The sequence below is a fragment of the Pituophis catenifer genome, unplaced genomic scaffold, assembly GCF_029215685.1.
Source record: "Pituophis catenifer annectens isolate HBS135680 unplaced genomic scaffold, rPitCat1.0.hap2 SCAF_4, whole genome shotgun sequence".
In the NCBI taxonomy this organism is placed as follows: domain Eukaryota; kingdom Metazoa; phylum Chordata; class Lepidosauria; order Squamata; family Colubridae; genus Pituophis; species Pituophis catenifer.
The window spans coordinates 48,803,646-48,875,734 of record NW_027256884.1 but is presented as its reverse complement, the minus strand read 5'-3'; the positions used below and the strand labels follow the sequence as shown (position 1 = coordinate 48,875,734).

General features: G+C 40.1%; 2 protein-coding genes across 6 annotated transcripts; one reads left to right on the top strand and one right to left on the bottom strand.

Annotated features, from left to right (window-relative positions):
• The first annotated feature begins 12,353 nt into the window (after positions 1-12,353).
• On the top strand, positions 12,354-33,696 carry ZRSR2 (zinc finger CCCH-type, RNA binding motif and serine/arginine rich 2). The gene is made up of 11 exons (XM_070943582.1): positions 12,354-12,420; positions 15,198-15,277; positions 17,312-17,384; positions 21,037-21,145; positions 24,564-24,650; positions 27,123-27,161; positions 28,283-28,401; positions 30,089-30,302; positions 31,147-31,202; positions 32,002-32,111; positions 33,051-33,696. The coding sequence occupies exons 1-11, from the start codon at positions 12,365-12,367 to the stop codon at positions 33,497-33,499; spliced, it is 1,392 nt and encodes a 463-aa protein (XP_070799683.1). The 5' UTR covers positions 12,354-12,364; the 3' UTR covers positions 33,500-33,696.
• An 11,584-nt stretch (positions 33,697-45,280) lies between these two features.
• Positions 45,281-71,823, bottom strand: AP1S2 (adaptor related protein complex 1 subunit sigma 2). 5 transcript variants are annotated; one of them, XM_070943108.1, is made up of 6 exons: positions 71,730-71,823; positions 68,671-68,849; positions 65,335-65,443; positions 63,442-63,579; positions 56,828-56,921; positions 45,281-45,931 (listed from the first exon to the last, which is right to left on the bottom strand). In XM_070943108.1, exons 2-5 carry the CDS (start codon positions 68,847-68,849, stop codon positions 56,877-56,879), a joined length of 471 nt encoding a protein of 156 aa, XP_070799209.1. In that variant the 5' UTR covers positions 71,730-71,823; the 3' UTR covers positions 45,281-45,931; positions 56,828-56,876. The 5 variants fall into 5 exon arrangements, with proteins under 5 accessions (XP_070799209.1, XP_070799208.1, XP_070799210.1 ...); XM_070943109.1 differs by having other exon boundaries at positions 45,912-45,927; XM_070943107.1 differs by lacking the exon at positions 56,828-56,921.
• Between the last annotated feature and the right edge of the window lie 266 nt (positions 71,824-72,089).

Genomic DNA, 72,089 nt, shown 5'->3' with positions numbered 1-72,089 from the left:
TATTTGAAAACTTTTTCAATAAAAAAAAAAGAATGATGGTTCGTTGAGGGCGCTTCCAAGAAAAGGTCAGCATGCAAGGATGCAATCAAATTAAGTCTTTATTTAGAAGTAAAAGTGGAGTAAAATAAGGTCCCAGGCATAGAGGCATCCATGCCTGGATTGAGCCCATGGGTCAGTCCCATAGGAGACTAGAACAAGAGCAGGCAAAAGGGAAAGGGTAAAAAGGGGCAAAAGGGGGGTAAAAAGGGGAGAGCAGCCCCTGTGCAGGGGTTCTTATTGGGGCCCTTGGCCCCTCCCTTACCCATGTGTATGAGGGGGCCGGAGGGCCATTAACTCTCCCCAATGGGGCTGCAGGGGCCGGAGCCCCTTGACCCACCAGTGGGATCAAAGGTGTCTCTTTGCCCCCATCTGGTGGCCTTTGAAGAGACTGCCATGGCTGGCACAAAACACCTAACAGGTTCGGACCGGCTCGGGCAAGTAGGTAGCGATGATGGCCGGTGGTTCGGAGAACCGGTAGCGATGGCAATCCGAGGCTCCGCCCACCCGCCCAGTCGTCGTTACTTCCTGCTTTTACTTCCAGAGAACCGGTAGTAAAAAAATGCTTAAAAAGTTTTTTAAAAAGTTCCAACGATCAGTTTTTTAGTGCAGGAAGCTAGATTTGCCTTCACAAGCGAAAGCTTCCTTACAAATGGAAAAACGCCAGGAGCAAGCAAGCGCTTCTTTTTGCACTTGCTCCTGGCATTTTTCCACTTGGAGAGGAGGAGGAAGAAGACGATGAGGGTGACAATCCCGGGCGCGTAAAGCAAAGCATGAAAATCCTCAACAGGAAGCTCGGGGTGAATGAAAAGGGGGAGCAGCCGAGCAATTTGTTTCCCTCCCCCCCCGTCATCTCCCAGACTGGGTGGCCAAGGTAGAAAGGCTTGCAATCTTTGGGGCTAGGAGGCGTTGGATCTGGCTTGGCGAGGGGGGTCAGGCTGGTCAGGTGCTGATCATTGGAAACTTTTTTTTTTTACTTTTTAAAGCATTTTTTACTAGTTAAAAATGCTTTAAAAAGTAAAAAAAAAAAGCCACACCCACCCAGTCACATGACCACCACCAAGCTACACCCCCCCCAAGCCATGCCCACAGAACCGGTGGCAAAAAAAAATTAGATTTCACCCTTGGTGAACACTAGTATCTGAAATGGAATCTAAACTTTGTATCCAATAGATAATATTGTAGCAAGTATAGCTTGTTACCTACTAATTCTATAATTAATGCACTAGTAAAGAACTTCAAACTTACTTATACATACACATTTTTACATTTCTTTTGGCTGCCTTTCTTACAAAATATCTGTGATCTCTGATGAAATAATGAAAAAAAAAGAGTTCCAATGAAGATTCAGGGTGAAACAGATGTCCCTGAAGGAGTGGGACAACATTGTGGCGGAGATCACTGGACACACAATGAATTCTGGCCAGTGAAGCCTCTCCAGAAAAAAGAGAAATTATGAGCTCACCCATTTGTACTTTGAAGGTTGCACAGTAAAGATTACAGTTAAAGGAGAAGAACATTTAAATTTGATTTACTAATACAGAGTGGAGCCAAATGCTTTAATCATAAGTTGTATTGAACCATGTCTATGAACAATAGACCTGGAAATTAATTTTTAAAATGTCAACCGTTATAGATAGATTGTATTTATAAGATTTTGTGAAAAAGGGTCAGGTTTACTGGACAAGACTGAGACTGATTTGAAATGGATTTAAAAATGACAAGCTACAAGAATGATATAGAAAAAGATGCTACGCTTATAGATATGAAATTGGCTGATGTCTAAATAATTAATATTGCTTCTCGGCCTTTTGGCTAAGATCATGTGTACTGTAATAATTAAAAGAGATATGGGAATAACAAACCAAAAGAGTGACCTAAATAACTTTCTTATATTGGATTTAAAAAAGAAACTTGTTTTGAAGGATTTTAGAATAGAATAGAATAACAGAGTTGGAAGGGACCTTGGAGGTCTTCTAGTCCAACCCCCTGCTTAGGCAGGAAACCCTTACACCACTTCAGACAAATTGTTATCTAATCTCTTCTTATAAACTTCCAGTGTTGGAGCATTTACAACTTCTGGAGGCAAGTTGTTCTACTGATTAATTGTTCTAACTGTCAGGAAATTTCTTCTTAGTTCTAAGTTGCTTCTCTCTTTGAATAGTTTCCACCCAGTGCTTCTTGTTCTACCCTCAGGTGCTTTGGAGAATAGTTTGACTCCCTCTTCTTTGTGGCAACCCCTGAGATATTGGAACACTGCTATCATGTCACCCCTAGTCATCCTTTTCATAAGACTAGACATATCCAGTTCCAACAATCGTTCTTTATATGTTTTATCCTCAAGTCCCCTAATCATCTTTGTTGCTCTTCTGTGCACTCTTTCTAGATTCTCAACATCTTTTTTACTTTTGTGGTGACCAAAATTGTAATTAGTATTTCAAGTGTGGCCAAGTGTGGAAGCAGGCATTATAAAGTGGTATTAACACTTCATGTGTTCGTGATTCTATCCCTCTGTTTATGCAGCCTAGATCTGTGTTGGCTTTTTTGGCAGCTGCAGCACACTGCTGGCTCATATTTAAGTGATTGTCCACTAAGACTCCAAGATCTTCTCTTGTGAGGAGGCACAAAGAAAGAAATGAAAAGAAATCTAATTATAGAACAGAATTTGAAGGGATTAAAGATCAAGTTTGTTCAAAGTTGAAGGAATATAAAGTTGGTTTATTTCATCAAAGTTAAAATAGATATGCCTGTGATGGCAAACCTATCATGGCACGCAGCGCCCTCTCAGTGGGCACGTGAGCCGTTGCCCCAGTTCAGCTCCGCCATGCATGCATGCATGCCTCCCACCAGCCAGCTGGTCTCTGCCACGCATGCGCAGGAGGTGGGTGAATGTGGGGGGCACGCACATATGCATGGGGGTGGGCCATGGGCTGGGGGGCTGCATGCACATGCGGGGGGATTGGGCACATGTGGGGGATGGGGCGCATGTGGGGGGCCACACATGCATTGCATTTTGGGGGTTCGGGTGCGCACACGCTTTGGACACTCAATCCGGAAAATGTTAGCCATCACTGAGATATGCTGAGCAGGACTGAATAACTAGGCTTTAGAGATCTCTTTATAGATTAGAGATGAGGTGTGAGAGGTAGAGATTATTTACATTTTAAACAGAAGGTGGTGTTACTAAAATACAGTAGTTTCTCCTTCTTTCCTTTATTCTTCTTTTTCGCTTTTTTCTGCACTTTCTATTTTTTTTATTCTTTTGTTTTGTACTAATACTTATCCTTTTAACTATAATGTTAAAATATTATAGTTAAATAATAGAAATTTAACTATTAAATATTATAAAAATAATCCTTACAAAATAACATCAATCCCTCCCACCCATAAAATAGGAAATATTGCATTTTGTTCTAGAAGCTTTGGGTAAACATGGTGCCACGGGTATAGTCAGTAAAATCATTTGATATAATTTGTTTCCCATAATTACTTTTTAATAAAATACAGTTGGAAGCAGGCAATCAATCCATAAATGGATTGTGGAGACATCGGAAAACAGCAGCTGGAAGGTGAGATGGAGGAGAGGAGACTGTGTAGCTTCCCTGGACTCCCTCTGGACACTCCTTCCCCCTGGATTCCCCTGGATCTCTTTGAACTGTCTTCTATATGAAATAATCAGTTGGAGCTAAACCCTGGTCTGAGAGCCCAAGAGTTGGCAGCTGCAGCTCTGAATGATGCCATGGATCTTCTGATGGAGGCAGAACTGAGAGAAGAAATAAGTTTCCCTGGCCTTTGTTGGCAGCTGGGCCTACTCATGTGGTTACTAATGGTGTGGAGAGTGGCAGGCTGCCATTGGGATTTTTTTGAGGTTTAACTGGTGAGTGGGAGTTTAGGACTATGTCAACTTCAGGAGACATCGTAGGACTACACAGCTGCTACAATATCTAATGCAGTATAGCAGGCCTTCTGGCTACTCCTCCAATTACTTTTTGCAATCTTCTGAATGTTCTGTAATCGGGCCTGGGAAGGTTGCTTGGAAAATTCTGGGGCTGGAAGAGAAAATTGGGTGAGAGGCAAGTGTGTTGTTCCCTCTCCCCTAGTTGAGAGCTGGGGGAGGAGGAATGGCTCCCTGCTTGATGGGTGAGAGCGACTGGGCAGGGTGTTGTTTGTGCATTGAGTGGATGTATTATGAGTGCGTTGGGAGATAAGGGGGTGCTGGATATGACCCCTCTGCGGCAGTGAGGAAGGGGTGGTGTGAGTTTGAGGGAACTGAGACCAAGTGCTATAGTGCCTGTAAGGCTCAACTTGCCCCTGATGGTTTGTCAGTTGGAGAAGGTTTTCCCTTTTTTAAGGAAGAATGTTAGTGATGGGGGATGGAATGGTTTTCAGGGAAGGCAGAGGAGGGTGGTCTATTTCAGTGGCGTCAGATAACAGGAGATATGAGAGGCGGGGCGGGGGACAGGTACAGGGAATACAATCTTGGTGTTTAGTACTGTGTTCTGCCCCCTTGCACTCACCTCATTTCCCTGGTCATCAGATCTGTGGTGGCCCTGGTCTTAGATGGCTGCTTTTAAATGTCAGATCAGCCTGCAATAAAGCTAGCCTTATTGCCGATTTGATCCTTGAAGAAAAGGCTAATCTGTCTTGTATAACTGAGACTGGCCCAGAGGGAGGTGTTCCCCTCTTAGAAATGTGCCCAGTGGGTTATTGAGCATGGCACCAATGTAGACCTCAGGGCCGGGAAGGGGGTGTGGCTGTTGTTATCAGAGAATCTCTAGCAGCCTCCAGAGGCACTGCTCCACAAGTGCCTGGCTGTGAGATCCTTTTTCTTAGGTTGGGCTCAAAGGATCAGGTGGGATTGCTGCTGCTGTACTAGCCTCCCTGCTGTGTGTCAGTTTCCCTATCCGGGTTCTTGGACCTCGCCACAGAGTTGGCAGTGGTATTCCCCAAGCTTATAGTTCTGGAGGACTTCAATCTGCCATCCCTGTGGGCAGGGTCAGAAGTAGCTCAAGATTTCATGGAAACCATGACTTCCATGGGTCTGTCCCAGGTCATCCAGGGCCCGACTAGGAATAGTGGTCATACACCCGATTTGGTGTTCTTGTTGGAGCAGTGCAAGGGTGAAATCCAGAAGGCTCTGACAGGTTCTGGAGAACCGGTAGCGGAAATTTTGAGTAGTTCGGAGAACCGGTAGCGGAAATTTTGAGTAGTTCGAAGAACCGGCAAATGCCACCTCTGGCTGGCCCCAGAGTGGGGTGGGAATGGAGATTTTGCAATATCCTTCTCCTGGAGTGGGGTGGGAATGAAGATTTTGCAGTATCCTTCCCCAGCTATGCCCACCAAGCCACGCCCATGGAACCGGTAGTAAAAAAAAATGGATTTCACCACTGGAGCAATGCCTATGTGACCTGGAATTGGTGGACTTGTCCTTGGTTCTCCCATCATGGTTGGATCACAGTCTGTTGGCAATGAGTTTCTCAAGAGCTGTAGCCCCCCCCCACCCCACAGGGAGGCCTGACCTATTAAATTGGTCTGCCCTCATCAACTAATGGACCCTGATGGGTTCCAGAAAGAGCTGGGGATTATAACTGCAGATTTGCTGTGCAGTCCAGCCAAGTTCTTAGTCACTGTTTGGAATAGGAAGGTGACTGAGGCTCTGGATAGATGTACACATGCAACCTCTCCTTACCCGTAGACCTTTCTGCCCTCCATGGTATACAGAGGAACTGAGAGGGATGTAATGGATGAAGAGACATTTAAAGCGCTGATGGTAGAAGACAAGGGATGAACTGGATCGAACATGGGTAAGAGCTGCTATTAAAGCGTACCTTGTGGCAATTTGTGCAGCGAAGTGTAAATACTTCTCTGCACTAATTGCATCTGCAGATAATCACCCAGTGACCCTCTTTAAGGTGAGCCTTCTCCTCCTGGGGAAGGAGGAGATTGAGGTCCACCTGAAGGGGCATGCTGAGGAATTTGCATATTTTCTGGAAGACAAAATTGCTCGACTTCATGCTCAGTTAGGTGTCGGCATGGTTGCTGATCCAGTGGAAGCCCTGAGGCAGGTTCTTGCCCTGTTATCTGGGAACGGTTTGACCCTGTCGCTGCTGAGGAAGTGGACAGGATCTTAGGGAGTATGCACAGAAGCATCTGTGTGTTTAGACCCAAGTCCTTCCTGGCTTGTGAAAGCTTCCCAGGAGGTGACAGGCGGGTAGACTCTGGTGGTGATTAATGCATCCCTAGGAGGGGGTAGTGCCCCAGTAGTTTAAGGAGGCTGTGGTCCACCCTCTTCTTAAGAAGCCTGGATTCCACCCTGTTCGATAATTTCCAAACTGTCTCCAATCTTCCCTTTTTGGGGAAGATTATTGAGAATAATAATAATAATAATAATAATTTTATTTCTATACCGCCCTTCTCCCGAAGGACTCAGGGCGGTGTACAGCCAATTTAAAAACACAAAACACAACAATAATTAAAAATTAAAATAATTAAATAGATTTGGCCGATTTAAAACCCCAAAAATTTAAAATACCCCAATTTAAAATTATTAAGTTGATAGCCCGGCCTGGCGGAACAACAGGGTCTTCAATGCGCAACGAAACACCCGGAGGTCGGAGATCTTGCGTATTTCCGGGGGCAGTTCATTCCACAGGGCTGGGGCTCCTACAGAGAAGGCCCTCCCCCTGGGTGTCGCCAGCCGACATAACTTGGCCGATGGCACCCTGAGGAGACCCTCTCTGTGGGAGCGGACTGGCCGGTGGGAGGCTATTGGTGGCAGAAGACGGTCTCGAAGGTACCCGGGTCCTATGCCATGGAGCGCTTTAAAGGTGGTAACCAACACCTTGAATCGCACCCGGAAGACCACTGGGAGCCAGTGCAGCTCGCGCAGGAGGGGTGTCACGCGGGCACAACGGGTTGCGCCCATAACCACCCGCGCGGCCGCATTTTGGACCAGTTGGAGCCTCCGAGTGCTCTTCAAGGGGAGCCCCATGTAGAGAGCATTACAATAGTCCAGCCGGGAGGTGACAAGGGCATGAGTGACTGTGCGCAAGGCGTCCCGGTCCAGAAAGGGCTGCAACTGGCGGATCAGGCGAACCTGATAAAAGGCCCCCCTGGCCACTGCCGTCATATGCTCTTCTAAAGACAGCCGTGCGTCCAGGAGGACACCCAGATTGCCAGCCCTCTCTGTGGGGGGCAAAGATTCACCCCCAATAGTCAGCGATGGCACCTGCTGACTATATCGGGACGCTGGCAGCCACAGCCACTCGGTCTTGGACGGGTTGAGTCTGAGCCTGTTCCTCCCCATCCAGACCCGCACGGCCTCCAGGCAGCGAGACATCACATCAAGGGCATCGTTGGGGTGGTAATGTACAGCTGAGTATCATCAGCGTACAGATGACACTTCACCCCAAAACCACGGATGATCTCACCCAGTGGCTTCACATAAATGTTGAACAGAAGGGGCGAGAGGACCGACCCTTGTGGCACTCCCCATGCGAGATGCCTCGAGGTCGACCTCTGCCCCCCTGCCAGCACGAACTGCGAGCGGTCGGAGAGGAAGGAGGAGAACCACCGCAGAACGGTGCCCCCTATTCCTAACCCTCTTAACCGCCGCAGCATGATACCATGGTCGATGGTATCAAAAGCCGCTGAGAGATCTAATAGGACTAGGACAGAGGAGCAACCCCTGTCCCGAGCCCTCCAGAGATCATCCACCAACGCAACCAATGCCGTTTCTGTGCTGTGCCCCCGCCTGAAGCCCGACTGGCACGGGTCTAGATAGATAGCTTCATCCAGGTGCCCGGGCAGTTGTCGTGCCACCACACTCTCAACAACCTTCGCCACAAAACGAAGGTTGGAGACCGGACGGTAGTTAGCTAATTCAGCCGGGTCCAGGGAAGGCTTCTTGAGGAGGGGCCTCACCACCGCCTCTTTCAAGGCGGTGGGAAAGGCACCCTCACTCAGAGAAGCAGTTATAATCCCCTGGAGCCAGCCTCGTGTAACCTCCCGGGAGGCCAGTACCAACCAGGAGGGACACGGGTCCAATAAACATGTGGCGGCACTAATCCTACCCAGAACCCTGTCCACATCCTCGGGAGCCACAGGATCAAACTCCTCCCAGATAATATTCTCAAGGCCTGCTCCTGTCTCCTCCCCTGGACTCATCCAATCGGAGTCCAAGCCATCCCGAATCCGAGCGACTTTATCATGCAGGAATTGCACAAAATCCTCAGCGCGGCCTTGCAAGGGATCTTCCCGCACTCCCCCCCGGAGGAGGGAGTGGGTCACCCTAAACAGGGCGGCTGGGCGGTTCTCTGCAGATGCGATAAGAGCGGAGAAATGGTTAGATTTCGCTGCTTTTATCGCCACTAGGTAGGTCTTGATATAAGACCTCACCTGTGTCCGGTCGGAATCGGATTGACTAGTCCTCCAAATGCTCTCTAGGCGTCTTTTCCGACGCTTCATCTCTCTCAGCTCCTCAGAGAACCAAGGAGCCAATTGAGATCGGCATCGGGTCAGAGGCTGCAAAGGCACGACGCGGTCCAAAGCTCCGGCGGCCGCACTCTCCCAGGCGGCCACCAGCTCTTCAGTCGAGTCGTGTGCCAGAGTCTCAGGAAACGGCCCAAGCTCCATCAGGAACCTTTCGGGGTCCATCAGGCGCCTGGGACGGAACCATTTGGTCGGTTCCGTCTCCCTGCGGCGGGGGAAAGCGGCAGGAAAGTCTAAGTGAAGGAGCGAATGATCTGTCCATGACAAGGGTTTGATGTCTAGATCCCCTCTACCAAGATCATTCAACCACTGACCAGAGACAAAAATCAGGTCCAGAGTGTGTCCCCCTATGTGAGTTGGGCCTTGAACTAACTGGGTCAGGTCCATGGCCGTCATGGAAGCCATGAACTCCCGAGCCGCCTCTGACGCCTCACCCGCAGACGGAAGGTTGAAATCCCCATGACAATAAGTCTGGGGGTGTCAACCGCCACCCCGGCAATGACGTTGAGTAGCTCGGGCAGGGTCGCTGCCACGTGGCAGGGAGCCAGGTACGCAGTCAGCAAACCCATCTGCACCCCACGGCCCCACAAGGTGGTTGCACAGCAGCTCCAGAGGTTTTTGGATGAAATGGATTATCTAGACTCCCTACCAGGATTCAGGCCTAGATATGGGACAGAAATGGCACTGGTTGCGCTTTTGGATGATCTCTGGTGGGAGCAGGATGGGGTAGTGCATCCATCCTTGCTCTACTTGACCTCTCGGCGGCTTTCAATACCGTCGGCCATGGTATTCTTCTGGTGTGGCTTCGGGGGATGGGAGTGGGAGGCCCTGTCCTATCTTGGTTCATTCCTTCCTCTGCAGCTGCTCTCAGTCAGTGTTGATAGGAGGGCAAAGATCCAGCCCTCGGCCACTGCTTTGCGGGGTTCCGCAGGGCCCAGTACTCTCTCTGCTCCTATTCAACATTTATATGAAGCTGTTGGGTGAGATCATCCGTCACCATGGACTGAGGTATCATCAATACGCTGATGACACTCAGCTGAATGTCTCAGCACGTGGTGAGTTAAGTGATGCCGTGTCCTCCCTCTCGCAGTGCCTGGAGGCTGTTAGGGGCTGGATGGGGAGCAACGGATTGAAACTGAACCCTGGCAAGACTGAGTGGGTCTGGGTTTCGGGTTCTTTGGCCCAGGGAGAATTGCCACTTTTGGTCTTTGATGGGGTGGTACTACCCCAAACAGACCCTGTACATAATCTGGATTCTCCTGGACTTGCAACTCCTGCTTGAAGAGCATGTGGTGGTTGTGGCCAGGAGGGCCTTTGCGCAACTGAAAGTTGTCCACCAATTACACTCTTTTCTGGACTGAAAATCACTATTCACGGTCACTCATGCCCTAGTCACTTCCTGTCTTGACTATTGCAACCCGCTCTACATGAGGCTGCCCTTGAACAGCACACAGAAGTTCCAGTTGGTGCAAAATGCAGTGGCCCACATGGTTTTGTGCAAACCTCAGCTCCTGCGGGAGCTGAATTGGTTGCCAATTTGCTTCCAGGTGCAATTCAAGGTGCTGATTGTCACCTTTAAAGCTTTTATGGCTTGAGATCAGGTTCTGTGAGGGACCGTCTCCTGCCAGTCATATCTACCCAACCCACCAGAGCAGTGAGGCAAGGAATGTTGCAGGTCCCATTCCCTAGGGAGATATACCTGATGGGACCCAGAAGAAGGGCCTTCTCCATGGTGGTTCCTTCTCTGGAACATCATTCCTCCAGAGATTAGAATGGCCCCCACTCTAACACTCTTCCGGAAGGCGCTGAAGACCTGGTTCTACCAGCGGTCCTGAGGAATGCAGAACAGGATGAAGCCCATTAAATGGCTCGTGTGATATGTTGCCGCCAGGGCAGGGGGCTACTTTATTTTATTACATTATTTTATAAATTTTTATATGATTATTCTCTTTTATTAGTTTTATTGTTTTATATATGAGGTTTTTATATTTCTGTAAGCTGCCTTGAGTCGCCATGTGTGAATAGGTGGCAATATAAATTTCCTATAAAATATTAAATAAATAAATAAATGAATACATACATACATACATACATACATAATAAATAAGTAAGTAAATAGCACTTTCTTTATTCCTTGCCAGAAACAGCCAGGAGCAGCAGGGTGCAGCTGGTCTAGTCTCAGCTCATAATTGGCAATTCCTGGCAGAAAAAAGAAAGTCAGCTAAACTGTCTGACCTGTTTTTGTCAACAAGCAAGGTATAAGGTGTGTTTTTGCAATGCTTGATAATGTGCAGTTATCTAATTTTGACAGTAGTGTCACAACACAGACATATAAAAGTAGGGCCTATAACCTAATATGAGCTCAGAGCAGTCATACTTTGTTCTGCTTTGCTGTGGAGATCCTATGCAGCTCCTTGCATGAACCATTCAACTGCTTCCAGAGATTAGAGATAAATGCATTTGCCGAACAGGTAGTCCTCGATTTACAACAGTTCATTTAGTGATCATTCAAAGTATCAACGACACCAAAAAAAGTGACATGACCATTTTTCACACTTGCAACACTCTGTTGCAGCATCCCCATAGTCATATTATTTATTGTCCACATCCAGCTTGAGTATCCAAATAAAAGTCCAGGCTCATTTTCTTTTCTGAAAAACTTACTGGTTTATTGAATCATAACATGGGAAGGCTTAAGGTATACTAACTCTAAGTTTCTTAGGCCCCAGTACATAGTATTAAATCAATTTCCCCAATCCCCTAGGTTTCCATGTAGACCAAGTAAACAAGCTCCCGTTATTATGGGAACTATCTGTCTCACTTGCACGCCTGCTAAATTCTTCTTGAAAGTTTCGTTTCTCACAAACTTCAGTGGAGCTGTAGAAGTTTCGTTTTCCCTAGTTAACCCTCTTGTAACCAACACCTCCTCCCCCACTTCCTCTAATGACAAGTTGAAAGGATGAGATACGTAGATGCCAATATTTTATTCTTGACATTTATATTCAGATGCTTGACAACTGGTTGATATTTATGATGGTAGCAGTGTCCTGGAGTCATGTGACCATCTTTTGTGACCTTCTGACGAGCAATCAAAGGGGAAGCCAGATTCACTTAACCACCATGTTACTCATTTAATAACTGCAGTGATTCATTTAACAAATGTGGCAAGAAAAGTCGTAAAATGGGACAAAACTCACTTAACTGATTTCTCACTTAGCAACATAAATTCTGGCTCAATTGTGGTCGTAAATTGAGGACTACCTGTATATACTTTACTCTCTCTCGAATCTGCAATAGAGGTGGCCTGCCTTGGATGGAATCTGAAAGCAAACCACTTCAGATGTCAGAATTCTTCTGATTTGCCATTACATTTCAATTACAAGATATGAGATGTACATTAACAATGTAATGCCATCCAAAGAGGGTTTTTTTCTTTTTCTTTAATGTGCTTCTTTATTCTTTCCTTCTTTGTAGAGATTACAAATCCCTTTCTTTTTCTGGAAGCCACTTTTTTCAGTGCTTGTAATTTTGAACGGTTATTAAATGAACTGTTGTTCATTCGAGGACTATTGTTAAATTGAGCTCTGAAATGTGAAAACTTCTTACTTTCATTTTGAACTCAGACCGAAAGCGTCTGTTAAGGATATTGAGCAGCCTTTAGTCTAGCGATGCCTTCAGTCTAACATTTTTATCACTATGGTCCAGTATTTTCCTCGAGTCCTCCGCTCACCTCGCTTTGTTCCGGACTCTTGCCAGAATTATAAAGAACACTTTACGGAAGAGAACTTGCGTCACGTCCGACTATCTCTCGTCACGTGATTATTCTGGAGACTCTAATATGGCGGCGTCCGTGTCCCCGCCGCCTGCGCCAGTTAAGGGGATGGTGAAATTGAGGTAAGAATGGGCTAGTTGTGTGTTTTGGTTCAGTTGCTAGGTTGAGAGTTGTCTTGTCTTGCTTTGGAGGTGATGTCTTGGTAGTACCGTTTCTTATTCTGAGCTCTCTGTGGTCACTTGTTGCTCTTGGATGATCGGAGTAATCTTTCCTCTGTCATCGAGAAACGGAGGAGCTGTAATCCTGAATTCGTGGCGGTTAACGGAGTAAGAATAAAGGGGACTAATTTTGCAGGAGACAGCTAGCAAACTGTAATGCCAAAGATCTCGTGAGAGATGCAGCAAGTGGCTTGCAGAGAATATAAATATGGTTTAGATAACGTGAACTTTGAATGTCAGACTGCATGGGAAAAGCTGCAAACAGACTGGTGTAATTAATAAAGGAAAGGAGGGGCGTATGTGCGATATAAATAGATTATGACATCACTTAGGGATGGAGAATAATAAACTAAAAACTAATAGTGAGCCTTCTGTGTGTACATTATTCAGTACTAATATGTCCCTCTACAGAAAAATAGAGGAGCAGCAAATTTTAAAAATTGGAACAATATGAGTATTTTTTATAAAACACTGCATCTCAATTCCCAAAACTATTACAGTGTCAGACATTAACAAAAGCCCCTCTTTCCCCAAATTCAAAATTATGAGGTTTAAAAAAGCACTAGTTTAGGTGCTTAATTAAGTTGGAGAGGAGATATTTCTCTGAAAGACTCCTTTCTACAAGAATACTTTGGTTAGAGCTTAGTAATTTATTGCTATTTGATTGGGGGTGGGGGTGGGTGGGAGAGAGAATAGAGAAAAACCTGAACAATAAAATCATCTGAACTTTCATAAGTTCATGTGTTAAATGTTTGGAACCAAGTTATTGAAGGATCAGGATTGCATTGTGACATTGCCATATACACATAATCCTTTTTTTTATCATTGTGTCTGGATGACACTCTTCAGGGTTGAGTCTATTCTGGCAAAACAACCATTAATTTAGCAGGTTGTGTGAGCTAGCTAGGCCACAATTCTAAGCCATAACAGTGTTTACTTGTTGAAGGTATATTTGTGAATCTAAATATTGCCTCTTGGTCCTTCTCTCTTGAGTTGTCACTTCTAGATTTAGTTAAACATTTTTGACATGATCAATATAGAGCTATAGGATGTTTCTTCAGTATTGTTTTTAATTGGGCATCTGTATCTGTGGTTTTTGCTGGAAAATTAGGAATTCAATTGTTTCCTTAGGATCCTTTTTTGGAATGCAAGTTTACAGTGGGGATGAGTGGGAAGGGTTTGATCTGAACGAGCATCCTAGTAGTAAGGCTAAATTTCTTATGTTTCTATTTCACCCTATGATCAGTCTTATCTAAATAGGCATCATTAATGTCAATTTTGCATTGCTGTTACAGATGGTCCTTGACTTATGACCATAACTGTTGCTAAGTGAGACATTTGTTAAGTGAGTTTTGTTCCAGTTTACAACCTTTCTTGCCTCATTTGTTAAGTGAATCACTGCAGTTTTTAAGTTAGTAACATGGTTGTTAAGTGAATCTGGCTTCCCCATTGACTTTGCTTGTTAGAAGGTCACAAAAGGTGGTCACTTGACCCCAGGTCAGTGCAATCTTCATAACTATGAATCAGTAGCCAAGTATCTGAATTTTGATAACATAACCATGGGGATGCTGCAATAGTTATAAGTGAGAAAAAGGCTCATAAGTCATTTTTTTTCAGTGCTGTTGTAACTTCGAATTGTCACTAAATGAATTGTTGTTGGTCAAGGACTGCCTGTAATTTTAAGCCTCTCACCCCTTTCTAATATATATTCTAAATGAGCCTTCATGTCTGGTTTGAAACAACAGCGTAGAAGTGACATTGGTCACCTAGATCCCCACAATGGATAAATGGCTGCAAAAACTGATGGAGTTAGCAGAGATGTCTAAATTGATTGTGCTGATCAAATAGTTTTATTTCTACTTAGAAACTGCTTCTGAACTTTGTGCGTGAGGTGGAAAAAAATGAAACTTTGATTTTGAATTTTACCAATTATATAGATTTGTTGTTATAGAAATGGCTAGTTAATACGATTATTTAAAAGTAAAAAGTTGGGGGTCGATGTTAGTATCTTATTCTACTGCAAAGGGAGTCAGAAGTCAATGCCTTTTTTTCCCCCCTTCCTCCCCTCACTTTCCCTTTTCTTTTCCCCCTTTCCCCCTTTCCCTATTTTCCCAGTATTTACTTTTGTATTCTCTTTGTACGCTTTATTAACTATTAACTATTTAACTATTAAGACAAAAAAAGAAGAAAAAAATATATCCATATAACACTTGCTCTGAACTTATGTCCAAATTCAGAATTTGGTGCTGACAGCTAAGTAAAAAAAAAACAAAACCAGATATATGTGGATTATATTCTTCTGTTCCCAGGAGAATCTGAAAAAAAAAATAGTGTTGGATCTGGCCCTCAGGTTTGTATACTAGCAAAAGGACCCAAAACAAAACATATTCTAGGCTGAAATCTATGCTTACATTATTTCTTTTTTCTTTGGTATTTTAATATTTGATATCTTTAATAATTAAGAATGGAGTATATTTACGAGAAGTAAATTCTACAAAAGTTAGTTTTATTTCTAAAATATTAATCAGAATCCACAGAAATTCCACTGAGTTCAATGATTAATAACTAGTAAGAGAAATAGAATTGTAGCAAAATATATTTAAAATATTATATATTTAGGATCTGAGAATCTTAGTATTTTATCAGTTATCAAAATAAAAGAAAAACTATTTAATCTTCAGCCACAAAAGGTATAGAGCTCTTTTGAAGAAAGAGAAGCGGAAGAAAAGGAGACAATCTCTAGCAAGACTGAGAGATTCAGGTAAACGAAAATATATTCTGATAATGAAAAAATAAATAAAAATATTTTTTCCCACTGTGAATTATGTTCTAGTGATCAGAGAGGGTTGTCAATTTCCACAGTTTTGAAAGTGTGTGTGTGTGTGTGTGTGTGTGTACATATATGTGTAGGCATATGTGTAGTGTGTAGACATTTATGTGGAGTGTGTAGACATTTATGTCCTCTGTGTGTGTGTGTGTGTGTGTGTGTGTGTGTGTGTGTGTGAGAGAGAGAGAGAGAGAGAGAGAGAAAGAGAGAGAGGGAGGGAGGGAGGGAGAGAGAGAAATAACTTTGAGATTACAAAAGATTGGCTATGTAGGCAGTAGTAGTAAGCTACTGCTGATGATTTGATTAAATAGTACTGGTAAAATAGGTTATTAATTATTAAGAGTTTGAGTTCTTATATACAATCTGTACAAAATAGTCGATGGACAAAATTGAAATATAAGCAGACTTGAGGAAACCTCAATATTTCTTGGGGAAAAGGAATGTTTGGAATAGTTTTAGAATATTTGTGTGGAAAGGTTTATCCTAAAAGAGCAACATTCCCTTAATCCTGTTTCTTTGGTATATAAAATTGAATCTTAATTGCTTTCATTTTGATGAAGTGACTATATTATTTAGGTTACTGTAGTGCTTGGCCCTCCAATGAGGTTTGGGAGTCTAGTTGCATCCATGATTACAGAAACATAAAATTAATTGAATTAGGTCATTCAGGCCAGTGGTCCCCAACCCCCGGTCCGCGGACCGGTGCCGGGCCGTGGAGTACCTGGCACCGGGCCGCGCAGCGGCTGGGGGACATGAACGCTGCAGCGCAAAGGCTCCTGGGCCGTGCGCAAAAGCTCCTGGGCCGTGCGCAAAGGCTCCAGGGAAGAGAGCCCCGCGCAGGTACGCACGTGTGGCCCAAAGCCCCCACCCCTGCGCGCGCTCAGCGGGCCACGGTAAAATTATCAAAGGCTGATTGGTCCGCGGCGATAAAAAGGTTGGGGACCACTGATTCAGGCCATTCGGACCAATCCTCTATTCAAGGCCTTATTTATTTATATTTTATTTAACTATTTCTATACTATAGACTCTGGACAGCATATGACAAAAGGATCCTGGAGTATCTAATCCAAATTAAAACAACACAATTACTAAATGGTTCCTTATAGGTATTTGTGATGGTCAAAGACCCATTGAACAGGCTATTAAGACCTGTGGTGGTACAGTGGTTAGAATGCAGTACTGCAGGCTGCTACTGCTGCCTGCTGGCTGCCTGCATTTCAGCAGTTTGAGTCTTACCAGCTCAAGGTTGACTCAGCCTTCCATCCTTCTGAGGTCGGTAAAATAAGGACCCAGAGTGTTGAGGGCAATATGCTGACACTGTAAACTGCTTAGAGAGGGCTGTAAAGCACTATAAAGCGGTATATAAATCTAATTGCTATTGCTATTTTCAGGGCCTTCTGAAGTAGGAGAAGCTGTGTATATCTTTTGTGTCAAGGGACTATTACCAAAAGAACTTGACTGATGTATCTCTTACTTTTTCTTGGGAATGGGCATATTAGATCCACTGTAGATATTTGGAACAGTCAGGCATGCTTGGTAAACAGTACCTGATGTAACCCAGCAGTATGCCATTCAGAGCTTTATATGTTCAGCCAGTACTTTGAACTGGATCCATAAGTTTATTGAAAACCAATATAGCACTCTTAAGATGAATGTAACTGTAATGTAGTTAGCTTCCCCTAGTAGCCATCTGGCTGTTGCATTCTAATTCCCTATAGAGCACAATTTGCTATAAATTAATTTAAAGCTTCTCCAGAAAATGTCCATCTTTTTCTAGACATAGGAGAATCTACTACCTTTCTTGGAAATTAGTTGTATTGTCAGAAATATTATAGGAACAAGAAACAGAATTGACTTTCTATAATTGAAATGGATTAATATTTATTTAAATAATGTGGAATGCACTAATCTGCCTCTTAACCAAAGATGAGCAATTGGAATTGTGTATCTAATTCTTTTTCTTTATAGAAAATGCAAATAAAGATGAACCAATTTATGAAAAAGAACTGAATGAAGAAGAGCAAGAACTTGAAGATGAAAGGTGAATAAACAAATTTAACCTATAAACAGGCAGCTCAAATTTCTGCATGCTTACTTATATTCATTAACCTTCTATCTAGGTATATAACTTGAAAGACAAGTGTATACAGTGCATTCAGAAAGTATTCAAACCCCTTTCACTTTTGTCAATTTTGTTTTGCTGCAGCCTGATTCTACAGTTGCTGAAATTCATTTTTTTCTCATTAATCTACTTAGTACCCCATAATGACAAAATGAAAACAGAATGTCTGAAAATTTATCAAAAAGAAAAAAACTAAAATATCACATTGGCATAAATATTCAGACCCCTTCATTCAGTACTTTGTTGAAGCACCTTTTGCAGCAATTATAGCCTCGAGTCTTTTTGGGTATGACGAACAAGCATTATGCATCTGGATTGAGGGCTTTTCTGCCATTCTTCCTTGCAAATCCTCTCAAGGTTGGATGGTGACCATCTGTGGACAGACATTTTCAGGTCCCTTCCCCAATTGTTCAATAGAGTTCAAGTCAGGGCTCTGGCTGGGCTACTCTAGGACATTCACAAAGTTTTCCCTAAGTCACTCCTGTGTTTCTTGGCTGTGTGCTTAGGATCATTGTCATGTTGGAAAGTGAACCTTCAGTCCAGTCCGAGGTCCTGAGTGCCGTGGAACAGATTTTCATTGAGGATATCCCTGTACTTTGCTCCATTCAGGTTTCCCTCCAGTCTCTCAATCTCTGCTGCTGAAAAACACCCCAACAGCATGATGTTGCCCCCACCATGCTTCACTATTGGAATCACATTGGGCAGGTGATGAGTTGTGCCTGGTTTCCTCTACACATAATGTTTAGAATTGAGGCCAAACAGTTCAATCTTGGTTTTATCAGACCAGGGAATCTTGTCCCTCACAGTCTGAGAGTCCTTCAAGTGGTTTTTTGCAAACTCCAAATGGGCTTTTGTGTGATTTGCACTGAGAAGAGGCTTCCATCTAACCACTCTGCCATAAAGCCCAGATCTCCACACAGGATCTCTGGAACTTCTGTCAGAGTGACCATTGGGTTCTTGGTCACTCTCTTACTAAGGCCCTTCTTCCCCAATTACTCAGTTTGACTGGGCGACTACTCTTGGAAGAGTTCTGGTAGTGCCAAACTTTTTCCATTTGAGAATTTTGAGGCCACTGTGCTCTTAAGAACTTCAGTGTGGCAGATATTTTATTGTAGCCTTCCCCAGATCTGTGCCTTGTAATAATCGTATCTTTGAGTGCTGCAGGCAGTTCCTTTGACTTCATGGCTTTTGCTCTGCTACAGCATGCATTGTCAGTTATGGGACCTTCTGTAGAAAGGTGTGTGCCTTTCCAAATCATGTCCAATCAATTTAATTTACCACAGGTCAACTCCATTCAAGATGTAGAAACATGTCAGCAATTATCAAGAGAAATGGGAGGCACCAGAGCTAAATTTCAAGTGTTGTCTGAATACTTACAGTCAGGTCCAGAAATATTGGGACATTGACACAATTCTAACATTTTTGGCTCTATACACCACCACAATGGAGTTGGAATGAAACAAACACAATGTGCTTTAACTGCAGACTGTCAGCTTTAATTTGAGGGTATGTACATCCAACTCAGGTGAATGGTGTAGGACTTACAGCAGTTTGCATATGTGCCCCCCACTTGTTAAGGGACTAAAGGTAATGGGACAATTGGCTTCTCAGCTGTTCCATGGCCAGGTGTGTGATATTCCCTCATTACCCCAATTACAATGTGCAGATAAAAGGCCCAGAGTTCATTTCAAGTGTGCTATTTGCATTTGGAATCTGTTGCTGTCAACTCTCAAGTTGAGATCCAAAGAGCTGTCACTATCAGTGAAGCAAGCCATCATTAGGCTGAAGAAACAAACCAAACCTATCATAAAGATAGCAAGAACATTAGGTGTGGCCAAAACAACTGTTTGGAACATTCTCAAAAAGAAGGAACACACCGGTGAGCTCAGCAACACCAAAAGACCAGGGAGACCATAGAAAACAACTGTGGTGGATGACCGAAGAATTCTTTCCCTGGTGAAGAAAACACCCTTCACAACAGTTGGCCAGATCAAGAACGCTCTCCAGGAGGTAGGTGTATGTGTGAAAGTCAACAATCAAGAGAAGACTTCACCAGAGTGAATACAGAGGGTTCACCACAAGATGTAAACCATTGGTGAGCCTCAAAAACAGGAAGGCCAGATTAGAGTTTGCCAAACAACATCTAACAAAGCCTTCACAGTTCTGGAACAAGATACTATGGACAGATGAGACCAAGATCAACTTGTACCAGAGTGATGGGAAGAGAAGAGTATGGAGAAGGAAAGGAACTGCTTATGATCCTAAACATACCACCTCATCAGTGAAGCATGGTGGTGGTAGTGTCATGGCGTGGGCATGTATGGCTGCCAATGGAACTGGTTCTCTTGTATTTATTGATGATGTGACTGCTAACAAAAGCAGCAGGATGAATTCTGAAGTGTTTCGGGCAATATTATCTGCTCACATTCAGCCAAATGCTGCAGAACTCATTGGATGGCGCTTCACAGTGCAGATGGACAATGACCCAAAGCATAATGCAAAAGCAACCAAACAGTTTTTGAAGGGACAGAAGTGGAATGTTATGCAATGGCCAAGTCAATCACCTGACCTGAATCCCATTGAGCATGCATTTCACTTGCTGAAGACAAAACTGAAGGGAAAATGCCCCAAGAACAAGCAGGAACTGAAGGCAGTTGCAGTAGAGGCCTGGCAGAGCATCACCAGGGATGAAACCCAGCATCTGGTGATGTCTATGCGTTCCAGACTTCAGGCTGTGATTGACTGCAAAGGATTTGCAACCAAATATTAAGAAGGGAAAGTTTGATTTTTGATTATTATTCTGTCCCATTACCTGTGGTCCCTTAACAAGTGGGAGGCACATATGCAAACTGCTGTAAGTCCTACACCGTTCACCTGAGTTGGATGTACATACCCTCAAATTAAAGCTGACAGTCTGCAGTTAAAGCACATTGTGTTTGTTTCATTCCAACTCCATTGTGGTGGTGTATAGAGCCAAAAATGTTAGAATTGTGTCAATGTCCCAATATTTCTGGACCTGACTGTATGCTAATGTGATATTTGAATTTCTTTTTAATAAATTTTTAGGCATTTCTAAAATTCTGTTTTCATTTTGTCATTATGGGGTACAGAGTGCAAATTAATGAGAAAAAAATGAATTTCAACAACTGTAAAATCAGGCTGCAGCATAACAAAATTGACAAAAGTGAAGGGGGTCTGAATACTTTCTGAATGCACTGTAAATAGCAAAGTGTGTAAACAATTTAATACATGTAGAACGTTCTCTTATTTTCTCTTTCTTTAATTGATTACTCTCTAATAATTACTATATAAGCTGCTGAACTTGTCTTCTGATAAACTTTATATATAAAAGGTATACAGTATATAAAGTTTATATACAGTACACCTTCTTGGTCTTAATCATATCTGCTTGGTAATATGCCTCATGGGTTTAGTAGAAGTTACTCCCTAACAGGCAGCCTCATTGGTGACATGTTAATTTTCATCAGTTAATTTAAAGAAGGAATAGCAAATAGAATTGTTTAAAATGAGACAAACTCTTTGATTCACTGTTAACCTATTATATTGGAAGGCAAAGGCTTCATGAAGAATGGTTGCTAAGAGAAGAAAAGGCTCAAGAAGCTTTCAAGATCAGGAAGGAAAGAGAAGAGGCAGCCAGAAAACGTCAGGAGGAAGAAGAGGTATAGTGTACCTTTTGAAACAGTGAAATAGACTCCTAGAATTAACTAGGCAGCGAAATGTAGTTATTTTGCTGCTCTTATTGCGTCATCAGATAATCGCCCGGCCGCCCTCTTTAGGGTGACCCGCTCCGTGCTCCACCAGGAAGCACGGGAGGACCCCTTGGAGGGTAGAGCCGAGGATTTTGTTCAGTATCTGTATGACAAAATCACTCAGATTCGGGAAGATTTGGACTCCGACTGGGTAGTCTCAGGGGGAGAGACAGGGGCAGGTCTTGAGAATGTTATCTGGGATGAGTTTGATTCTGTGACCCCTGAGGAAGTGGACAGGATTCTGGGTAGACTGAATGCGACCACTTGTTTATTGGACCCGTGTCCTTCCTGGTTAGTACTGGCTTCCCGGGAAGTGACACGAGGTTGGCTCCAGGGGATTATAAACGCTTCGCTGAGTGAGGGTGACTTTCCCGCCGCCTTGAAAGAGGCGGTGGTGAGGCCTCTCCTCAAGAAGCCTTCCCTGGACCCGGCAATGTTGGTAAATTATCGTCCGGTCTCCAACCTTCGCTTTGTTGCGAAGGTTGTTGAGAGTGTGGTCGCGCAACAGCTCCCCCAGCACCTGGATGAAACGACGTATCTGGATCCGTTCCAGTCGGGCTTCAGGCCCGGGTACAGCACGGAAACGGCATTGGTCGCGTTGGTTGATGATCTCTGGAGGGCTCGGGACAGGGGGTGCTCCTCTGTCCTGGTCCTGTTAGATCTCTCAGCGGCTTTTGATACCATCGACCATGGTATCATGCTGCACCGGTTGGAAGAGTTGGGGGTGGGAGGCACTGTGTTGCGGTGGTTCTCCTCCTTTCTCTCTGACCGGTCACAGTCTGTGTTGACAGGGGGACAGAGGTCGACCCCGAGGCCCCTCATATGTGGGGTGCCGCAAGGGTCGGTCCTCTCACCTCTCCTGTTCAACATTTATGTGAAGCCGCTGGGCGAGATCATCCGTGGTTTCGGGGTGGAGTACCATCAGTACGCTGACGACACCCAGCTGTACATTTCCACTCCGGATCACCCCAACGATGCCCTTGAAGTGATGTCCTGGTGCCTGGAGGCCGTACGGATCTGGATGGGGAGGAACAGGCTCAGGCTCAACCCATCCAAGACTGAGTGGCTGTGGTTTCCGATGTCCCGATATAGTCAGTTGACGCCATCACTGACTATTGGGGGCGAATCATTGGCCCCCACGGAGAGGGCTCGCAACTTGGGCGTCCTCCTGGATTCACGGCTGTCTTTAGAAGAGCACTTGACGACCGTGACCGGGAGGATTTTTCATCAGGTTCGCCTGATTCGCCAGTTGCGTCCCTTTCTGGATCGGGACTTGTTACGCACAGTCACTCATGCCCTTGTCACCTCCCGCCTGGACTATTGCAACGCTCTCTACATGGGGCTCCCCTTGAGGAGCACCCGGAGGCTCCAACTGGCGCAGAGTGCGGCCGCGCGGGTGGTAATGGGAGCGACATGGCATTCCCATGTAACACCCCTCCTGCGCGAGCTGCACTGGCTCCCGGTGGTCTTCCGGGTGCACTTCAAGGTTTTGGTTACCACCTTTAAAGCGCTCCATGGCTTAGGACCCGGGTACTTGCGGGACCGCCTACTACCACCAATGGCCTCCTACCGGCCGGTACGCTCCCATAGAGAGGGGCTCCTCCGGGTGCCGTCAGCCAAACAATGCCGACTGGCGGCCCCCAGGGGGAGAGCCTTCTCTGTGGGGGCACCTACTATCTGGAACGAGCTCCCCCCAGAGATACGGAGGATCCCGGATCTGCGCACCTTCCGCCACGCCTTAAAGACCTTACTATTTCACCAGGTCGGCTTGGCCTAATTTTCCCCCTCTTTTATAAAGATTTTTAAAATTTTAAATATCTTTTAGTATTTATATATTCAATTTTAAATTGGTTTTAAAAGTTTGGGGTTTTAAATTTGTCGGGGCCAAAATTATTTAATTTGATTTTATTCTATTTTTTAAATTTTGTATTGTATGTGTTTTTATTGTTTGGCTGTGCACCGCCCTGAGTCCTTCTGGAGTAGGGCGGTATAGAAATCTAATAAAATGAACTGAAATGAAATGAAATGAACTTTTGAATCTTCAAACATCATTAATGCCTTTATTTCAAAAAAGAGATCAACACTCAAATTGCCATGAACTAATATTGATAATGCAGCACTATATTTGGAAGAGATGCTAAATAAATAACAAAGGGAGCAGTTATGTTATTTGTGATTTAAGTTGCATAGACATAAATTAAGTTTGGTTGATTACAATAAAATATGGTCAGTCTTTATTGAAGCTATTTTGTAAAACTATAGTTATATTTCTGTGAGAAGCCCTTAAATGTATTTAATTTTATTTATTTAAAACATTTATATAGCCACCCTTCTTATATCAGACTTCGAGTGTTTCCCAATCAGCAAGTAAAACAACACCAATTTAAAAATAGCATAACATATACCTATTAAAACCATAGACATTAAAAACTTAGCATCGAAGTTATGTTTCCAACATCATTAAATCATCATTAAATGTATTATTTTGTTATGTTGTTCCATTGCTTTCTCTTCAATAATGCTTGTTTTTATCTTTTATAAATAAAGCAAACATAATTGGTGGGTGTTGTAAAATTATGAGAATTTCCATGTAATCAAAACAACATGATAGCATATCTGACAGGTAGAAAAATAAAGAACAAATGGAGACCAACCCAGCCTTCCAAAAGAAGGAGGACAGTTCTCTGTTATAAAGAGTGGAAGGAAAACAAAATATAAGAATGTTTGATGGGTTTTTTTTCTTTGTATGGCTGCTTCCATCATTGGAGATGCCAAATGTTTTGTTTATGGCTTCTCTTTTCTTTTTCCTTATGATCTTACCTATTTGATTTCTTCTGTGCTGGCTTTTTGGCTCATCCTTGCCTATGGAATAAGCTGACAATTAATTTAAGCAACTTCTGTGAAGCAAGAAATCCAAAAACTACAGATGAGTAAGGTTTACTGAAGACTATAGGAATCTGGAATCTAAGCATATCACCTACTTCAGTAGCTCAAAAATAAGCCCTTGAAACAGGACTCCAATTTTTTTTTTTCATTTTGTTTTCCTTTCCGCTGTTTGTAAGATATTGGGTGCGCTGTCATGTTTTTATTGTTGCAGCTGTAAGATTTGCTATTGTGTTGTTTTTCTCTACAGTAGCTATGTGAGAAAAGTAACTCACAAAATTTATCCACATTGAAAAATTAAGTAAATTTGAATTGGTTCATTGGTTAAAAACCAGACACCTAATTAATTTCAAGGAAACAATATTAATTTAATACGATGCAACAATATTTGTACACATTAATTTGAAATGAATTTTCTAGATAATAAATGGTTTATTTTTTTTAGCAAAAAATAAAAGAAGAATGGAAAAAACAACAACAGAAAGAACAAGAGGAGGAAGACCGAAAACAACAAATGAAGAGAGAAAGAGAGGTGATTCCTGCTCTAGGAGGATAAATCCCATGCATATCCTCTCATTGTACTCATGTTATAAGAGTCCTAAGTTACTTCAGTGAGATATCAGATTTTTAAACAGAGAGTTTGAGTTGGAGAGTGCCAATCAGTTTGTTCAAAGAAATCTCATTTGGAATATGTCATATGACTAACTATTGTCCAAGAAACAGTCTGATTCCTGGGTAGTAATGTTTCAAAGGGAGAATATAAGACACCAGAGATGGCAGCCAGAGAAGACAGGGAAAGCAGGAAAGGATGATTGGGTGGCAGTTGGACCAGTGTAATACATTGCGTAAGCACAGCAATGGCAGCTGATGGTAAGTAGGGGCTGGACACTGGTAATGTTGGTGGTTGGGCAGGTCAGTGGGATATGCTGCTGAATGGGGGGAGAGGGGACTGTGTATACTGACCATTCCATAAAATCCCTCCAGTTTCCTGTGGTTTTGTTTTGGCTAGTTTGGCCAACAATAACCTAAGCTTTGTATCAGCCAAACTGCAGCTCTACAGAACGGGGGTTTGGCAGAACTTCTTGAATGCTGTGTTTCTTTTGAGTTCAAAATATAGCACACTGATGATTCTGTCTTACTAATTCTAAATTAGATCATTATGTAAACTATTAAACTAATACTTCTGAATGTAAAGGGACAGGCTTGCACTGTAATTCAGTGTTAAATTGGAAAGAATACAGAATAATGGCCAACTTTACCCTTCAGACCTCTCAAATATATATAGTATCCTTTTTGTACATTTACTTCATCTTGCTACAGCTGGTAATTATAAGTTTTCTGAGGCATAAAGAAAGAAAAATCACAAATTTGCAGTACCCTTTCCTTGATCAATGGTTGTGACCAAGCTACCAGCTCTATTCCTATATTGGCAAATGAAGAAACTCCATGGCTTTTGGTACAAAAAGCAGGCTTCTTACTAAGAGAATGTAGATGTAGGAAAATTATATGTCAGTTATGTAAACTTTATTTAAAGTTGTAGCAAATAAAGATTAATCTTGTTTAAAGTTTTTAACATGGAATTATACTGCTGCGATTCCTTAACTTTTTTTTTCACTTAAAGATGTTGCAGCTCATCTTTACCTGGTTTATTCATCAAGACGTATCTTTTTCTATAGCTTGTTAAATGGGGGAAGAAACATATTACAAAGGTTTATTTTTATAGGTTATACTTTATAGAATCTTTGAAAGTAAAAAATGAATATGTCTATTGCTCAAATTTTGGCAAAAAATTGAGATTTGTCATTTTATATTGATATTTAAAACTTAGAAAGAGGAGCTTGGGTTATAGAAATAATTGAAGTACAGAATTCTTCATTAAAAACTTGGTGCTATAAAGACATATCTGCCTTCAATATCATTTTAATTCCAAGAAGTGTCCTGGATCCCAAATGAGTCATATAAGCTTTCTTAGAAAATAAAAGCTAGTGCTGTTTCAGAGTGTGGCCACAAAAGGTAAGAAGTGCTGGAAGGTGTGGTAGGGAGCTTATGTCTCCCATGGCAGCTCTTTTGTGAATGAGCAACATTTCCAAGTGGCCATTTTGCCTGAACACGCACAACATAATCCAAGTATGCCCACAAACCCTGAAAAGTTAGACCTACTATTTATCTATAAAAGCTGAGCTGGAATAAATAAATCTGATATTAATGTGAACAAGTATTGGACTCAGTGTGAATATGGTCACTGAGGAATCATAACTGAATGATTTTGAGTATCACTGGTTACAACTGAAATTCTGATATATAATGAGAAATCAGAAGCTGTTGATTAATTCTTAATTACCCTTAGTGCTTATGGTTGTGGCTTTTTTTAAATACACTTAACACTAGTACTCAACTTTATTTTTGCAACTCTAAGCTTTGCTATTCAGACATTATTTGCTCAGTTAAAAGTGCAGCAATCAATGCAGCAAGTGAAGTTGAGCATATTTGACCTTGTAATTACCATTGAGAAAGTTGAATATAAATCAGTGTTTCTGGTACATAATTTGCAGAGTTTTTGATACAATGACATTCTGATACTTGTCCCCTATAATATACCTATATTAGAAAGGGAACCAGTCTCATCCAAATTCAAAAGATTGATGCAAAGAACACATAATATATTTAACTCATTGCAGAATTATATTGCTAACTTGCAAAACTAAAAAGTCAGAATATCTTCTACACTTCCTTTATAATGTTTAGGGCTGTGTTTTGTTGACAAAGGGAATGTGAGTAGATATGGAGGAAATTATGTAAAATATAATTTAAATGTTTTATCTCTGTGTGTGTACAGTATGTTGTATGAGTGTATACATACATGAATACATAGAATAATATGTAAGCCTTCTCTCAGTTGAACTAAGTAAAGCAATACTTAAAGCTGAGCATTTTGATCTTAACTAAACAAATCAGATGTCAGGATTCAAAGTTTTTACTAGTTCTGTATTTGCACCATTTGTAGGACGCCGTGCAGAAGATGTTGGATCAGGCTGAAAGTCAGGTATGTTTAGAGCAGGGACACAGAGCATTTTAGCTAAATATGGTTTATAATTAATAATTTGGATAGGCAAAGGACTACTACAAATGCAGGGATACCATCAAATGTGTGATGCTAGAATTTCTGTGGTGGATTTTTGTGAGATAAGAGAATTAGTAGTTTGTTTGTTGTTGATGTGTTAATCTAATTTTAACATTAGATCTTGAAAGCTTACAACTCTGTTTTCTTTTGTGGAAAGTTATATCTCTTTTTCAAGATGTGTTGGTACTAAAATTTAGTAGCTTAATCTGGACACTGGGAAAAGGCATTGGGGAACATATGTGGGTTGTCCAGTCCTGCTTTAGAGATAATATAAAATGGAACAGTGATACATATTTAATTATGCTTTGTATCAGCTTTTTATATTGCTGCCTGTCAGCTATTTAATGCAAATACCTTTCATAAATAATAAGATGCATAAATATTTGTTCAAAAGCATGCAAATGCAAGTAGATAAATAGGTACCATTTTGATGAGAAGGTAGCGTTCCGGGCACCTCGGTGTAAAATCATGCTGGCCACATGACTACAGAAGTGTCTTCAGATAACTCTGGCTCCCTGGGCTAAAAACAGAGATGGGCAGCACCCTAGAGTTGGACACAACTGAAACCTTTACCTTTATTTGGAACAGTGCAGATATTAGTTGAAATGCTTTGTGAAAGCATAAACATATTTTAGTGCTGTTATGTATGTCAATATAAATGAAGGAACAAGAAAAATTAATTACATATTACCTAATTCATAAGGGCACATTTTGGATAGCTTTATTTGATTTAAAGATATATCTTCAGAAAGTAATATCAGCAATGTCATAAATTCATCAGTAAGTGATAATATCTTTTAATAGGGAATTATGTTTCTGAATATTTTGTAACATTAGATATGATTGTTTAAAACTGTGTGGAATGTAATGAAATTGTCAGCCCCACCCGTTTAGTGATGAAATTTTAGTTTCCCTTTATTTAATAAAGTTAGTGATGTTTTTATAGAAAAGCTGATTTATTAGGTAAATGTACTCATCAGAATGCATTTATAAACTTTATTTTGTTTTATTATAATGGTATTGTTTTTGAAAACAAAACACAGCCGGAAAATGTGGCCACTACTTGGCACAATCCTGAGCCCCCAGAGAATATAGGCACCGAGAAAGATCGTGCTAATTGCCCTTTCTATATTAAAACTGGAGCATGCAGATTTGGAGACAGGTAATTCAATCCTAATTGAATAATTAAAATAACTAGTAATGGTTTTTTCCTGCAATATTAATTAATACATTAAACATTTTGGCTTATATCCGAAGGATGAAATTTACTCACTGAAAGACATTACATCTTGAGATGAATATCCACCATGGCAGCTATTGCAGTATTTTAATAATTGATGAGCAAGCTTCTTCACCTGGAAAAGTGCCTCATTTCTCCTCCTCCCACCCCCACCCCCTTTTGTGTTCATCTCCAGATTAGCTTTCAACTTCTGGAGAAACATGGGAAACTGATTTGGGTGTCATGCACATCATTGAATGGGTAGTTCTGCTCAAGAAGGAGCTCATTTTGTGTATGAAATAAATGTGGGGTATAAAGTTACTGTTGCTGTGCAGTTTATATGAACAAGAAAGGTGGCATGGTTGATTAGTTGATTAATTTCAAGAATTTTATTCTGTTATTCAGTAACAATAAATTTTAGTATTTTGGTTAATGGAAAATGCCCTCAGAACAGTTAAATGGTGAATAAGTAGCTCTGCTTTGCAGGAAAGATTTTAATCTAATAAATTCCTTTTAATGTTACAATCTGACACTCCTAATATTATTTTTCTTTGGATACTTTTTTTTTTTTTTTTTAAATTTGATTTATATGCCGCCCTTCTCCAGAGACTCAGGGCGGCTTACAATGTGTTAAGCAATAGCCTTCATTCTTTTGTATATTTTATACAAAGTCAGCTTTTTCACTTTAGTGAAAAGGCTTCAGTACTGAGTCCTTAGGATAATAAATTCTCATGCAAAATCTATGACAACGTATTTTTAGACCTCTGCCATATTTGTGGCAGGTGATCTCAGCCTCAAGCCACACCTCAGGGAAATATGGGCGAGACACCATATTTGAATGGTACATCTAAGAATGAGAAAAATGTATTCAATTTTCAATATACAATTAACTATATTCTCTTATTTTTTTGTGTTAATCAGAAATATTGTGACAAAATTATTCCTATTAATATTTGTTTTGGAACTTATACAGGTCTGCTCATTCTTTGTCTTTTCTGGCTGAAGGCAAGAGTCAGGATATTGCATAAAGTAAAGGGAATTGACCCATACATTATTAACTGACATTTTTAATAGTGAGTTGCATGAATCTAAATGTAGTTCAGGATACTTTTTATAGACAAAAATAAAACCTGTATCCTGAAAGAAAAAGCATCATTTAAATGAATGCATTTGAAATGCGCCACATATGTTCTTTTTACATCTTTTGACTGGCCAATCTCTCATCATAAGCTTGCGTTCTTGAAGACACTTTGGAAATGGGCAGCATGTAAGATAGCACTTCAGATAAATCAGAGAAATAATTTATGAAGTAATGTCTTTTCTTTCCATTTCCTATCACAAGTGAAAGAAGATTTTGTTTGTCTGAAGCTTCTGTGTATGCTACAAGAATTAGAGAGTAATTTGAGGATGACTAATAATAACTGGAGAGTTATTTAAATCAATGGGTGGGAATCCATAAGTATATATTTAATAATCAAAAATTAAAATGTCAGATGCTTCAAGAATGGCTTTAAAGTAAGTGATAAATGTTGCTAACATTTATATTTCACTAGGCTTAATGTTCTGGTGAAACATGTCATACATGATCAGAATTTTAGTAGGTTCAGTGCCTTTTTCTTTTTAATTGTAGGTGTTCTCGGAAACATCATTATCCAAGCTCTAGTCAGACCCTTCTTATCAGGGGAATGTTTGTTACCTTTGGGATGGAACAGTGTAAGAGAGATGACTATGACACAGATGCAAGTCTAGAATACAGTGAGGAGGAAATTTATCAGCAGTTCGTAGATTTCTATGAAGACGTACTTCCTGAGTTCAAAAATGTGGGGAAGGTTATACAGTTCAAGGTATGAAAAGATTTAGTTTGGTATTTTCTGCATGCCTTAGTTGTGAATTTATAAACGTAGAATTATGGAAAATGTAGGACCTCAGTCTTGTGTGAAAGAAGTGGGGAGGCAGAATAAGTTCGTAATTTGGTTATAAATGAGTTTATGTGCTTTTTCTTGCTGAAAAAGATCTGATAAATGATGCCCCTAAGCCAAACGAGTGGGAAAAAAATTATGATCCTCTGGTCAGTTTATAAGTGGAAAATAAGGAAGTATTTTTTGTCTCCTTTTCTGCCCTTCTATGTAGCCTTGGCATATTATTTTCCTTAATGTCTTCTTTGATCCCAACTCTCATAGTCAGGTTGGTATAACTTGGACACATAAGGAACATTTATATTCTGACTCTCTATTCCAGCAAGAAAGGAGCTAATGACCCAGTTGGTCTTAGGTCAAGAAGATTTAGCTGAATGTCAAAGCAAGTTCAAGTACCTGAACTTTTGAGGAATGTAGCAAAATGCTAATTTTAACAGTGAATTAGATACCGTTTTGAATTTTACAAGTTTACCACCTACCTATGAAACAGCTGTTTGCTTACTAAGATAAGTAAGCACACAACCAGCTTATAGCTCTTTGAATAGGATGATGAAATTAATGCTTTGCTGTAAATAGTGTACCTTGTAAAAATGTATTATTGTGTAATCCCTTGTTCAGTACTAAGACCTGACAATCTAATTCCCAATACAGTATGTCCAAGATTAAATCTTAATATAAACACAAAGAAACTGTATTTACAAAATTAAGGGAAATGCTATGAGGATTAGTTTTTTCCAGATATAGTTTGAATGACGTTTTATCTTTTACATAGGTGAGCTGTAACTTTGAACCTCATCTTCGAGGAAATGTCTATGTTCAATATCAGTCGTAAGTATTTAACAATAAACAATTTAACTTAATAAAGATCTTACAAAAAGTTTTAAGGCAAAGCGTTAATGGGTTGTGACCGAGGGAAGTATATTTCAGCATGTCAGTGGCTCCTTTTGAGCATTAATTTCCTATAACTCTAGCCTGTTTTGTAAAAGATCTGCAGTGGATTATGTGAAAGGGAGTTTCCTCACAAAACCAGAAACCATTTCTTTTTAAGATTTCCTATCACACAAACAATTTTAATCATATTCTGATCCTTCCTATTAAACATTAGGTTAAGATAATTCAGTGCCCATTTGCTTTGACCTGCACAGGTAATCCTTGATTTACAACCAGTCACTTAGAAGTTATAACGGATCCTGAAAAAGATATTTATGACCTGGATTTAAAGATCCGACCCCATCCCCCCAACCTCCAGAACTTGGGCACTCAGCAACCTACCCACATTTACATGTTTGTATCCTAGGGTTACATGCCATGATTCACACTTTTGCATTTATTTCTGGTTTCTAGCAAAAACTGCCTCATAGTGAACAATGGGTTTACCTTACAACTGTAGTGTTCATGAGTGCTGTTTGCTCAACAAATGTTACAAAAGTTATAAAATTGGACAGTCACATGGTGACTTACATAACAACTGTCACGTTATGACCATAACTGCAGGTGTTAAGTCGATGACTACTTGTGTAGGATGAGTGATATTAAGATGTTTTCTGCTTGCTTTGCAGTATCTCTTGTTTTCATGCTTCTAGTTTCATGACAGTCTAGCAATATGTTCTCAATTTGATTTTTAAAGAGAACAAGAATGTCAGGAAGCTCTCAGTTTATTCAATGGTCGGTGGTATGCAGGGCGGCAGCTGCAGTGTGAGTTTTGTCCAGTAACAAGGTGGAAAACAGCTATTTGCGGTAAGTCAGTGAAACTCTTGATAGTTTCTGTCTTTAAGATGGAGGTTTGTTTTGCACTTTTGCAGTGAGGCTGCCTAAAAATATTACCAAACCGAGTAGGAAGTGATAAAATACAATTTTATGCTGCTATAGCACTTGTAGGTTTCCATCCAGCAGATTGCTGAGGTCATGCCATAATCTTCCATTGATGGGCTCTCTAGGTCTAAATTGGCATGTTTCTTTAGGACTCGTAACTTAGTATGACAAAATGCATGTTTAGCTACTGCTGTATTATTGAATGTACTGGAGAAATATCTCTCAGACATATGCAGAGTTATGTATGGGATATTCTGGAAAAAGCTAAAATTTTTGAAAACACCTTTGCCTAAATATTTCTGTTCATTGGTTGATTAGATGGATGGTGAACCATGCACAAAGCCTTTTTAGATACTGTAATATTTTGCAGACATAGATTTTATTTATTTATTTTATTTCCAATTTATATACCGCCCTTCTCCCTGAGGACTCAGGGCGGTGTACAGCCAGAATTAAAAACATGAAATACAAATATTAAAAAACAATTAAAATATATATAAATTTGGCCCAAAAATTAAAAATCACAAACCAATTAAAACATTTAAAAATTTCTTCTTAAGCCAGCCCGGCTTGCTGGAAAAAGTGGGTTTTAAGGGCATGGCGGAAGGCGCTGAGGTCTTGGATTCTCCTTATCTCTGGGGGTGACTGATTCCAGAGGGTAGGTGCCCCCACAGAGAAGGCCCTCCCCCTGGGGGTCACCAGCCTACATTGTTTGGTTGATGGCACCCTGAGGAGGCCTCTCTGTGGGAGCGCACAGGTCGATGGGAGGTCGTCGGTAGCAGCAGGATAAATGACAGAGTGTACTGAATGGAAACATAATCTTGATTTCAGATTTGATAACTTTTAAAATAAATTCTTTTTCAGGTTTGTTCGAAAGGCAAAAGTGTCCAAGAGGGAAGCATTGTAACTTTCTTCACGTATTCAAAAATCCAAATAATGAATTCTGGGAAGCCAACAGAGATATTCACATTTCCACTGACTGGGCTAAAGAGGCAAGTAAAAACTCTGAAAGGAGAAATAGATTGGGGTACTATGAAGAACATTATAGCAGATCAAGAAGAAGGAACAGTCAAAGTCCCGATTATTCATACAATAAGAGAAATGGAGAATCTGAAAGAAAAAAATCTCACCATAAGCATAAGAAAAGTCATGTTTCTGAGAAATTGGGCAGTCGTGGAAGGCAACGGTCACACAGTAATAAAAAGAAAAGACGGAATCGCAACAGGAGCCTGACATGTAGTCGTAGTAGAAGTCCATCTCCTACAAGAAATAGAGGCAGAAAGACATCTAGTAGCAAAGGAAGGAATAGCTGAACTTGTTGGAGAATTACTTTTAAGACTTGGATGTGTTTTGAAAAATATTATCTATAGTTCTGTTAGATCGATTGTAAATTGTTGTGCCCTAAAATAAAGCTGTTATGCACTACCCTATCTTAAAAGTTTTGCAATAAATTATAAGAAAACAATGACACACATTCCCTGGGACTTGTTTAATAAACATGCTGTGGAAAGTGGATGTTCTTTTTTTTTAATTCTTTAGCTAAAATAAGTATTGTGTTGTAATTTAAACAACTGAAGTAACAAAAATCTTTGGCTTACACTTCGTTTATAAATAAGTCTTACTGCATTAAATAAGTCTACTATACTTTCACATTTGTCCGAAGGTACATTTTTGATTATATTTCCATTCAGCGGTCTCCATACGACCAAAAAAAAAAAAAAAAGCCTGTAAGAAAACAATACTTTGCTAGAATCACCAGCATCCAGTATTAGCATGCCTTCTCCATCCTGCTACTTTCTAAATGTGATAGTATATCTGACTGAGTTGGCCATGGCAATTGTCAGACTGCTGTGGAGTATTAAATTTGTGAAAAGCTTTGTTCTCTATGGCACCATTGCATAAAATGATTAATTTAGAAGTCAAGAATTTGGTCATATAGTGTGTCATTTAAAACACCTTTTTATCATATTAAATAAGCTCAAATTGAGGTCAATTTATATCTCTAGCTTGGGGATTTCCTGGTGGTTTCCCATCCAATTTTATTCAGCCATTTTAGGATTAGCCAAGGTCAGCTTGTTGCCACCTGCTGTGACCTGAACACAGGTAATATAAATATGCCTCTATAAGAGCATCTTCCATGCATAGCTGCTGATCTTGACATTTTTCCTAATTTGGCATGCTATTCAAGTTCCTTGTCCTATAGTATTTTTTGCATATTTAATAATAATAATAATAATAATTTTATTTCTATACCGCCCTTCTCCCGAAGGACTCAGGGCGGTGTACAGCCAGTTTAAAACACAAGACACAACAATAATTAAAAATTAAAATAATTAAATAGATTTGGCTGCTTTAAAAACTCTAAAATTTAAAATACCCCAATTTAAAATTATTATATTGACAGCCCTGCCTGGCGGAACAACAAGGTCTTCAATGCGCAGCGGAACACCCGGAGGTCAGAGATCTTGCGTATTTCCGGGGGCAGTTCATTCCACAGGGCTGGGGCTCCCACAGAGAAGGCCCTCCCCCTGGGTGTCGCCAGCCGACATAACTTGGCTGATGGCACCCTGAGGAGACCCTCTCTGTGGGAACGGACTGGTCGGTGGGAGGCTATTGGTGGCAGAAGACGGTCTTGAAGGTACCCGGGTCCTGTGCCATGGAGCGCTTTAAAGGTGGTAACCAACACCTTGAATCGCACCCGGAAGACCACCGGAAGCCAGTGCAGCTCGCGCAGGAGGGGTGTCACGCGGGCACAGCGGGTTGCGCCCATAACCACCCGCGCGGCCGCATTCTGGACCAGTTGGAGCCTCCGAGTGCTCTTCAAGGGGAGCCCCATGTAGAGAGCATTACAATAGTCCAGCCGGGAGGTGACAAGGGCATGAGTGACCGTGCGCAAGGCATCCCGGTCCAGAAAGGGCTGCAACTGGCGGATCAGGCGAACCTGATAAAAGGCCCCCCTGGCCACGGCCGTCATATGCTCTTCTAAAGACAGCCGTGCGTCCAGGAGGACACCCAGATTGCGAGCCCTCTCTGTGGGGGGCAGGGATTCACCCCCAATAGTCAGCGATGGCACCTGCTGACTATATCGGGACGCCGGCAACCACAGCCACTCGGTCTTGGATGGGTTGAGTCTGAGCCTGTTCCTCCCCATCCAGGCCCGTACGGCCTCCAGGCAGCGAGACATCACATCAAGGGCATCGTTGGGGTGGTCTGGGGTGGAGATGTACAGCTGAGTATCATCAGCGTACAGGTGACACTTCACCCCAAAACCACGGATGATCTCACCCAGCGGCTTCACATAAATGTTGAACAGGAGGGGCGAGAGGACCTACCCTTGCGGCACTCCCCATGTGAGACGCCTCGAGGTCGACCTCTGCCCCCCTGCCAACACGAACTGCGAGCGGTCGGAGAGGAAGGAGGAGAACCACCGCAAAACGGTGCCCCCTACTCCTAACCCTCTCAACCGCTGCAGCATGATACCATGGTCGATGGTATCAAAAGCCGCTGAGAGATCTAATAGGACTAGGACAGAGGAGCAACCCCTGTCCCGAGCCCTCCAGAGATCATCCACCAACGCGACCAATGCCGTTTCTGTGCTGTGCCCCTGCCTGAAGCCCGACTGGTACGGGTCTAGATAGATAGCTTCATCCAGGTGCCTGGGCAGCTGTCGTGCCACCACACTCTCAACAACCTTCGCCACAAAACGAAGGTTGGAGACCGGACGGTAGTTGGCTAATTCAGCCGGGTCCAGGGAAGGCTTCTTGAGGAGGGGCCTCACCACCGCCTCTTTCAAGGCGGCGGGAAAGGCACCCTCACTCAGAGAAGCAGTTATAATCCCCTGGAGCCAGCCTCGTGTAACCTCCCGGGAGGCCAGTACCAACCAGGAGGGACACGGGTCCAATAAACATGTGGCGGCACTAATCCTACCCAGAACCCTGTCCACATCCTCAGGAGCCACAGGATCAAACTCCTCCCAGATAATATTCTCAAGACCTACCCTCGTCTCCTCCCCCGGACTCGCCCAGTCGGAGTCCAAGCCTTCCCGAATCCGAGCGACTTTATCGTGCAGGAATTGCACAAAATCCTCAGCTCGACCCTGCAAGGGATCCTCCCGCACTCCCCCCCGAAGAAGGGAGTGGGTCACCCTAAACAGGGCGGCTGGGCGGTTCTCTGCAGATGCGATAAGAGTGGAAAAATGGTTAGATTTCGCCACTTTTATCGCCACTAGGTAGGTCTTGATATAAGACCTCACCTGTGTCCGGTCGGAATCGGATTGACTAGTCCTCCAAATGCTCTCTAGGCGTCTTTTCCGACGCTTCATCTCTCTCAGCTCCTCAGAGAACCAAGGAGCCAATTGAGATCGGCATCGGGTCAGAGGCCGCAAAGGCACGACACGATCCAAAGCTCCGGCGGCTGCACTCTCCCAGGTGGCCACCAGCTCTTCAGTCGAGTCGTGTGTCAGGGTCTCAGGGAATGGCCCAAGCTCCGTCAGGAACCTTTCTGGATCCATCAGGCGCCTGGGACGGAACCATTTAGTTGGTTCCATCTCCCTGCGGCGGGGGCAAGTGGTAGGAAAGTCCAAGTGAAGGAGCGAATGATCTGTCCATGACAAGGGTTTAATGTCTAAGTCCCCTCTACCAAGATCATTCAGCCACTGACCAGAGATAAAAATCAAGTCCAGAGTGTGTCCTCCTATGTGAGTGGGGCCTTGAACTAACTGGGTCAGGTCCATGGCCGTCATGGAAGCCATGAACTCCCGAGCCACCTCTGACGTCTCACCCGCGGAAGGAAGGTTGAAATCCCCCATGACAATAAGTCTGGGGGTATCCACCGCCACCCCGGCGATGACGTCGAGTAGCTCGGGTAGGGTCGCTGCCACGTGGCAGGGAGCCAGGTACGCAGTCAGCAAACCCATCTGCACCCCACGGCCCCACTTCACAAAGAGGGACTCACATCCGGCTATCTGAGGAACAGTGGTCTCCCTCGGACAAAGACTCTCCCTAATAATCACTGCCACTCCCCCACCCCTCCCCTGGGCCCTTGGCTGATGAAATGCACGAAAACCTGGTGGGCACATTTCAATGAGGGGGACCCCCCCCTCTTGGCCCAACCAGGTCTCCGTAATACCTGCCAGGTCCGCACCCCCCTCCAATATATTTGTGGATTACAGTGGATAACTTTTCTACTTCACAGCTTTAATTTTAATAGAGCTGTGCAGTGTTTGCAGTATGCTTCTCAAATCATTTCTGAAGCACTCTACTCTTTCAAAAAAACTAGATTTTTTGAAACTTATGAATCATCACATCCCCAAAATGTTGAATTCCTTTTTGTTAAGGGAGCAGATATGAAATTTGCCTCAGATTTAGTAACTCCACCTATAGTAAAACTACTGCTTACAAAGCAACTACAATTTCATATATTGCAAAAAATTTTCTAAATAAATATACTTCAGTCTTATCATAGGACTATAAAACTAGAAAATGTAGAAAAGGGACGTTGGCTTACCGTGATACGTTCCTTCTCGTAGTGTAAAATGGGAGGTGCCAGTCTGGGATTCAGAATGCTCTAGCTCTATGTCCTGAGTTGAAACTTCTGAAGATCCGCCTCCCTGGTGACATCTCTTCAGTTTGTGCCAATGAAGCCAAGGTGAATGGTACGCAGGCAAAGTGAATGGTACGCAGTCTGAAAGATAGAAACAACATGCTCCACCAAGGGAGCCGGTCCAGGCAGCCACAGACAGGGTGGGGCTGGCACCTCCCATTTTACACTACGAGAAGGAACGTATCACGGTAAGCCAACGTCCCTTCTCCATAGTGTAGAAATGGGAGGTGCCAGTTTGGGATATACCAAAGACTGACCAGCCTTAAGGGTGGGAGCTGTCCTGGGCTGGCGACCCCGGATCTTCAAGAACCCGCTGTAGTACTCGTCTCCCAAAGGCAGCCTCCGCCGAAGCGAAGGAGTCAAGTCTATAGTGACGGATGAAGGGAGTGGGGGAAGTCCACGTGGCCGCCCGACAGATGTCTTCTACTGACGCCTGAGTAGACCAGGCCACAGTCGTGGCAGCACTGCGGGTGGAGTGGGCCGTAATCCCTTGCGGCACCGGGAGCGCTTGAAGCTCATATGCAGACGAGATGCATGCCCGAAGCCAGCGTCCCACCGTGGAAGAGGTCACCCTGTGGCCAAGAGTCGACGGCTGAAAGGAGACAAAAAGTGCCTCCATCTTTCGGAAGGAAGCGGTCCTAAAAATGTAAATACGGAGGGCCCTCCTTACATCCAGGGTGTGCCAGGTCTGCTCCAAGGCGTGCCTAGGCCGAGGGCAGAAGTCTGGCAAGACCAACTCCTGCGCTCGGTGGAACAAGGAGTTGACCTTAGGAAGAAAGGCAGGGTCCAGTCGCAGGACCACCCTGTTGGGGTGAAAAATACACAGGTCCTTCCGCACCGATAAGGCCGCCAACTCCGAAATCCGTCGGGCTGACGTGACGGCCACAAGGAAGCTACTTTGCACGAGAAGAGGCGAAGACTAGCCTCCCTCAACGGTTCAAATGGTGCCTTCGTTAATGCCTGAAGAACCTTAGGGGTCCCAAGTGGGATAACGGTGAAGAGGCGGAGGTTTTAAGTTAGTCGCTCCACGCAGAAAAATCTTCACCCTCGGATGGTTAGCGAGGGAACCCCATTTCCCAAAGGTCAGTACAGTGCCTAGCGCAGCCACCTGACGTCGTAGAGTGTTAGTGGAAAGTCCCATGTCCAACCCGTCCTGTAGGAACTCGAGCACCTCCACCACAGATGCTGAGGTTGGACTCAAATGTCTGGAGGCACACCAAACTGCAAACCTGTTCCACGTGGCCTCGTAGATACGAGTGGTGGAGGGCTGCCTGGCCGCCTGCATAGTCCGGATGACCCTGGCCAGAAAGTTCTCCCTCCTCAGGAGCCCCCGCTCAACCTCCACACGGCTAACTGCAGTCTCTGCGGGTCCGGATGCTGCACTGGACCCTGGTGAAGGACGACTCTGTCCGGGGGAATCCGCCAGGGCCTGGCAACCGACAGATCAACCAGGTCGGCGAACCAAGGCCGCCTGGGACAGTGCGGGGCCACTAACACCATCTCCGCCCCCTCCAACAACAACTTCCGAATGACGGCTGGGATCAGGGGAAGGGGAGGAAAAGCGTATAGAAGGCCCCAGGGCCACGGGGTCTGCAGAGCGTCCACCCCCGCCGCTCCCGGGGCAGGAAATCGGGAGAAGAAAAGAGGAAGTTGTGAGTTCGCCGGAGAGGCGAAGAGGTCCACCACCGGGTGACTGAACCGGTCGACTATCTCCGCAAACAGGCCGGGATGGAGCCTCCACTCCGAGGGGTCCACAGTGGCTCGGCTCAGCCAGTCGGCCTCGACGTTGTCCGTCCTGGCGATGTGGTCCGCTGTCAGGGACAAAAGGTGAGTCTCTGCCCAGAGACAAAGGGCCTCCGCCTCTCGCATTAGAGTCCGGGAACGAGTCCCCCCTTGCCTGTTGACATGGGCTTTTGTTGTTGTATTGTCTGTGAGAAGGAGCACGTGCTGCTCCCTCACCTGCGGAAGAAAGGTCTGGAGAGATAGACGGGCAGCTCGGAGCTCCAGCCAATTGATCTGGTGAGACAGCTCTAGGTGTGACCAGCGGCCCTGGGCCACCTGGGATCTGCAATGACCCCCCCAGCCCAGCAGGCTGGCATCTGACGTTACTACCACCCTGTGGGGTTCCCTGAAGTAACACCCCTTCTGGATGGCCTCTGACGTCCACCAGGTCAGGGAACGTAGAACCCATGGTGGAACTTGAACCCTGATCTTGGACAAGCTCGTTCCTGCCTTCTGAAAGGGGAGCAAGAACCACTGTAGTGGTCTTGCATGGAACCTGGCCCAGGGAACAATGTTCAGACAAGATATCATTTTCCCCAACAGGTGGGATAGCTGGTCTACCTGAACCGTCTGGGACCCCTGAAGGGAATGAATTAGAGCCCTTATACTGTCCTGTCTGTCCGGGGACAGGAAAACCTGCCCCGCTTGCGTGTCGATCAGGGCCCCTAGGTGAACTAACCTTGTGGAAGGAACCAGATGACACTTTGCCAGATTCACCGAGAACCCATGGTCCCTCAATACCTGTATAGTAGTGGCCAAGTCCTGTTCCGCTCGCTGCTGGGAGGACGCCTGTAGGAGCAGATCGTCGAGATAACATTGAATTCTGATGGGGAGAGACCTGAGATACGCCGCCAAGACAGAAAGAACCTTGGTAAACGTCCGGGGGGGTGGAGGCCAGCCCGAACGGCAGGGCAAGATACTGGAAGTGACGGCCTGAATAGCAAAACCTCAGGTATTGACGATGCTCCGGCCGAATTGGAATGTGGAGGTATGCTTCGGTCAAATCTATGGAGGCTAGGAAGTTTCCTTCCCTGATTCCCGCTAAGATGGAATGCAGGGAGTGCATTTTGAACCTCCGGTAAACGATAAACTCGTTCAGAATTTTTAAATTTAGAATTGCCCTCCACCCCACCTCCCCGAGGCCTTTGGGATGACAAATAGGTTGGAATAGAACCCCCGCCCCCTCTGCCCCAGTGGAACCGGCTGAATGGCCCGAATATCCAACAAATGCTGGATAGCCGATTCCATGAGTCCCCGTTTGACCGGGTCTCCAGAAACGGGGCAAGGGAGGAAACGCCTCGGAGGAGGTGAAAGGAATTCGAGGGAGAGCCCTGCTCTTACAGTCTCCCTCACCCAATTGTCTGTTGTCAGGTCGTCCCAGCGGTCCGCAAACAGGCCGAGCCTGCCCCCGATAGGGGCCAGAGACAGACAGTCACTTAGTTCTTCTAGCCCCTCTGCCTCCAGAGCCCCTAAAGGGCTTGTTGGGTGGCTGCTGGCGACCACGGTGGAAGGCTGAACTGTCTGCCTGGTAACTAGGTCTAGAGAAATGGAAAGGCTGTTGCTGATGGGGAAAGCTTGGCCCGGCTCCCCCCTGGCGGAAGGAGGGCCGCCTATAGTAAGGGAACGAACGGAAATCCGCTCGCCTGCTCTGGGACGGGAGAATCTTTCTCTTATCCCTCGTCTCTATGAGTAGGGGATCTAATACTCGGCCAAAAAGGAACCCCCCTTCAAAGGGAGCGGAAGCCAACTTCCACTTGTTCTTCCCGTCCATTCGCCAATGACGTAGCCAAAGCATACGTCTAGCTGTTACTGACGAAGCCATGGCCCTGGCCGAGAACCTGGCCGCAGCCAAGGTAGCATCCGCCGTATATTCAGCCGCTGCCAAAATCTTTGAAATGTCTTGATGGGCCCGAACATCATCTGGTGCCAAATGGCCCTGCAGCTGACGAAGCCATCTGACCGACGCCCTGGTGAGAAAAGATGCAGCAGAAGAAGCTCTCACAGCCCAGGCATCCGCCTGGTGCGCGTGGCGAAGTGCCGTCTCCTCTTGCCTATCCTCAGCCTTCAAGGCGTCCTCTGCATCAGGTGGTAAAACAGAAGAAGAGGTGAGAGCCGCCACCGGAGTGTCTACCTTGGGAACCTCCAACAAGTTAATCATGTCCGCATCAACCGTAAACATCTGGTTGTCGAGACCTGAGGCCCTGGAAGGTAAAGCTGGGGCCGCCCACTGCCTACGGATCATGTCCAGAAACATCCCCGGGATAGGGATGGTATCTGCCTCCACAGCCTGCTCAGTGAAAAGATAATCATCCTGCTCTCCAGCACCCCCAGAACCAGAGAGAGCTGGATCAGGGCCCAAGCAAGCAGTGGCCCTGGCCTTTGAGAGAAGGGGTTTCAAAAGGGCTGGATTAAATAACCCTTTGAATGCAGGCCTAGGTGGTTGGACCTGATCCCCATCGGATATCTCCCCTTCCTCCAAATAGTCGTCTACATAGTCAGCTAATTCAGATGGGGAAGGTGAAATCAGCCCCTGGTAATCCTCAGGGGGATCATAACCCTGAGTCTCAGCCTCAGGTCTAAAAGCATACATTTGTGCGAAAGCCTGCGATTGAAGCTGCATGCCTTCTGCGATGCCCTGTCTAATTGCCTGCTCTACCCAAGCCTTCATAGAGGTAGAAACATCTGGTTCCCCCCCTCACCCTGGCGAAGGCCAGCCGCAGTGGGGGTAAAAGTAGCTTCAGGATGCCTACTGGACCCAGAAGGCCCCGGGATTGGCTGAGGCTCAGACTGCATCTCTGGAGACCACTGACTAGAAGGCCCAGCCACAACAGTAGAAAGCCCAGGCTGAGAAACTGCAGAATGTACAGTCTGAAGAGCAGCAGTTTCCACATCTTGACCAGATAGAGGCTGAGCAGACACAGAAGCGTGAGAGGATTCTGTAGATGCATTAATAGCAGCGGCCTTTACAAATTCTCTGTCCAAGGCACGTTGTCTAACTTGGGCAGTTTTTTCCTCGGCCTTGGAACGCCCTGAGCGAGCCCTGGCCTTGGCCCTGATTTTGTTAGCTGCAGCAACACTGGCCATTCGAGGCCTAGAAACAGCTCTGCCTCTGATAAGAGGGGGAGACCAAGAACCCTCAGCAGAAAAAGATGCTTGCCTGTCAGTATCCCCCATAATTCTAAAGTCTGTTGTCCTGTCCAGAAATCCACAGAAAAGGGCAAAGTCTTCCCAACCGGAGAGGAAAGAGAATTATACTGGCCTGACAAAATGGCTGTCGTTGAAGTCAAAATGGCCGCCTCTAACAGCCACAGTTCAAAGAAGACAGTCTTCGGGGGTGATCAAAAGGCTGCAGGTCAGGCCGCTAAGCAAGCTCGCAGACAAATACAGACTTTGCGCTGGTCAATGTCCAGATGCCCTCTGCCAATCAGGAATCACCAGCTCTGTGCCCAGAAAGGCCAGGGAAACAAGGCCGCCCGGACAAATGGCCGCCAAAATTTGCGCGGGAACGAAGGCCGCCGCGACTTACACCCAGCTCAAAGTGCCTGGCACCGCCCCTCCGATCGTAGCAATGCAGCCAGGCACAGGTAATCACCAAAAAGCAGCGCCCAGGCTGAAAGAGGCTGGCACGACTGCAAACGGCCCCCAAACAGCGAGAAAAGGACAAAAAAAGCCGCTGCACCTCTCAGCTGAGAGGCAGTGATGAAAGGGATGCCGCGGCAAGCCAAAACGGCGCGCGCATCCCCTGGCTCCAAACGCAGCCTCTTGCAGGCAGAAAAGGCGATTTTAAGGGTCCGGGGCGAAAGCCAGCCGGATAGCCCCCTCAGAGCTTTAAAAGTGTAGGGGAGGTTGGGGGGAGAGCAACAGCCACCCCCCCACACACTCAATCCAGAAGCGGAGAGATTCCCCATAGCCTACCTGCTATTTCTGCCAGTCACAGCTACAACAGATTAGTAGAGAAAAAATAAAAAAGAAAAAATAACAAAGTCCAGGGAATAATTATTAAATCCAACTCAAAGCTCAGGAGCTTAAAGTTGCAACCATGAGCTAGGGCTGAGTTGAAACAAACTGAAGAGATGTCACCAGGGAGGCGGATCTTCAGAAGTTTCAACTCAGGACATAGAGCTAGAGCATACTGAATCCCAGACTGGCACCTCCCATTTCTACACTATGGAGAACCAGAGCGTGGTATTATAAGATTTAACAAACTTTATTATAATACATAGACTTTGCGATTTGCACCTTTTTTCTTGACTGCCTCATTCTTCTGCATTTAAATCCTTTATCAGTTAAGCTGCTTTTGTGACTTGTAGCTTACAAAAATTTATAGTAAAATTTCAAAAGATGCTACAAAAGTCATGTTTGGCTACCATAGACTAACATGGGTCTCAGTTGGCAATTTTGTACTTTAGTTTTCATTAACTGGTATCAGTAAGTTTAACATTACTTTATTTCCAAATATGTAAAGCTGTATCATACATTTAGAGTACATATATTTATCATTGCAAATGGCTACAGATTACTTCCATGCACTGGCATAACAGAAATGAGCTGACATTTAGCAGCCCCATTACTTTTTAAAGAAATTTTAAAGAAATTTTCTTTAAAATTTTAAAGAAATTTAAAGAAACTCATTGCTACAATGATTTACATGTTTTAATAACTTACCTTTAAAAGAAGGCAATATTGGTATAAAGTAGTCCACTTATACAAACATTCCGTAAGTTTTTGAATACACAGGCACAGTACTGGAGTAAAAATGGGCATTTATTACAACTAAACCAGTGAGATACTACACAGTTTACCTTACATCACAATGCTTTTTTAAACAAACACACAAGGCAACAGTGCAGACCTTAAACATGGTTTTAATGCACAAAAAATGTTTTTGACATTTTAAAATGTCAAGTAATTCCACCCTATAGCACATAGCACACATAACAAATTGACTTTTCTAATGCCATGTGAACTTCATTCTTCCAGTTCCCATTAAGTTAAACATAGGACTCCAATGTATGTATTTCATGTAATCTTTACTAATTCCATAATGCTTCTATTGGACTCAGTATATTTCTGATGTAGCATATTAATGCATTACAATATTTGAGAATATCAATTATAGCAAATTGACCCACCAGAAGGCAATTTAGTAGTTACATTATTGAAGAGGTCTACATATGAGAAAGTACACACACACACAAACTTATGTAAAGCAACCTACTTCCAGAAATAAAATGCTCTGAACGAAGTTTGCTTCAAACGTATTACAGGATACTTAGCAAAATGCACATGAGGATAAACAAAATATGGCTTTGTAATATTCATGCAGTCTTATCCTATGCATATTTAGAAGTCCTATTTTGTTTTGATATGTACTACACCATAAAAATGTGCATATATATACCATGGCAGCCAGAATTGTGAACAAGCTGAGCAAAGGCATGGTGTAAAGTTTGCTTCTCTGCTGTGTTCACAATGCACTATGATTAAATCTAGAATCTAAAGTGGAATATTAATGGGCAGCTACAATTAGTAATATAACTGTTCAGATTGACTTCAAACAGAAGATAATACTGGTAACAAGTAGATATTTTCTAATAATTCATTTTTGTCAAGTGTGTTTCAATATCTGAATTTATCCTTTTGAAAAGATCTTCAGTACTTACGCTTATAAAAACTAACAACTTTATATAACTTCAATTTACATTCCCTTTGCAAAATATTAATTTAAGTTAGAATTTCATTCCAAGAAATTTTTACGTTGTTTATAACTGAATTTTTAGAAATGAATCTGCCATGACAGCTTATAATAGTTTGACTTGAATCAAACTAGATCTTGATATAATTCTTTGGTATAAATAAAACAGCTGTAAATACGGTACTTGTTTAATCTTCTGTGACAACCTAAAATGACTTAATAAAAGTCTTTGGCTATACAAAGCCAAGTTAACACATTTCACATTACCACATGTAATAGTTTTCAGCATGTAAAACAAATTACAGTATTGGATACATTGTTTTGGCAAAGTAATTCACAAAAAATAATTATTGAAATTGTCATCTATGACTCAATATTTTAAAACTAATGTGGCTTAAATTGCTGTAAAATCCCCTTCCCCAATTTGAAAACATTTAAAAACTTTGCTCCCTTTCTAAACTTTATAATAAATAGATTTTTTTTCTCATAGACCTGAATATAAGTAGCTTAGCTGAACAATAATACTGACAAATAGCATCATAACATCATTAGCTAACATTACATGGCGGCAGTGAAGATTTACATTTATATGGGATACTGTAAAGACACCAGAAAAGATTTATGTCAGTCCAATCTCTTCAAGAACACTACGAGGGGTCTCTGCTTCCTGTGGAGAAAAAAAGAGAATTAACGGGTGTTTTTTGTATTTGCCAAGCTAGGTATATCATATTTAAGAAGTAAATGAATTTCAGTAAGTTACATCTCACCTTTTTTTAATAAACTGTATTTGACACACTTCCCAATTCCTGCAATTCTTTCCTCCTTTCTTTAGTCAACTGAATAGACTGGAAACAGTTTCTATTACGTGAAATGCTTATGGTTCATAAAGGAGAGAAGACAACCTAGATAAAGTTGAACAACTCCCACAGGCACTAGCCACTTTGATAAGTGTGAATGTTTGATCTGATTAAAGAATTCAACCAAAGTAATAGTATTTGAGATAAAAATTGTAAATATTTAACAAATATGGATAAAATATTTAGAAAATAATTGTAAAGGCCAATTAAAATGTTATTTTTGCTAATGAAGTTAATGATCAATGTTTTAAATGTTCAATTTCAAATAAAACATTAAAGCAAGTTATGTTTTCTTTATAATAAACCAATGTACTCAAAAGCACAGCCAGTAATACTTGTATAAAAGCACTTACTTTAGCATCCTAAAAAGGTATAGCCAAAAAGAAAGAAAATCAGAATTTTAGCAATATTTCCATATAAATGCAACAAGTAAGAACATGAGAGCCCGTTTGGTCTAGTGGTTAAGACACCAGGCTAGAAACACCATGAGTTCAAGTCCTGCCTTAGCCATGAAAGCCAGCAGGGTGACTTTGGGCCAGTCACCCTCTCTTAGTCCAACTCACCTCACAGTTGTTGTTGTGGGAAAAATATGAAGTGGAGATGTGTTGGATATGTTTGCCACCTTGAATTATTTAAAAAATAGTAAGGGCGGGATATAATTAAAACAATTGAAATTCTGAATTCCCAAAAGGAAGGCACTATTGTAACACCTCTGAATTGTGTTAGTAACTAGCAGCAAGTGCTCTATTTAGATATTATTCTGTGCTGACATATATAAATTTGATATATAGGATTGGATTTTGTTATGAAAAATAAGTTTTATTAGATTCATCATTCTAAAGATTCATCATTCAGCAGATTTACTACCAGGGAATGCACCCTCATTCATTATGCAAACCCACAATGGTTCCCTTTCAAGAAGGTTGCCACTTAATTTGGCAATTTCTCATGAAAGTTAGAGCTGTAATCCAATAAATGAAATATAGCTGGATTTCACCTGCACTAATAGATCTCTTTATGTGAAGTCTAAGTCAAGTTGAATATTTACTATGGCCATAGGCCAGCATAATATAACAAAGGTATACTATTTTTATCTAATAAGAACCTGCATACCCTTATTATTGTATGCGTTTTTGTATCATAGTAGTATTTTAAAAAATTGTGTTTTACACTTTTAATAATGTACTATGAGCAATGATACAGCATACCCTCAACAAGTCTGAATCTCAAATATTACTTGGGGAAAGTAGCTGTACCATTCAAGGGGTATAAAATAGCTCTTTGGGAATGTGCAAATCAGAATTAAGATAAATTCCACAAATATGAATTATTTCACAGCAAAGAAATGGAGGGGAAAAAAGCCAGTCACATGAGAAGTGCATGCAATAGTTTATTACAGTCATGCCCCAAAAAAATCACAGTAATTTACAAGCATGCAGCTACATAAAGGTGCAACAATACTGCACCACCATCAGCACTCCATTTGCAACAGTTTGAAGAGCCAGTCATTAAAAGAATGCAAAGCAGCATTTACCATGTACATTCACAGAAGCAATACCATATACATTCACAGAGTGGGAGAGGGAGATCTGCAATATAAATGCTTCTTGCATGCTTCCCAGATGTAATGGGAAGTAACATTAATCCCATGTTTGAAACAACGATTCTCTCTAGTATGCTGTATCTATATTTGATTATATTGCAGAAACCATTTTCTTTTTTACTGCCATTTTGAAAGTCTAACTTTGTAACAACAGTCATGTCTCTCTTTTTATTATGACTTTTTGTTTTAGAATAAAATCAGGAAGGTTTTTAGTCATATACTTTGGTAGTGGCTTCTGTACATTTATGAACATTTTTATTGCTATTGTAACATTTGGATCAGCTCCATAGATGCATTAAAGATATCCATATAAATCTACTCTAAAATACTGAAATTAATGAAAGACTGCATGCAGAAATACCTTATGCACACTTTAGAGAATGCAAGATCAATGTACTTATTTTTTAAATGTATTTAGCAGAGAAGCAAATTTGTTTAATATACATGTATCACAATTTGTGGCCTTCAGGGTTGTTTTTCATGATAAGTTTAGAAGGCGCTATTTAGAAAACAATTTGTTTAGTGGGATAAAGTGTATAAGTTAACATCAGTGGATTTCTACGTGAAAGCTGCATAAATTAGATTTATATACATTTTGACAATACTGTACCATGGGATTGAATATTTAAATGATAAAGTGAGGCTAAGCAAAATATTTTACATGCTATGTCAAGTGCTAATGAGATAATTTAAATATTTTAACATGAAAATTACAGCATGCTGACAAAACATATGAAGAAAAACAAACACTGCAAATGGAAGGACAAGGAAAAATACAAACAGCAAAAACAAAACACACAACTGTGATATACACTAGTTTGTTCAAGATGATTGGATTCACCAAGCTGAGGAAAAGCGTTCTGCCATGAGAAAACCAGTTCTAGCGTCTCTCTGTGTGCATGATGAATGAAGTCATTTAGTATACTGGGACATTAAAGTATTCATGACGTGGCTATAAAAGAAATGTATATTTTTTTATAAACAGTACAGAAATTAGCACGCATATAATAATACAAATGGATTTATATTACTTCCATTCTTCTCTATTCTGATCTTTTACAATTATGTAATAATAATGTTTGAGGTTTAAGAAAATATATTTTATTGTACTGGATGATATTTAATATCCTGGGTGGTTTGCTTTAAACTAAGTTTGTAATGATGATGTGTACAGTTGGTTCCAGACATCCATCATTTTTTGCACAGCGGTATGTTTAATTACAGAAAATAGAATGCATATGCAATTTGCACTTTGAACAAGCTATTTGAAAGTTGTTTCTGATGTTGTATCCAATAATATTCAATCATATAATTACTGAATTTTATGGCAATGTATGTAAACTACAATTAATTTATGTCTAAGTTTTATTTTTCTTTATGGTGCAATTATAAATCATGTCTTTAAGGGTTGCAATCATAAAAATAAACTCATTCTTTTTAGCTGTTTTAAAACTACCTGTATTAACATTCCAGGCCAGCTAGCTGTTAATCCAACTACCCAGGGATGGAGAACTGGCATCATTAATTTCCTACATTTTTTCGTACTTATCTTAAGAGCAAAAATAATACACCATTCATAAAGCTAGTTCTATAAACAACTATAGAGACTATAGTTTTTCTGTATCTAAGAATGTGCAGGCTTTCAAGCATAATAATCAATATATAATGATAACTATGAATATTTCTATAAGTCTTTCAGAAATATAGGTTTCCCTGAAAATAATGAAATGGAAAGTATTCCTAAAACAGATATCCTAAGATTAATTCATTCAATGGAGAACATTTTATAAATTTCCATGTTAACTTGGCAAAGTACATTTTCCCAGACATCATATGAACATAAATATTCGATTATTTTTGTCCTCCCCAACACATTGTGATTAATATATCCAAACTCATAAAATTAAATACTCTCCACATGCCTAATTTGCATATGTGCAGTCTTCTCCACATTCTTTCAATACTTATAAACTGGTATTGCAGGAATACATTTTTCCTCCAGTTTACCTGGTTGACCTAATAACTACATCACCTTAATATGGATTTTCACTTCATGGATGCTCGGGTTTGTAACTAAAAGTAGTTAAATAACACCATTTGGTGGTTAATGTATTTATTTACATTATTCTTAATTTGTTTTATGAAAATTTAAAAAGTTATATTGGGTTTCCCCAAAAATAAGACCCTGTCTTATATTTTTTTGAACCCTGAAATAAGCGCTTGGCCTTATTGCCATGCACTCAAAATTGGGCTTATTATAAGGGTATGTCTTATTTGGGGGAAACAGGGTAGGTGAAACCTTTCTATGGAAAGGTTCAGAAGTGAAAATAAATTATCTGCATCTTGTATAGTCAAAATCGAACAATTCTCAATTTTATTCTCTGGGGAAAAGAGGAAGGAGCATTAGATATGTTTACCAGCTTGTATTATTTATTAAAATAATAAAGGTGGAGATTATATATAATAAATATAAACAATATAAACATATATAAAATATATAAACAATAAAAATAGGATTTGAAAAAAAGTGTTTTTTTTGAATCTGTAGTCAGAACAAGGGAAGCTGCCATTTGAAAATATTCCACGGGGCATGGCGAACTGAAGACAACTCTGCAAGAGAATAGCCCATGACCACAGTGCAAAAAGGAGCCAATTGCTTCCCAAACTCCTCTCTGGATTAAGGAGAGAATTTGGGATGCCCAGAGTGTTTTCCTGCAACAAGACTGTAAAACAATAGTCTCCAGTAGGTTTTAGAGCTTTGGGAGTCAGGAGAGTCAGTCTTGGCCAAGCCATGGTTGAGAGATTTCAAGAGACACTGGGTTCACCCACTACCTTTCTTAATCACTTTCATTGGAAATGTTTTGAAAATTGTTTTATGGATATTAACAGCCTTCAGAAGGACAAGTTTTATTACATTAAGTGCTCTTCCTTCAAACCTCAGACATAGAAGATTCATGTAAATTTAAGAACTTAAAAACTTTGTTATTTGAAAATAAGTAGCAAAAACATAATTAGAATGCTAATTTTGGAAAGATTTTAAATCGACTTAGGGTCCATCATCGTCTTTTAACGACTCCATAATCCCTTGCAGGGTGAAGTCTAGGCAACTGAATGGAGCTAGCAGAGTGTTTTAACGGCCGGATGCCCTTCCTGTCAACCAATGGGGAGTTTTGTTCAGCAGATATATTCTCAATGTGCCCAGAGAGAAATATCTGCCTTTACCTAGGATCAAAGTCACTGCCTCCTGATTGTGAGGTGAGAGCTCTACCTCTAGGCCACCGCACCACTCCTACTTAGGGTCCATCTTAACTGAAAATAAGATTATGAAATAATTATAAGAATATTCCTATAGTTTATTTAAAATCCTATTAAAAATATATGAAGATTTTGAATTTTAAGTGCAAATAATCTTTCCCTGGGAAAATTTTGTGGATTGGGAAAAAGCATGAAAAAAGGAGATCTTGAAGGTTAGTTACTGGAGGCAACTAGAAAGGTTCTAATTAAAGGAGACGACCTTCTGTTACAGAATAGAGAGAAGTATTTTAACTCTGGAGGAATTCAAGGATATTTGGCAACAATATTCAGAATTTTCTTTTCAGATTGTCCAATAGTATAAAATGGATTCAAAAAAGGAGATAGAAGAGGATGCAATGGAGAACCAGGATGTTCTACGAGATAGGTGGCACATACATATCGGTACATATATACATACATAAAATATTGACAAACATGTTATACAGAATTTGCCAAAGAAACCAATTGATATTTTAATAGCTAAAGGGACACACAAATAATAAATCAAAATGGTGATTTATTGGATGTATAGATTCCAACTCAGAAAAGTAACTTGGACAAGTTTTCTTATTTTTGGACTTACAAAACATATGTGTAGGAGTATCCAAGAAAAGATAGAATGAAAAGAAATAAGCTTTTGAGACATTCCTCAAGACTTTTAAAACTAAAAAGATTTATAAAGTTGGCTTATAGGTAGTCATTCCTGAGAAAATTGTTTAACCAACTGAAACCTTCTTATGACAACCCACTGCTAAGAGCTTTTTCCATAACCAAGCCATTTGCTGCTTTTACTTAGAAGCTATGAAATTTTACAATAAATCACAAGAATTACTCTATTGACCATTTTGAAAAATGGGATCAGAATGGACAGCTACCCCCTCTAGTGCTTGAATCAAAGCAAGAGAACAACAAGCTTGTCTTGAATTCCCATTGTTCTTACAGTCAGAATATTCAAACATTTTGCATTTTATTCTGATGGAATTCTTCAATTATTCCGACTGTTTTTTTTTCCAGAAGTCCAGTTGCCTCCTGAAAAAGCACCTTTGGGACAACCATGACTTGGATGACAGAGAATCTCCATAGACATTTAGCTATACACTTTGGGATGAACACCCTTCTAATGCTGCTGGAGTATGAACGGATTTCCAGGAAAAAAAATTGCAGAATAAAGGAACCATTTGCACTTCAATTTCAGATGCAGACAACACAGACTCATCTTTAACACCTACGCCTGTCTTCACTGAAGGGACACAGGGCAGAAAACATCCTGCAGCCAAGAAGGCTCCCCACCCATTTGCACTATCATTATTTTATTTCAGAACTTTCAGAGAGAGATTCTAAATTGTCAAGAATTCCTCAGTGATCTCTGTTTTGCTTTTCAGATCCATTCCAAACCAACATAGAATTAGTGGACAAGATAAAAACAATAAGAATTATGGGAGGAAGTTATCATAATTCCAGGAGTTCAAGATATTGTAGAAAGAGAAATTAAGAGTGCAATTAATACATGCACAAAGCTTAAATTAGTATTAGGGAGCAACCCATGGTCAGAAATCCTGAGGCCAAAGGATCTGCAGGACTGCTCCAAGAACATTTGCACACTATTCTGATTATGGCAAGGAGAGGGCCGAGTTCCTCTATTCCTACTTTGCTTCAGTTGTCAGATAAATAAAAAAAAAGGAGTGGCAACTAAAGAAATTGGCTATCATGACTAAATTATCTCTTCAGAACCAGATCTATTAAATCTGAGTGTCCTGAAGGAATTTATGGATTTCATTTTGGAGCATATATGATTTTAAAGAAATCATGGAGGATAGACATAATGCCAGAGGATTGGGAAGGTTAAATTGCTTTCAAGAAGAGATTGGACTGCCATTTGTCAAAAACAGTTTAGGGTCTCCTGCTCGGGCGGGGGGTTGGACGAGATGATCTACAAGGTCCCTTCCAACTCTGTTAATCTGTCTGTCTGTCTATCAAATATCTTTAAAAAGATAACTGGCAAGTAGAGACCGGACAGCTTGATAACGGTACAGGGTAAAAGTGAGACACAGATTATTCAGCAATTGGTTTGTAAGCAGGAGCAAGTTTAATTAGAATAAATCATGCTATACCATCCTGATGAATGTCTTGACTTTTTCCTTCTTTTTTTTTTAAGAGTGACCTATTCAATTGCCATAGAAACATAGCGGACACAGCATACCCTGCCTTTAGAAAACTATTCAACAAAGACTTCCATGAGATTCTAGTAGAGAATTATAAGAAAGAGATAAAATGTGATCAGGACATCCTATGATTATAAACAGTACCACCATCGGTCATTCTTAGCCCAATTCACCTCATAGAGTTGTTTTTGAGGGGAAAATAGAAGGAGAAAGGAGTTATTAGGTATGTTTACCATCTTGAGTTATTTATTAAAAAATAATAAAGGCAGGATAAATAAATAAAACAAATATAGAGCTAGCTGAACACTACATCATATTACACTAATGACTTCACATTAAGATGGAAACAAGTATCAAGCAGCATATTACAAAGCTCCAATCTACCCCAATTTGTTCCACATATATAAAAGTGCTTGAATGAAGGATTAGAACATATCACATGTGTAGATGAAGCAAAGTTAGGACACATAACAAACAGATAATATTAATAAGATTCAAAAGGTAGAAACAATGAGTGGAAACCAGCAAAATACATTCAATCAGAAAACTGCAAAACCCTACATTTGGGCAGAAAAAAGATGCAGTTTTATTCTTAATGAAATACCTCAAATTTCTATGTACTATATATAATGAATACAAATAACTACAAATATTAGAAGTTAATAGAGTTAAGGGTCTTATTTTAAACCTGAAGGAACTAATTTCATAATCTCTCCTTCATTAGAAATGTAGGGTAAGAGGTGAAGATCCTGTCAACATCTAAGCAAGTATTGTGTAGGGGCCTATGTCAAAATGTGGGATAAATAATACACTTTCAGAGACAGTTGAATTCTACAGATCATATTCTGGAAATCAACTTGTTTGCAGCAATTGAGAAACATCAATAGAAAAGGCATGGTTTTTATAACCCTCAAGATGATGGGAGTGAATCTGTATCCAAAATACAGGTAGTCCTTGACTTACAACAGTTCATTTAGTGACCGTTCAAAGTTACATCACTGAAAAAAGTGACTTATGACTGTTTTTCACACTTATGACCATTATAGCATCCCCATGGTCACGTGATTTACATTCGGATGCTTCACAACTGACTTATATTTATGATGGTTGCATAGTCATGTGATTGCCTTTTGTGACCTTCTGACAAGCAAAGTCAATGAAGAAACCAGATTCACTTAACAACCACGTCACTAATTTAACAGCTGCAGTGATTCACTTAACGAATGTGGCAAGAAAAGTCGTAAAATGGGGCAACACTCACTTAACAAATGTCTCATTTAGCAACATACATTTTGGGCTCAATTATGGTGGTAAATTGAGGACTACCTGTAACTAATTCCATGGTCAATTAGAAGACTTGCATCACCATGAATTGAGTTTTGCATTCTTAATTTCATCAAGCATGCGGTCCTAGAACACTTGTAGTTAATTTTATATCTATGTTGAGAAAAAAAGCTTAAAAAGCCTATTTAATTATATTCTTACAAAAACCATGTGTGAAAAAAATATAAAACAGCTGTGAATAAGATGTAGTTACTTGTTTTCTTGTTATTCTTTGTTAATCAAACAAATAATTCTATACCTTAATGCCAATCCATGACTAATAAATTTTAGTTATCTACAATACTACACTGTTTTAATAAAATACTATCACGAAGTCGATTAAAATTTTCTTAATAAAAATAAATAATTCTACATATTAAGCTCAGTTATCATGGACAGAAGTTAAATTACCCATTATAAATGTATAAACTCACTAGGAAAAATGTAAAAAGTAATTATTATGAGAGATGTACAAAACAATGATTTCAAAATAAGATTTTAATATTACCAGAAGACGTCCAATGCCATTCTGACCTTACTGGAAGTATTCTAAGTTTAAAAAGGAAGCCATGCTGCTTTCATTTTAAATGAAGTCATTTATCCAACAAAAAATTGAAATACTTCCATCCATTCCTGACAAATATGCCTTGATGATACTTGGAAAAATATGAGAAATAGAAAACAGAATAATCAATTTTCTTTTCACAGTATCGGTCACAATGTCTACTTCAAATTCTTTGTTGAATTAATAGTGGGAGGCATTTCTCTTGCTTATATTGCTCATGTCCTTTTGTTTAAATTTTATTGATGTTATCTTTCAACACATGTATCCTTGGAAATTTAATATGGGAGATTAAAAAGAAGCAAAATATTTTAGGGTGCAGAAACTTTACAAGGATTTCTCCTGATCTGAACAGAACTGAGAATCTTTTTGTCCATTTTATAAATATATAAGGTAATGTTTTAACAAAATTAAATGACTGTTAAAATTGTCCTTAACCTTATCTTTAATTTTAAAACATAATCTATACCCCAGAATCTTGATGAAATATTAAATCACTATGAGACCAACACTGCTGATAATATTGAGGCAAACGTCATGATGTAACATGCTGATCACATTTAAGACTCCATTTTTACATACTATCAGTCCACAATTAAATCAATATTAATTTTAAAATGACATTGATTTCTATGAAGAAAAGCACTTTTTATTAAATCAGTTAAAATTATACTTATAAAATTATAATTATTTACGTTTAGTCAAATTGTGTATTTAAACATGCATGTTTATGAGGCAGTCACAGTAAATCATAATTACACATATTAGTACATAATCTATTATGTCAATTTATTGTTTTTGATGGAGAGTCAAATGTTTAGAGCACTTGCTATCAACATTTTTAAAGTTTTGTCTTATTTCAACTTCAGAAAAGGTATTTCCGAATCTTCAGAAGCTTGAGAATTTTACATGAAAGATGCTATTCATATTAGTATAATCATGCAGCCTTGTATCGAAGCCATTATGATTGATTAAAGAGCATTTTTGTAAAGTTCTATAATTTAAGCCTATTTATAAACATGCTTATTTGATGGTTATAATTTCTGCTTTCTCAGCATTTTAAATGCAGGACTGAATATGGTTAGTTTTAATTAATGCATTTAAGCCACATTATTTAAGAGGAACATAAATTCATTAAAAATAAATAAAATACATTAAAATCTTTTTTAGATAATTATTTTTCCTCATGCACCCTTTTTTTATGGAATATGAGATTTAAAAGTGGCAATTACACAATTACATTTTAAGAAATTCAGATTTTGAAATAAATTGGGACAAGTATATCCTTTTTCCTTAAGACAAATATTTATCTCAGCAATTCACTCATGTATTAACTGTAAGATACTGCAGCTTTTTTCATTTACATACTAAACTATATTTAACACTTATCTTTTTCCTGCTGCAAGTCATGATAGATACTGTATTCCAGAAAATAATTTAAACTACTTGATCAGACCAGTGATCTGTTTATTGGCTAAGGTGGGGATCTTTTAAGCCTTTTCAGCATACAAAAACCATTAACATCACTAGAACAAAACCATGCACCACACAATTCAAAATTGATGCCGTTAGTATGAAAAATAAAGATAGAACACCCAAAGCAAATATCCATTCTGTCAAGCAAATATGACAAAGAATAAGTCCATTACTCGTCACTTTCTGTTCCTCTTCTTGCTTAACAGGCAAGGGTTCTTTTACACGTGCAAACCTCTGCAAAGCACTAATGTAATCCATGCCACCAAAAGGTAAATTTGGTAGTTACCAATTGTACAGGTAGGGGCCAAAGCGCTAAGGCTTTAGATTGTTCTTAATCATAAGATATCCTCAGACAAACCTCCCCAGTCTTCATTCTGGCTCTATAAACAAAATTAAGCACAATTGAAAATTTTATAGTGCATTTTGCATGATTGTGTAAAGATAATCAACTTCACATAGGTTTATGGATATTAATATTCTTTAGGTTTTTCTACATGAGTATTATCAAGTACAAAGCTAGTGAAAATATGAAGAAAAATGAATGTATTACACAGATATACCTCACTTTTACCATATGATATGCAGTGAGTCTTCACTTTTCCAGAGGGTTGCCAAATTCCTAATTAAGATACTGATTTTCAGAATAGTAAGAGAATTGCTTATAAAAGCTATAGGAAATGTAGCAGTAGTGGGGACATCTTTTTTTTTCATTGCCTATCCCATTCACATATAAAAAGGTGATGGGTAAGAGAATTTTTTTTAAAGTAAGAGAAGACTGAATCCTCCTATTCCGTTTCAGACAATCCTAATAGAGGTAGTCCTTGATTTACAACTACCGTATTTTCCGGCGTATAAGACGACTGGGCGTATAAGACGACCCCCAACTTTTCCTGTTAAAATATAGGGTTTGGGCTATACTCGCCATATAAGACTACCCCCTTCCAATGCACACCAAATAAAAATTAAAAAACATCAACTGACTCACCTACAATGTAAAAGCAGCTGTGCTAGTCCCAAAATGGCCCCTGCAACAAGCAGGAACCTCACACAGCCACAAAAAGCCCCCCAAAAAACTTTCACACTCTACACACACACAACACAACTGGCTCACCCACAATGTAAAAGCAGCTGTGCTAGACCCAAAATGGCCCCTGCAACAAGCAGAAACCTCACACAGCCACAAAAAGCCCCCCCAAAAAACTTTCACACTCTAAACACACACAACACAACACAACTGGCTCACTCACAATGTAAAAGCAGCTGTGCTAGACCCAAAATGGCCCCTGAAACAAGCAGGAACCTCACACAGCCACAAAAAGTCCAAAAAACCAACTTTCACACTTTACACACACAAAATTCCACATAAAGCTTTGTGAGATTTTGTGTGTTTGTGTAGTTAGAGTGAAGCACTACAGAAACACACTAAATCTCAGAAAGCTGCACAAATATTATTTTATTTTATTTTTATTTTTATATGAAAGCTAAATTTAAAACTTCCTAAACTTTAAATGGCTAGGTCTAAAAAAGAACAACTAAAAAAACCCCAATTGACTATTTTTTTTAAAGCTCCCAAAGGGGAAAAAAACTTACCCAATAGAACAGGGGTCTCCAACCTTGGCAACTTTAAGACTTGTAGACTTCAACTTCCAGAATTCCTCAGCCAGCTTTGCTGGCTGAGGAATTCTGGGAGTTGAAGTCCACAACTCCCTGCTTGCTTGATTGCAGGCAGGGAGTTGCTTGCTGATGGAATAGATTCAGGCAAGCGAAGCAAGGCAAGCGTTGCGACTAGCAGCTGAGGTAAGCAAGCTGGAGGGGGAAAACTTTTTTCCTTTTACATGGTTTCTGGTGATCCCAGCTGAGTTGCAGGGAACTCAGCTGGGATCGTCAGAGCTGGGATCGACCATCAGAGCTGGGACCGTCAGAGCCATGGTTCTGGTGATCCCAGCTGAGTTGCAGGAACTCTGCTGGGATCGTCAGAGTAAAAGGGAAAAAACTTTTTTCCTTTTACATGGTTTCTGGCGATCCCAGCTGAGTTGCAGGGAACTCAGCTGGGATCGTCAGAGCTTGGATCGTCAGAGTAAAAGGGAAAAAACTTTTTTCCTTTTACATGGTTTCTGGCGATCCCAGCTGAGTTGCAGGGAACTCAGCTGGAATCGTCAGAGCTGGGATCGTCAGAGTAAAAGGGAAAAAACTTTTTTCCTTTTATATGGTTTCTGGCGATCCCAGCTGAGTTGCAGGGAACTCAGCTGGGATCGTCAGAGCTGGGATCGTCAGAGCTGGGATCGCCAGAGCCATTTAAGGCTCGTCAGAGCCTTTCGGGCTGGTCTGCCTGGTTACAGGAGAATGACACCCAGCGTATAAGACGACCCCCGACTTTTGAGAAGATTTTCATGTGTTAAAAAGTCGTCTTATACGCCGGAAAATACGGTATTTGTTTAATGATGGTTTGTAGCTATTATGGTCTCGGGAAAAGCGCCTTACAACTCCTCCTTAAAGTTATGACGATCGCACTACTTCCATTATCTGATCAAAATTCAGGCACTTAGCAATGGCTCGCATTTATAATTGTTGCAGTGTCTTGTGTTATGTGATTGCAATTTGCGACCTTCGCAGCTGGCTTCCAATAGAAAAATCAACTCAAGAAGCTGGATTTGCTTAACAACCACATGGTTCACTTAATAATTATGTGGTGTGCGTAACAACTGTAGTTTAATGACCACAGTAAAAGTGGTTGTAAAATCAAGTCCACTCCCATGATGATTCGTTTAATGACTACATCTCTTAACAACCAAAATTCCAGTCCCAATCAGAGTGATATGTTGGGAGCTTCCTGCAATGGATCCAGAAACATAAAAAGTGCAGTTCCAATTGGGGGGTGGGGATGGGGGAAAACCCAATTAAGCTGCAAGAAAATAAAAAGTTCAGCATCGTTCTTCCACAAGCTTCTTTTAAGATCCTCTTCAAACTGTTTCTATACTCATATGCAGGTTCTGCTCCAATTACTTATCAACTACTGTATAAATATCTATCAGCACTGTATCTAAATTTACTTTAAGAAACTACAATGTAAAACACGAGAAATAATGGAAAGAAACAGCTTTAGCATACTTTAAAAATTCTGTGACTTAAGTTGAAACACCAAACATCTAAGGGCGGTGACAGTTTTAAAATTTAAAACCAAACTTTGTAATTTAGATTATGTAGTTTTTCTACATAAAGAATTTCCTGCATTTTGAATGAGGTTCAGTGATGTACAACTTCTCCGAAAATCAGGTACTATCAGAGTGCCCAATTAATTGATTTTAAATAGAAATTCAGCATATATATTAATAAAGCAACGTTTACATACGTAAGGTTGATTTTATATCACTACTATATCAATTGTATGTAGCTATCAGAGTGATAGAAATGAGAAAACTATGACAACATACACAAGTACAACTCAACCACTAATATAGACATTTCTTCTCAATTACCTAGTTAGTTTTCTGTAACTAGAATAACTAGTATGGGAGAGTGATAAAGTCACAATTTTATATGGACCAATCTAGTGACATTAGATGTAACATTATTACATAAGATATAATAATATGGCACAGTACTGTGTTTCCTCCATTTGTTTAGGTTACTAATCATATATAGGACTTGACTAAAACTATTTTTACTGAATCAAATATATTTTTATTTGATTTAGGTTTCGCAACCTGTATCACTAGTGACTTGAATAGTAATAACAGTCTATAATGTGTATACAAAACATTTTAATGTTTAGAATGCCTGTGTTTATTGCTTGCACTTCTTTCCTCGGATGTATTAGTCTTGTAGGAATAACTAAGCAAGTGAAGAGTTACTTTCCTAAACTGTTGTTTCCTCATATATTTTCAGCTCTTTATTATGACTCTAATTCAGCCTTTCTCACAAAAAACAATTAGTGTGTCAGAATCAGATATTCATTAGTATTTTAAATAGAGCCATCTTAATGGATTGTCTTGAATTCACAAATCATTCCTACATTTGAGCAGAATTTCACCTTGTGGGTAAACATGACATTATAAAAAATTCCTGCTTCTGCAACTTGCAGACCTGGCAAAAAAACCCAGTAACCAATGATATACCAATTTAACAAAATTAAGTTGCTGTGAAAAAGGTTCTTCATTTCAAGATCATATTAAACAAGTACTTATTAAGGATGATAACATTTTAAAATTAATTTCATTATATTATTAATAATGATGATAATAATGCTCAAAAAAGGAGCCTTCCATCCTTTTGAAGGTAGGTAAAATGAGGACCCAGTTTGTGGGGGCAATAAGCTGACTTTGTATAAAAAAAGAACACCACTTGGGGGGGCCGAAAGCCCTACTAAGCAGGTATATACAAAAGTATGAAGGCTATTGCTTAACGCATTGTAAGCTGCCCTGAGTCTCCGGAGAAGGGCGGCATATAAATCGAACCAATCAACCAATCAATCAATCAATCAAATAAGAAAAAAAATGTCCTTAATTTATGCTTACACTTCATTGATGAGCATTTAAGTTTTATCCCTGTAATTAAGTGATGAGCAATGAAGTCCATTAAATAGTGTCAAAAAACAAATAATCTTTCTTAAATTCTTAAGAGGAAAGATTATACAGTATTAATGAAAAATATGAGATAAGCAAATTGTTGGGAAATGCCCAGGCAGGCAGGGAAGAAGATTCAAGGGGGGGGGGGGGGAATTAGCCTTGAATTGTTGCGCAGCTGTAAGAGATCTGATCCTCCACTTCCAAGCTCCATGGGAACTTATCTACTGTATTACCAAAGAAAGGCAAGCATTCCTGTATTTTGGCAGAATTCAATGAAGTAGTTAATTGAACTCTACACATGTGGCTCTGGTTGCTTGTGCCTGACACAAATCTGTCTTTGCCTAATTTTGCATAAATAGTCTTTTATTTTACTAAAGAGGTCACTGAATCTAAAGCACATATTATTTACATAAGCAAAGTAATAAAATGTATTAAGTAGAGATCAAGCTAAATACTTATTGAACTTTTATTTTTTTATTTTCTACTCACCTAACTCTTATTAATATAGTAGAAATCCAACAGATATTATATTTCAAGACTACAAGGGAAGTTTGTGGTTACAAATACACTCCAGATGAAAAAAGAATATGTATTATTCAAAAACTCTTAAGATATATAAATGAATTCAGTGACCATTTTATTACTTTAAAAACATCTTGAGCAGATGCATGTACAATTAATTTCTGTGAGAACAGAACAGGAACAGGAGTTACAGATTTGTCATGGGTTTTACATACAAAATATTTTGAATATTTTTCTTCTACAAAGACTTTTAAAAGGAATATAATATATAGTATGGTTATTTAGTTTACCTCATTAAATTTCCTTCTATTATAGTTAGCATATCACACAATCTGCCTTATCACATAATCTTTCTAAATCACTGAGCTATAGAAGTAGGGATTTCCTTGGAAATTTTGTAACAATTCCTGACCTCCTGTCCTTTCCTTGATTATCCTCAGGATAATAACATTCTTCAAGTTATCTTGAGCATCTTCCCTGAAGCAGACAAACATGCAAATTTTCTGTCTTTTTTCCTGCCAATATCTGTGATAGGCCACTATGTTAATAACTTTGTCATTAATGTCTAAATATTTTAAATAAGTAAAGTTTTCGAATAATCAGCTCCTTCTAGAACAGCTAATTTCTAAGAAAGCTACATTTTATCAGCAAATATAACTAGATGTATTTCCCTTAAATATAAGAATTTCAACTGATAAATATAGGGACAGAATGTGATGAGGGATCAGAATAAAATAAATACATATATTAAAATATTCCATGTAATGGCAAAAAAAAAACCAATTGTTTCTATTTACATAGAGCCAAGAGCCAAATGTGCAAGCCAAGCACAATTTCCCTAAAGCAACATAGAAAAATTGACTTTGCTGACATGACAGAGCTATACTCAAAACTCATTTTATCACAATATATTAATTTAAGTATTATTGTAATTTAAAGAGTATAGGTATGAAAGAATGATGAAAAGGGCATTATTTACTGCTCTCTGTCACCAAAATAGAATAGAATTCTTTATTGGACACACAATGAATTTGTCTTGGTGCATATGCTCTCAGTGTACATAAAAGAAAAGATATATTTGTCAAGAATCATAAGGTACAACACTTAATGATAGTCATAGGGAACAAATAAGCAATCAATCATATTAGGAAACAGTCAATATAAATCTTAAGGATACTAGCAATAAGGTTACAGTCATACAGTCATAAGTAGGAGGAGATGGGTGATATTTATTTAAGAAACACATTTCCTAAATTAATAAAAAATAAAGAAATATATTTCAGCTACTACTAATCCAAGTTCAAATTTCAAATCAGTTCAGGGCAAGGGGTTTTAAGTACTACAGGTCAGAAAAAAATGAAGTTATGGACTAATTAGCAGATCAGATATAGTTCCAATCCTTAATCTAGTTCTAAGACTAGTATTAAAACTATTTGATAAACACTTAGTACTCATCAAATTACATTAGCTATAGCAAAATGACTTTAAAAAAAAACTTAACAATAATAATGACCACAAGTATTTTAAAAAGAATCGGATTTTTGGATTTCAACAATGAGAAAAGTAAAGAGGAATACAAGTATGACAACATTATTTAATCATTCAATTAAAAAGGCAAAATGTAAGTTGAGCATAAAAGTGGCTAGATCCATATGAATACAACTGTGTAGCAGCATAAAATATATAAAAAATAAAAACATTATATGGTAAAAGTGATGAAAAGCTTTTCTGCAACTTGGAAGAAATTGAACAAAATAATGTGTATCAGCCCAGCATGCTGGTGTGCTTTAACAAAGAAACAAAAATTGTATACCTCTTGTAATAGATCTGCCTGTTCAATGGCTTTAAGAACATTTTTCTTGGAGGTCTCTTGAACTTCTCCTCCCAGGAGGAATTCATCCAAAATAAAATAAGCCTTCTCAAAATTAAAGATGATATCAAGTTCACAGACCTACAAAACATTAAAAAAGAAAGATGCAATGCCCAAACAGGACTTCTCTGCAACCATCAATGGAATGCTTTCCTTCAGAAGTATGGATGACCACCACCCGTGCAACACTGTTGGCATTTTGCAAACTAGCCAAAGTATTTTGTCCCTGTGCATTCAATCCTTGAATTAGCTTATTTATGGCTCATTGATTAGCAATGTATTCATTATTAATTCATTAGTTTATTAATTTATTGATTATATCTATTTGATATTTACTGATGTTATTATCTTAATAGTAATACAGGTAGTCCTCAACTAACTAACTAACTAACTAACTAACTAACTAACTAACTAACTTACTTACTTATTTATTTATTATATTTCTATACCGCCTTTTTCCCGTAGGACTCAAGGCGGTGTACAGTCAAGAAAAATATAGATACACAAACATCATAAAATTGCTAATTAAGATTATTATTATAACTTATAATTATTATTATTATAGTTTGGCCCAATTAAATAGAACCTAAAATTAACTTATAATTGAGCCCGAATTTCTGTTGCTAAGTGAAACATTTGTTAAATGAGTTTTTGCAGTTGGTAAATTAAGTAACACAGTTGTTAAGTGAAACTGGTTTCCCCATTGACTTTGCTTGTCAGAAGATCGCAAAAGGTATGAACCAGTTGCCAAGCATCTGGATTTTGATCACATGACCATGGGGATCCTGCGATGGTTGTAAGTGTGAAAAATGGTCATAAGTCACTTTTTTCAGTGACATTGTAACTTTGAATGGTCACTAAATGAACTGTTGTAAATCAAGGACTACCCATGTTGCATTTTTAATTTGACTGTTAATCTGATTAGCAGCTCCAAGATCTTAGGTAGCCTACAGCCTACATTAGGGGTCTCAAACCCGCTCGCATTGCGGGCTGTATTGTGACGTATCGCGATATTTTTTGCCTTTGCGGAGCTGGGGTAAGTGTGACCTGCGTGTGCTGTACCTGGCCCGAGGGCCACCAGTCTGACAGGCCTGGTCTACATACATTATTTTTTGTATTATCAATTTTGGACAAAATAAGAGAGAAAATTATGAATATGTATAAGAAGCATTTTAAAGACAACATGCAAAATAACTGAACTAATCCTCTTTGCAAAAAATGTCGTTTATTAATTGTTCTATAAACCCTGACAATCTTTGTTAGCCCCAAGGCATAATTAAAAGCATTCATAATGAAAAACATTCATGTTACTCTGCTCGCAAGCTCCATGGCTATCCAACTTTTTTTAAAAAATTAAATAAAAAGGTTAAATAAAGAGTTGCAAAGCAAGGCACCAGTCTGTAACAGATTTGTCGTAATCTCTTTGAATACAGAGTATGCTGGGGTAAAGAATTTGAGATTCATTAAATTGGTAAATTGGTGTTTTGTAGCTGATCATACTCATTATGACTACATTTTGTAAACCGGCTATTTTTTCAACGTACACACTGCATATTTTCAAATTTCAATTTTCTGCCATGAAAATATAGAAAAATATTTCATCCCTACAACAGAGATTTCCCTGAAGAATTCAGAACAGTATTTTGTCCAGTTTGTTCCTCTCCCACCAGGTAATCACTACTGTTTATGCTGTTTTATGGAAAATGATTTTATTGACGGGCTTTATTCAACTATTAGAGACAAAAATCTTTCTGCTACTTCCTTTTTCCACTGAGAACCAATGAAACTACCTCTGAGACTTTTAAAAAGTAGAAAAAAATACAGGAAATAACTTACACTTCCAAAATATTTATCAAGTAATTCTACATAACGATGAATTATTTCCAAGGTTATTAACTCATTATCCTGATCTTCAATGGCACAGCAGAAATAGAGGCTTGCATATCTGTAAGACACATATTTAATTTAGCAGGGATATAACAGACTTTTGTAGTCTTAACTACATTTAGAAACAGTTTAACAAAAATATTCAATCTTTAAAATAAAATTAAAATGTCACATTTGCAGACATTGACAATAAAACATTAGATTTAGTGTTTAAAAGTAAACCTAAGGTAACTATGAGCTAAGAAAATGAGAAAAAATGCTTTTAAAATCCCTTTTCTTCGCTTTCTTTAAATATTGGTTGTGAAGTATGGTTGGTTGTTAAGAACAAGACAGTTTGTTGAAAAATAAAAGTTTTTGATCTCTTCTAGAGAGACAAGTATTTATTCTCACCATAATTTAAAGTATCAGGTAGCTTTTTTGTAAGATGGACAGTAATACAAATTTGATTAATAAATATATCTTACAAAGGGGATTCTACTGTGCCCAGCAACTGATGGCCAAATGAAAACAATAAATGATGGAAAAGCACATTAATCAATTACAGTACAATTTGCTGTTTCTACTTATAACTCAAACTACAAAAAAGGCAGGTTCAGATGATTAAAGCTAGAAGAAACAAAGGAACAAAAGGGAAAGGTAGTTATGACATCAAGAAAAGCAGGCATAAAAGTGAGACATTAAAAAGTTGCATAATTGTTAAGAATTTTCAAAAGGAGTCAATTATGCTACTCTAACCCATTGGAGAGAACAAAGGGAATCAAAGACAAGGGCAGCAGTGCTATTCCTTTTCTACGTATTCCTTGGTGGTGCCCACAATAGTGCCCATAAGCCCAAGGAAGAGTTTGCACCACATTGTTGTTTTTTTCTCCAAAAAGTTATGAGGTAATTCCTCCTATGTTTTCAGGAACACTCAATTTCATTGTTCCTGTACCTGCTCTTTCAGTCTGACTTTGAGAACAAGTGTGTTTAACAGTTTAGAAACCATTTCTAAAAATTTTAAACTGCATTAAAATTTGTCTTCAACACAGACCAAAAAGTATATGGTGTGTAAATACCAGACTCATATAAACATTGTTATGCAAGTCAATGTTTACATGAGTTATTTAGTCTTTCTGAAATAGAACATTACATAAATTGGGGAGTCTAGGTATCTATACGGAAGTAAACTTTTTTTTCACATAGTGATGTGCTAAATGACCTGTGGTAAATTAAATTGATTGGACATGATTTGGAAAGGCACACACCTCTTGAATAGAAGGCCTCACAGCTGACAATGAATACTGTAGCAGAGCCAAAGCCATCAAGTCCAAGAAACTGCCTTCAGAGCTCAGAGACAGGATTATTGCAAGGCACAGATCTGGGGAAGGCTACAATAAAATTTTTGCTGCACTGAAGGTTCCTAAGAGCACAGTGGCCTCCATAATTCTCAAATGGAAGAAGTTTGGTGCAACCAGGATTCTTCCAAGAACTGATCACCCGGTCAAACTGAGCAATCGGGGAGAATGGCCTTAATAAGAGAAATGACCAAGAACCTGATGGTCACTCTAACTGAACTCCAGAGATCCTGTGTGGAGATGTGAGAGTTCTAGAAGGATAACCATCACTGCAGCCATTCATCAATTTGGGCTTTATGGAAGAGTGGCTAGATGAAAGCCCACCTGAAGGACTCTGACTGTGAGGAACAAACTCTTAAGTAGGCTTTCGTGTGTTTTGCATTGTCAGTTGTCATGCCTTCTGTAGAGAGGTGTGTGACTTTCCAAATCATGTCCAATCAATTTAGTTTACCACAGGTCAATGCCATTCAAGGTGTAGAAACATGTCAGCGACGAACAAGAGAAATGGGAGGCACTAGAACTAAATTTCACATGTTGTTGCAAAGGGTCTGAATACTTATACCAATGTGATATTTCAGTTGTTTATTTTTAATAAATTTACAGATATTTTTAAAATTCTGTTTTTACTTCATCATTATGGAGTACTAAATGTGTTTCAACAACTGTAGAATCAAGCTGCAGTACAACAAAATTGATAAAAATGAAGAAGTCTGAATACTTTCTGAATGCACTGTAGTTAGCTAGGTATTTTACATAATTCTCATATTATGTTCCACTGACTATTTAATTATTATACTGTTTTTGGGCCTGCGAAACACTTTGACCATCACTGAAAAAACATAAATAATTGAGTTCTTTATTTCCCATGAAAATATATGGCTACTGCATGACAATAAACAGAAAAAAATATTGCCATTCCATTTTCAAAATGCATCCATTCCTTGACTGGGCAAGAAAATAAGGTATTTATAATTTTAGTAAGTAATTAAATATTATGCTTGAATTCTTTGGGGAAATTGCCACAAAACATCTTTGATTAGAGATTACAGCTTACTTTTCTACATCACTCCAGGTGGTCCTTATATTGAATACAGCCTTAATAAATTGTGCAAAACTTGGTACAAGAAATGATGTCAGGTACTAAGATTTGGGAGCAGTTTCAAAATTCAAATCATGAAGAATTGGTGTCAGACAAATTTTCAGTTAAAGATATAAATGCAGTATTATAATGACAATCTGTGAAAAATGTATGTAAAGCATAGAAAATTTCTATGGTAGTTTGCACTTTCTTTAAAACCAGTGTTTCTGATACATGCTAATTGTTCCTGTGCAGTTGTGGTAGTTGAGGTTTGGTGAGTTGTGGCAGTTGTAGTAGTTGCACTTTGTGGTAGTTGAAATGACTCTGTAGGATTCATATCACAAAATGCAAAATTCAAACTGAATTTTATTTCCATTTTCCAATTCTGAAGTTGAATTTAAATTTAAAAAATAGAAAACATTATTTCATCGTTCACACTATGGTCTTCATTGTTATTTAATGTGCAAAAGAATAATTTTCTCCATTTTGGGTGGACTTTCTATATTTGATGAGATTAGATTCTAGCTTGAAGCAAATTTTTAATTAAACCACAGCGAATAAACATCTTTTGAAACCTGTATTGCAGCTGAATACAGAACTATTTTACATAGTGCAGTGTACCAGTGTGATACAGTTCTAAGAACCTGAAAAGGTGGGAGATCCATCCATCCATCCATCCATTCATCCATCTCATGCACACATACACATACAAAATAATTTCATATTTTTCAGTATATTTTAAAATGTATCACATGCCCATTTATTAGCATTTTAGGCATGAATTAAATAAAAGGCATTTTCTATAAGAAAATAAATCATTTGTTTTTCTGATCCCAAATAGTTTTTCTCAGATGTGTGATAAAACAATACAACCTTTTATAGACAATCTTCAAATCTCTCCATTCCAGGAAGCTGCACATTTTCGGTTTACGGGCTAAGACCGTTTGAACAAGTTCTCTTGTGATTTTCTTCTTTTCTTTGTCAGATAATGGGACGTACCATTTTTGAAGTCTCAGTTTTCCCTGGCGACTAAAAAGCAACATAAACTGCATCTGTTGAATTAAATAGAATATTTCATGTTAGCCTTTCTCCCACATTGTATACAAGTAGTCCTGAACTTACAAGTTTATTTAGTGACTTATGACTGTTTTTCACACTTATGACTGCTGCAGCATCCCCATGGGCATGTGATCAAAGTTTGAATGTTTGGCAAGTGGTTCATATTTATGACAGTTGCAGTGTCCCGGGGTCATGTGATCACCTTTTGTGACCTTCTGACAAGCAAAGTCAATGGGGAAGCCAGATTCACTTAACAACCATGTTACTAACTTCACAACTGCAGTGATTCATTTAACAACTGTGGCAAGAAAAGTTGTAAAATGGAGCAAAACTCACTTAACAAATGTCTCATTTAGCAATATAAATTTTGGGCTCAATTGTGGTTGTAAGTCGAGGACTAACTGTAATTGTGCTTTATGTCTAAGCCAGCTTTCTTAAACTGTTTTTTTCAATTAAACTTTAAAATAGTACACTTCTCAAATTTTGTGCTGCATATTGCAATACTGTTTGCTCCAATCTAATATCCTTCAGGTGGTAGAGCCACAATTCTCACAATCTTAAATCAACAGTAGCACATTATACAACAAGACGTTCAGTAGGTTCAAAACTAGGATATGCCTCTGTATTTAAAAACCAAGTGTATATAATAAATATCATAGTAATGAGTATTCAAAAATAATGAACTAGTTTTATAAGTGCCCAAAGAACTTAAGAATATTCTAAGCTACTACTTAATTATTCTTTTTCATCTTTGCCCGTACTGTTTTATATTCCTGGAATTTATTCTTTAATGTTAGAAAGTTTTTCTGCTAGAAAAATCTATCATTTCATTTAAGTGTTTCCAATATTGAGGTCTCTACTATCAATGCAGTTGCAGGTGCACAAAATATTAAACACAATCTATTCAAAGTCCTGAATATCAAAGTATCTTAAATTATGTGTGGTATTCCTCTTGCATATTTCAAAACTGCACAGAAAAAAAAATCTTAGGCAGAATCACCACCTCAGCCTAAGTGCAATATAAAGCACAATCTATACAGCCTTTCAACTGATGAGAAACTTGTGAAAACTCAGAAAAAATGAGGAAATGGGTATATATGGTTAAAAATGTAGAATCACATTTTGCAATATTTGAAGATGAGTTTTTATTTCAATAGAAACTTATCTATTTTGATGCCAGCAATTATAGCACAATTATGAGACACATATTCAGTGCTTTTTTAAAAAAACAGTAGCTATAGTTTAATGAAACAATATGAGTGAGAAGTGTTTTATTTCCTTCGGCTACCCTACCAGAATTTTTTTTTTGCCACTAATATAAATAGTCTATTGTAAAAGAGCTATTCTGAGACAACAATTATTTTTCTATAAAAAGATGATTCAATATATTGAAATTGAATTAGTAGATGAGGAATCACTATAGATCCAGCTCAGCCACATTGAGCCACTATTATTGAAATTACAATGATCAGTCACAGAATAAGCTAAAATTGGGATTCAAGTCTTTTTTGCAATGAAGAGAGATAACTGTATGGAATATTTTTAACACTGAAATAAAAAGTATTATATAGAAAAAGTCCTTCCTTCAAAATAGTCACTTTTATTATAATTAATCATATCTTTGTAACCCGTTTTTGTGAGGACTAGTTATGCCCATTCAATACTGTTTTCCCTTACTGCAAATCATAGCTTTAATCAAAATAATCTGCATATTAGAACGAAACTCCCTAGGACATAAATATTTTATTTTTTTCTTTTTTCATAAGACTGGGAAACTGGGAAAAACCCTAAATAATAAGCATCCATGCTCCAATGGTTTACTTGACCTCATTTTTGTCTAAGTTGACTTTAAAGTTATCTTGCAAGCTTGTATCATTAGGGAGAAGTTGAAAGAAAAGTGGAGCAGAGAGGCTACTATAATATTCCCTAAATGGGGTCTCTAGATCATTTCATTTATCCAGAATCACCACTAATTTTATTGTTTCTGCAGTTCCACGGAAGAATTTTATTCTCAACTGATTTGCCTATTTCGCAAAATAGCAAAAAATAAAAAATAATAACTGGCCCACAGCCAGATAACTCTTCTGTTTTCCTACCATGTTTATATTGCCTCCTTCTTCCGGAAGAAAAATTGTTGCTCAAAAGACAAAGCGGCTATATAAGACTTTATGATGTGTAATATCAGAGCAGCGCGTTGGGAAACACCGTCATTAGCACTTCTGTTTTATATAGAAGCTGTGCTTGGAAGAGTTCTGCTCACGGCACCCGTCACTGTTTATTTTAAATCTGATTAGGTAAAGGGATGCTTTAACGAACTAACTGCCCCCTTCACACATCCACTCAGAAAGATACACGTAAGTTTAGCGGCAAACAGATCCAGCTTAAAGAGGAGGAAGCGGAGTGCACTCTCGAATACTTCGGCTAATAAAAGAACAATCAGGTGGATCCTCAGGATTTCGAGAGAGAGTAGCCAAGAGGAGATCGTCTTCCCGTTTGACCACCCAGTAAAGCGCACCGAGTACCACGCGAGGGGCGAACGCAGCGGTGTCACTCCACCTTCCGCCAACAGCACGAGAGGTCACGCGGGTGCCAGCAACGGGGCCCAATCCCTCAAGCTGGAGCCGGTTTTGGCACACACGCGCAGAGTCCGGCACAACCCCCTCTCGAATTACACCTCCAATTGTAGGGGGCGAGCGTTCACGCGCAAGCACGTACGGATCCGCACAAGGGACGAGGAGAGGCAGAGAGCCCCAGCCGCGCAGCTCTCCCAGTCACCCATCCCAACCTAAACCGTTTTTTTCGTGTACCTCCACGCGACTTCAGAGGTGCCGCCGCCAACCGCCGCGCTCCCGGCTCAACTCCCCCATGCTTACCGTTATCCCAGAAGCGTTGGCAGGCGCGCGCACGGCTGAGGGAGAAAAAAAAAAGAAGGAATCCCCTCAGAGCTCGCTGGAGCAGACACAGCCGACAACCTCCCACCCGAACCACTGGGCGAAGAAGCGGGGCTGCTAGCGGCAAGGAGCCCTAGAGGCGGGGCCGAAAGAGAAGACGCGAGGGAGGGATACAGCCCAATTCTAACCGTCGAACTTCATTCGCTCTTCCGAGCAGAGTCTATCCTGTCGAGAAAAAGAGGAGGAGAAAGGATTCCCAGGGTAGCCAATCCCTGAACAGAAAATGTACGCGATAAGATAGAATGGGTAAGAATCGGCGCTGGTACTACCCGAAAGATACAG

Coding starts and splice junctions, on each gene's coding strand:
- ZRSR2 (XM_070943582.1), top strand. CDS start 12,365: ATGGCGGCGTCCGTGTCCCCGCCGCCTGCGCCAGTTAAGGGGATGGTG. Junction 27,162..28,282: donor TGGATCAGGCTGAAAGTCAG/GTATGTTTAGAG, acceptor AACAAAACACAG/CCGGAAAATGTGGCCACTAC. Junction 28,402..30,088: donor GCATGCAGATTTGGAGACAG/GTAATTCAATCC, acceptor TTTTAATTGTAG/GTGTTCTCGGAAACATCATT.
- AP1S2 (XM_070943106.1), bottom strand. CDS start 68,849: ATGCAGTTTATGTTGCTTTTTAGTCGCCAGGGAAAACTGAGACTTCAA. Junction 65,444..68,670: donor TTGAAGATTGTCTATAAAAG/GTTGTATTGTTT, acceptor TGTGTCTTACAG/ATATGCAAGCCTCTATTTCT. Junction 63,580..65,334: donor TTGATAAATATTTTGGAAGT/GTAAGTTATTTC, acceptor AATGTTTTGTAG/GTCTGTGAACTTGATATCAT.